This window comes from Ostrea edulis, chromosome 1, assembly GCF_947568905.1.
Source record: "Ostrea edulis chromosome 1, xbOstEdul1.1, whole genome shotgun sequence".
Lineage (NCBI taxonomy): Eukaryota > Metazoa > Mollusca > Bivalvia > Ostreida > Ostreidae > Ostrea > Ostrea edulis.
Genome location: NC_079164.1, coordinates 88,992,744 through 89,064,832, shown reverse-complemented (window position 1 = coordinate 89,064,832; position 72,089 = coordinate 88,992,744). Strand labels below are relative to the sequence as shown.

At 35.9% G+C, this 72,089-nt stretch overlaps 5 protein-coding genes across 8 annotated transcripts in view; 1 reads left to right on the top strand and 4 right to left on the bottom strand.

The window, feature by feature from the left end:
- Positions 1-20,491: 20,491 nt before the first annotated feature.
- Positions 20,492-22,254, bottom strand: LOC125675805 (CCAAT/enhancer-binding protein beta-like). The gene has a single exon (XM_048913612.2). It carries the CDS (start codon positions 21,957-21,959, stop codon positions 21,174-21,176), a length of 786 nt encoding a protein of 261 aa, XP_048769569.1. The 5' UTR covers positions 21,960-22,254; the 3' UTR covers positions 20,492-21,173.
- Positions 22,255-25,241: 2,987 nt separating this feature from the next.
- On the bottom strand, positions 25,242-26,756 carry LOC125675811 (transcription factor ces-2-like). The gene has a single exon (XM_048913623.2). It carries the CDS (start codon positions 26,420-26,422, stop codon positions 25,475-25,477), a length of 948 nt encoding a protein of 315 aa, XP_048769580.2. The 5' UTR covers positions 26,423-26,756; the 3' UTR covers positions 25,242-25,474.
- Positions 26,757-40,030: 13,274 nt separating this feature from the next.
- On the bottom strand, positions 40,031-59,957 carry LOC125675827 (39S ribosomal protein L38, mitochondrial-like). Of its 4 annotated transcripts, none has more exons than XM_048913640.2 (8): positions 59,613-59,957; positions 55,440-55,583; positions 55,000-55,208; positions 53,429-53,547; positions 48,010-48,168; positions 47,331-47,467; positions 40,515-40,602; positions 40,031-40,307 (listed from the first exon to the last, which is right to left on the bottom strand). In XM_048913640.2, exons 1-8 carry the CDS (start codon positions 59,767-59,769, stop codon positions 40,100-40,102), a joined length of 1,221 nt encoding a protein of 406 aa, XP_048769597.2. In that variant the 5' UTR covers positions 59,770-59,957; the 3' UTR covers positions 40,031-40,099. The 4 variants fall into 4 exon arrangements, 3 of the variants coding, with proteins under 3 accessions (XP_048769597.2, XP_056020922.1, XP_048769606.2); XM_056164947.1 differs by lacking the exon at positions 59,613-59,957 and adding an exon at positions 58,054-59,563; XR_008802927.1 differs by lacking the exons at positions 40,031-40,307; positions 40,515-40,602 and adding exons at positions 44,211-44,339; positions 44,467-45,040 and having other exon boundaries at positions 59,613-59,953.
- Positions 59,958-59,959: 2 nt separating this feature from the next.
- On the top strand, positions 59,960-64,713 carry LOC125675836 (heat shock factor-binding protein 1-like). The gene is made up of 3 exons (XM_048913658.2): positions 59,960-60,143; positions 62,967-63,033; positions 64,274-64,713. The coding sequence occupies exons 1-3, from the start codon at positions 60,072-60,074 to the stop codon at positions 64,357-64,359; spliced, it is 225 nt and encodes a 74-aa protein (XP_048769615.1). The 5' UTR covers positions 59,960-60,071; the 3' UTR covers positions 64,360-64,713.
- Positions 64,714-68,721: 4,008 nt separating this feature from the next.
- Positions 68,722-72,089, bottom strand: part of LOC125675844 (uncharacterized) — a 5,626-nt gene continuing 2,258 nt past the window's right edge. Inside the window, exon 1 of the mRNA XM_048913668.2 lies at positions 68,722-72,089. This exon is cut by the window's right edge and continues 2,258 nt beyond it. The gene's annotated coding sequence lies outside the window, so the exon portion shown is untranslated.

Here is a 72,089-nt window from a genome sequence, read left to right as displayed (position 1 = left end):
TCTTGTTTTTGTTCAGATATATTCTCTGTACATTTTTTCTTCTTCAAATAATAGATCACAAAATTTCATACGATTCATTTAGTCCCTCTTGAAAATAATCTGAAGTGATCTCCTGTATAAGTAAGTAAGTACTTATTTAAAGTCGGAACTATGTACAGGTAACAATAAACTGTATTTTGAGAATGATGTATAGCACCAATTAATTGTAATTTTACTCTAACAATTCATGTATGTTCTGTGTCAATTCTCCACACTTAATGATTTTTTGGGGGAGGAATTTTGCTTAAAATTGAAACTCCAATATTGAAGACCCGTTTGCATTTGACAAATGTACAATGAAATAAATGCTTGTTGAAATAATTTTGTAACTTCCTCTTTTCTTTAATTAAGAAACAACACGTTGCTGTCCTTTAAAACAGGACTTCAATACGTTGACCATGAGTCGTGTTTCTAACAGAAACTTAATATTCTAGGCTGAAATAAAATTGTGTTTTAAAACAGATTTTTTTTTAAATCTTGAAACATGCAAATATTTCATAATAAGTCTTATTGCTAGAGCTGTGATGATTTATTAACTTGGTGTGTATGAATTAAATATGTGTATGTAGCTTTGGATCTTTTAAAAGTTCACATTCAACAGGGAACATAATCTGATCAAAGTAATAACGTTTAAGCTCCACACCTTAATCCAATGATATAACAAAATATTGATGATTTTACCCAATATCATCTGGTTTAACCTCGCTTATATAAAACCGCATAAAAATAAACTAGATGCTGTCATAAGACAGTAATAACCCGCACGCAAGTGTTTGCCTTTAAATATACCCTGTGTCGTACTTGTGTAAGCAGCAAAGAGGTCACAATAGTCACCATGTAACATACTCTATATATCTTGCTTCATATGTCTCAAGATGCATTAAGTATTCTGTTGGGCAAGCGACCTGGGGTTATCCAAAACCCTATTTCATGTTGGAAAATATTTAAAACAATTGAGGTTCTGATCCCCTAAACTATATATATATATATATATATATATATATATATATCCATTGTACACATATCAAGATTCATCGAGTATTCTGTGGGCAAGTGTCCTGGGGTCATTTCAACCACCATAATTTTTTGATTGTTAGAATATCTTTAAATGGTTGAGATTCAAATTCTTAAAGAAAATATATTCTTGTTGCACGTGACACAATGCACTGAGCACCAGGATTTTGTTCGTCGTTTTTCCACCCCATTTCATAGGCGTAGCTTGGGTTCGAATATTACCGAAGCAGGGGGTCTGGGGGCGCAGCCCCCTAGAAGCTATCGACATTTTAACAACGTAAAAGGTGTTTCTTTTTTACCGAGGCAGCTGCCTCGGTTGCCTCAATGGAAGCTACGCCACTGCATTTACCTCTCGAGGTGAAAAAGAAATTTCGAAAACTTATTGTACATTTAAAGGACACCACCAATCATCTTGCAAAAGATGATTTGCCTACTGCATGAATTGTAAGAGGAATTCTGGGAACCAGGATTTGTTTTTAGAAAAAACGTCGGTTTTCCACCCCTAGGATGAAAATTCCAAAACCTTATTGTACATCTAAAGGACACCACCAACCATCTTCCAAAAGATTATTTGTCTACTGCATAAAATGTAAGGAGTTTTGGGAACCAGGGTTTGTTTTTAGACAAAACGTCTTCCGAAACCTTAATGCACATCTACAGGACACCACCAATCATTTTCCAAAAGATGGTTTGACTATTGCATAAATTGTAAGAGGAGTTCTGGGAACCAGGGTTTGTTTAAGAAAAAACGTCGTTTTTCGACCCCCAATGGGCCTAAAAATTCTAAAACCTTGTTGCATATCTACAGGACACTACCAAGATGTTTTGGCAACTGTAGAAAATGTAAGAGGGGTTCTGGAAACCAGGATGTTGTAGAAAAACATCGTTTTGGACCCCTATTAGGCCCTTAGGGTGAAAATGAAAATTCCGAAACATTATTGCACATCTACAGGACACAACCAATCATCTTCCAAAAGATGATTTGGCTACTGTGTACAATGTAAAAGTTTTGGGATCCAGGTTTGTTGAGAAAAACTATTGGGAGTTTTTTTAACCCCTGTTTGGCTCCTAGGGTAAAATTGAAAATTCAAAACTTTATTGCACATATACAGGACACCACCTATCATATTTAAAATAAATTAAGATTCGTTGGTTACTACTCAGAATAAACAAGGAGTTTGAGGAAGAAGAAAGTGTGACAGACAGACGGACGGACCAGCGTAACAACAATATACCAGAACTTTCTTCAGAAAGTATGGGTATAAATATTCTACGTAGTAATACGAAGTTGATCGAATAACAATCGTTATCATTCATGCATTGCGTTTAATAGGTCACCTATTTAGGCTAGCAAATAGACTCGTTGATACGCTGGTGATGGTGGTCTTGGGTTTTTGAGAATGGATTTCGGGGATGTAGATGTTAATTTTGAGAGATTTCCGTATTTCTTAAAACTTTCAGCATGAGAACATTTGCATATTGAGAGAAAACGAAGTATTTCTACAACAAATGTTTGTTGATAATTAATTTCTGTTTTCGTGCTTGCACGCATATATCATATCATATCTATCTATTTATCTCTCTATTTATCTATCTACGGTCCTCGGATGAGACCGAAAAAACGAGGTCCCGTATCACAGCAGGTGTGGCACGATAAAGATCCCTCCCTGCACAAAGGCTGTAAGCGCAGAGCATAAGACTAAATTTTGCAGTCCTTCACCGGCATTGGTGACGTCTTCATATGAGTGAAATATTCTCGAGAGGGATGTAAAACAATATTTAGTCTTTCAATCTATCTATCTATCTAACTATCTAACTATCTCTTAATGATATGCGTATGAATCTTAATAATATAGTACGTTTTAGCATAAAAAATTTCGGCCATATGGAACCAACTCTATATACAGATATTTACATTTCCAATGTTCTTGCCTTTGATATCTTTACAAATTGTAATGCCAACATAAACAATCCCCTCATGAACGTGTTGCAGTTGTAAACCGTGCGCGTATGAATACAGATAAATATAGTATGTCTTTTTTTAACTTTGGGAATTCATACAGATATGAAAGTAGTTCTAATATAAATATAAGAATTACACTTCAGTTATGATTATCATTACAATTAGGCAAAAATCATTGCAAAGTTACATGTACGTGGATCATGTATTTTGCTCAATATCATTGAAAATCCTTATAGGCCACTCACAATCTGAAGCCAGTCCGCTATTCTTGAATGTTTCATCTGCATGCAGTATAGGCAAAGTTACAAGGAAATGAGCCTACTCGCTAACGTTAACTTGGTCACTCGTCCAAAGAATATAGGTCAGCATCTGACGCATATTTTGTATTATGCAACCTTACAGGTATAATCTTTATATAAATTCATTATTCTAGACCGTATAGTCACTTGAGATTGAATACTAGTATGGAGTATGCCTCCATAACTATACCTCGGTAACTCATCCTGAAGTATAAGTCAATTGAATCATCTGAAAATTTATTGCACATCCACAGGCTAAACCGTAATTTTATCACAAAGTCACAACCCTGAACTGTAAGTGTTCCCACGGCAAAACATCCATATGAGTTCGACCTTTTTCACCCTTATTCAGTCCTCTGGATCTATAATTCTAAAACCTTGCTGCAAATCTCAAATATACATGTATGCTCTATCATATACAAAAAGATGTTTGGCTACGTCTTAAAGTTCCATTGACAATAAAGTGTTACAAACAGCAGGTCAGCCGTATTCCCGAACTTTCAACAGTAAGTTTGGTATACTTAAAGTGATTTACTTTTCTCAATATATTAAAATCTCTGATTGATGTTTGTTTACATTTCACACTTTTTAACTTAAAAGGGATTCACGTTTATTCAATTGAAGGGCTATGCCCCTTTCATGGGATGATATTGAGGAAAATAGAAAACTGAGGATTGGTAATATAAGATCTTCGGAATTACCACTGGGTGAATTTGTGATAATTTCCACATGAAGCATAGGTACAAGTTTGTACAGAGGATGTGTCACAATAGGGGTACAAAAGGTGACAAAGTCTTATATGGAATCGCACTATGTTAAGAAAAGTAAGAATGCCATTGCTGCTATTCAACAAAGCAACATGCATGCATCCTCATTTAGTATAGAGGTCATGATCCCCGAGGTCAGAAGAGGGTCACAACAGTGATGGAAATAAGAATATACATGTATTTACAGATATCAACTGCCGCGGTGGTCTAGAGGTTAGAGCGTTCGCCCCGCATGCGGAAGGCCGGGGTTCGAATCCCGGCTGCGACAAACAGACTCATGTCGTTAAAACAGGTAGTGGGTAGTGACAGTTCCATCGCCAAACGCTCGACATCAGGTGTAAATGTCACAGGTCCTTGGAGATGACCTTAAAACCGGATGTCTCGTACCACAGTGGGTGTGGCACGCTAAAGAACCCTCACTGCTCAATGGCAGTAAGCGCTGAGCAAAGGCTCAATTTAATCAGTCTTGGTGACGTCTCCATATGAGTGAAAAATTCTCTCGAGAGAGATAGATGTTAAAGAGACACTACAGCTCATTTTGCGCAAAAATCATTAAATGACAATTTTCCCTGCGCTTTTTCAATTTTTGTTGCATTGTTGAATGTATGAACTTTGCGAAAATAACACTTATCTAAAGTCAAAAATTCTCGTTTTAACGTAAAATTTAATACTTTTTGATGGCCTATACAAAAAATATCGAGTCTCCTCCTTTCGGTCTTCAGACGCATGCGCACAGACAGTAAACAGTGCAGCATGTCGTCCAGTGAGAGGAAGTGTAGTGGATAGATAGATCCAGAATTTTGACAGATTCTGTAAGAAAAGAGGTAAAAATAAAATGAGATAAAACTAATATGTGAAATAAAATTGACCTTGCGATCAGTATGACTGTTGGAAAACAAATGGCTAGGAGAAACGATTATAACTCAGTGGCGGATCTAGCTAGGATTTCCGAAGGGGAATGAGAAAGTCAAATATTAGCCAAAGTAATCGGCTTTCTGGGTGCAAAATTTGGATTTTCACTCACAATTTGTGGCGAGAGGGAGGGGGATCCCTCCCCTCCCTAAATCTGCCATTGGGACTAGCCGCGAAGACACTGCTTTTTAAAAGTAAACTTGTGCTATTTTTATCTGAACACACACGTGTTAGTTGTAAAAACATCGGTCAATTGGAACATGGGAGGGCTTCTGTTGAAACAATGATTTATATAATTACTTATTACAAGGAGCAGGAATAGTCTTATACTTGAAAGGTGAGTGTGGACCCCCTTGAAGGGGAATTTAAATAATTTCCTACACAACACCTTTGCTGTCATTCAAAACCACGTGATGTAAATAAGCATTCAATAGTCCGAGTCAGCATGAAGAAACCTTTGAATTCCGGACGATCTTCAAAGCGCATTTGAGAGTAAATTGATGCACCCAATTGTTCAAAATTGTCAGTATCGACATGTCATTTATCATTTTATCAACACGTGTTTTAAAAAACACTTTATTAAAATGTGGAAAATGAGCTGTAGTGTCTCTTTAAACAAGATACAATCAATCTTCTTAGGAATAACATTGCTACAAGTTTCTCTAAAATGAAATGTAAGCATTCCCAATCTTCACACAGTGTAAAATAACGTTCTCTACACACCATTTTCCACGAGGGGAGGGGAGTCAGAATAAGAACAATGGAGGGTGCAAAGTTTTACATGGAGCCTATAAGTGGAATTACAAAATACCAGTAACTATCTTCTAGCGCTCTTGTAATTTGTCAAGTTTATGTGGAAGTTTGTCCCACGTCTGCCGTCTACCTGTCTGTTTTCTTTCATGTTTTTCTTTTCAACTTTTCAGTTCTTCTAAACCAACAGTAGGAAACATCCCCTGTCGACCGGTCACACCCGCCGTGAGCCATATACCTTGACCAATTAAACGGAGTAATCCGTAGTCAAAATCAGTGTGTAAAGAAAGGCTTAACAATTGGTATGAAGCACGTCGGAGAGCATTTGTTCCCATGATAGGTTGTATTGGCAAACTAGATCATTATAACGACCACAGAATTTGAGAATTGCTGACTTTAAACGAGATTGTTGAACCCCCTGTAACATCAACTTATTTGTCATTAGCCTTCCTCGATTTAAAAACTGATCATACAATGTACACGCTCTTGAATCAGTTGAAAGACATAAACACCATATGAAGGTAATAATGGAATATTGCTACATAAATATTGGAAGTCGATGTTGGAGAAGCTGACGTCATCCTCGTTTGTTATACAGTTGAGTTGTTAGTGCCGTTATCATCTATTGTCAATAAACTATCTAAGTACGAAGCAGATGTGGAAGATTCTGTGGAGTCTTTTATTTCGATTTCACTGGGATATATCGAATCGACATATGAACGAAAATGGTTGTTAATACATAAAATGTCGATATATCTAAATGTCGAGTTGAAGGCCACAACAAGAGATTTTTTCTTCTCATGTAGAAGCTTTTTAATAAATTCTGCCTCATAAGAATATAAAAATAGGTCAGCTAACAAACGAAGCACAATTCGTGCCCATGAGAATTCTAACAGACTGTTGGAAGACCTGATTACCAAAGATAATGGGAGATGATTATGAAAGATGGTAGGATCATTCACCAATCATTGTCTTTGAATCCAGAAAACTAGAAATACCAGAACATATGTAACGTCATCCTAAATTGTGCAGAATCATGTTTGTTTAAATCATCCCTTGGGCCATGCTGGAGGCCTTAATCATTTAGAATCACGTTTGTTTAAATCACCCCCATGGATCAGGCTGAGGGCCTTAATAGTTTAGAGTCACGTTTGTTTAAACCATCCCTTGGACCAGAATGAGGGCCTTTTAAAATAGTTTTAAATCACGTTTGTTTAAATCACCTCCTTGAATCAGGCTGGGGGCCTTAATAGATTAGAATCACGTTTGTTTAAATCATCCCCTTGGATCAGGCTGGAGGCCATAATAGTTTAGAATCACGTTTGTTTAAATCACCCCCTTGGACCAGGCTGGGGGTCTTAATAGTTTAGAATCACGTTTGTATAAATCACCCCCTTGGATCAGGCTGGGGGCCTTTTAAAATAGTTAAAAATCACGTTTGTTTAAATCACCCCTTGGACTAGGCTGGATGCCTTTATAGTTTAGAATCACGTTTGTTTAAATCACCCCTTAAGCTGGGGCCCAAAATACGCCTTTTTCTGAAGGATTCAAATTTCAATACGCAAGCATCATCATGTAATTTGTATTGGTGTGAATTCATGTTTTGTCCAATCTTGAATTTAGCTTGGTCCACAGGGTTAAGTGGTTTAAGTGGGATCACATGATATGTAAGCTTTATTTGCAAGCATAACCATAAATAGGGTATCTCCTCCAACCACAATAGTTCTCAGGACAACAAAACTAAAACGCATACCTGTCCAATAAATATTCATCCAATGGTACACACGGCTTTCGATCCAGGAAGTAATGGTCATATCACTACATCAAGTATTGATAAAATGACCACTTGGTTGTGAGAGTATACCTTTACCTGAATGTTGGAACCGATTTAATAGTTCCTGTAGCCTTTAATTGATCCCTTAATGAAAAGCAAGAAATATGATGATCTAAAAACAACTGTCCAATCTTCTTGTTAATGGTATGCAATTAGTAGACAACGCAAGGCTAAGGTGATGCACAGTACTAGCAGAAGACACGAAGATCGCTGCTTGTAATCAATATCTCAGAATTCCTATTTGGCCTGTTGGTATGAATACTAGAATGTATTTTTATGGAGCGGCCAGTTGATTGTAACATTGCATGTATGGCATTGTACATATAGTGGGCGACATTTCTGCCATGTCGAAATCATATTGTTTTCGGTGTCTTTATCTGTGGAGATAGAGTGAGCAAAGGTCTTCCCAACCCTTCAGAATCGGGGCTTAGACCTATAAAGCGATACAAGATACAAACTCCAGCTCTTTGGTAAACCACAATGGCCTTGAAAAGCAAAGGATGGAGTTGAGTTGTTTTCTTTCTTTAGCATAGATCTTCGACAGGAAGCTCTGACCTCTCACGAGGCATTCACATTGACAATGCAAGTATAGAGAAAAGGACAAATGTACAATATAACAAGTCAATTTATTCATTTGTTTCATTGATTTTTCTTTTCTCCTCAAAATTAAACGACAAGCTGTGATATTATTGATGAGCAAGGTGTATACATGTATATTCTTCCGGTAAAGGCATGGGTCCTTCCTGCGTCAGTTACAATATATGTTAAACCATTACTATACTATTAAATTTGATTGTTACAGTGTTGCAAAAAGATATTCCCAATTTGCTGCTTATATAATCTCCCCCCCCCCCAAAAAAAAGATTGTTTGATTGACGTCCCGTCGAGAATTCTTCAATCATATTGAGACGTCACCAGCTGTAGGTGAAGTACCACTTTAGACCTATGTTTAGCGCTCAGGGCCGTAGCAGTGATGATTTTTTTAAACGTGCCAACTCCCGCCGCGACACGGGACCTCCGTTTTTAAGGTAATATTTGTTATTTAGAAAACAGAAAAACTCACCTTGAATTCAATTACATCAGTGAAAAGACAATATCATTGCAAATGTATACCATAAGCGTCAGGAAGAAAACTTTGCAATTAAGACGATTATTAATTAATGATAATTAATATATAACGCTGGATACAACCATTCCTAATACATTTACAATTTGCAACTCATACTTTTGATTTATAAAGATCCCCCAGCCTCAATATAGGTCTATACGCAGGTATATCTCAAGGTTCTCCTTTATGACCTCTACTATAATTGTCATATTGTTGATCATGTTGCTGGAAAAATGTCTTCATCAAATATACACTGATGGAAAATCGTTCCAGCAAGCCACATATAATCTATTGGAGACTGAACATAGATTAATTAGGACAATTCAATCTATCGAATACAAATGTTGTATTTTTTAAAATCTGATTTTTCAAAGTTATTATTTCAAAATAGCAGACTGGAATGTGTACACTGTATCATCAAATGGGTCTGTTATTTTCTCACAACCTTAGTTGATCTGAGTATACCGATTGTGTTGTACGCAGTGCATATCTAAAAGACCAAAGTTTACAGTGCGCAGAAAAAATATCTATATTGTATATATCCAATATCTGTAAGACCAGGCTTGGATTTGTCGGAAAAAATTATTTCAACAGTCAAAATTTGAGTAAAATCTCAGATTTAAAGTCCAAGTTCTTTCGAGAAATCCAAGCCAGAGCTCAAATATGCTGCAGTTGTTTGGGATGACTGCTCTTTTTATGATGTAGAAAAACAAGGAAAAGTACAATTTAGAGCCGATTTTGGCTTCTAGTGAATCGACTTTATTCCAAAAAAGAGTGGGAATTTTTACTGTGTCGGCGCTATTTCACAGAAATGACTATGTTCAAAATTCCTCAAGGTGCTGTACCTGATTATCCCAGCAAAGATATTTGTTTGTTTCGATTAAAAATACCACAAATGGTCGTAGCAGTGAAGGTTCTTTAACGTGCCAACGCCTGCCGCGACACGGGGCCTCCATTTTTAAGGTCACATCCTAAAGACCCGCGATTCTTCCTTCTAAAGCCTAAACGTCTGGCGGAGGACCAATCACTAGCTATGTTTACGTCTTAAGTTTGACCGTTTCGCGCAGTCATAGCACGAGCGGGGCTCGAAGTCACGACCTTCCGGGACGACTTCGGTTCGTACCCGAGCTTTCTTATACTCCAACCAATCACATTCACTGTTTGAATACAGGCAAATGCGCAGTATCATTACAAGACCGACATAATGTTACCACACTAACCCTCGTAAAAGGCAGGGTTAATTTGGTGTAGCTCAAAAGTCACAATACGTCACATAAGAGTTGAAACTCCCGCCCTTCAATTGCAACTCGGTTAGCTTGAGGTCGTACTCGGATACGAACCGAGTTCGGTCCCGGTTACGAAGCGAACGTTCTTCCACTGAGCTACCGCGATGCTGGTAATGCTAGTAACAAAGATCAATATACTAATAGAAGTATTCAATAGGTAACTCGTGCCCAGTGTGGTTAGAAAATGAAATTCATTAAACAGAGAAACAAGAAAAATCACCCCAATCAATAAAGTCCGGAATAGCATAATTACAGATCTTTCAAAACCACCGTCTTCATTTGGCAAATGCTATATATCCCTATTATTCATACCAAATTAAGGCACAACTGCGTTCTTAATTACGATTCATTCATATTAACTTTGATGTATGTAAAAAGTACTCTACTGCTACATAGGTATGGGAAAATGAAGATGAACCATATTGTTTCTGCTCTTCCGATTAACAAATGAATCTTGAAGATTCAAATAGATTATATAGAAATTTTCACTCGCAAAGTTAGCAAAGGTTGATTTTGTGAAGTCAGCATAAACTACATTTACTCATGACGACACAATATAAACTCTGGCTTCCGGGAGGTACTTTGAGATGACCCATTTCTATACGTAGCCAAGTGTAAATCGATTACGCAATATGTACAACGCCTGAGATCAGAGTGTTGCCGACATAACAGTGCGCACGGTGCGTGAACACGGGAAATCCCCTTCCACATCCAATGTTTTTGTGTTTTTATTTTGGAATGTTTTCAAAGTGGTTCCATTTGCCTGTGCTAACTCGAATAGCGGCTTTTTCCACATTATGTTGGAAAATTTTGAACTGAAGAATTGAGCTTGACTCATCTAGTATATTTGTTTGATATTGTAGAATATGATTGGGATTTCAATGTCCTAATAATTAAAAGAAAATAGCCATGCTTCAAACGAAGGCCGGGCAATATCAAACTCGGCATTTACTTTTTAACTCAGTGGAAGATTTTGAGGGTCCCCTTCCCCTTTCTGTGACCAAAACTTCATTGGTTTTTGTTATTTTTATTTTTTTTTTATTATGTTCTCTCTTCTTTTTTTTTCTTTCTTTCTTTCTTTTTTTGTTTTTTGTTTTGTTTTGTTTGGTAGAACATCAGCAAAAGTATAATATTGACATAATGAATAAAACAAGTACATAAAGACAAACAAATCAATCATTTGTTGTTATTTGTATAACGAATAGCTTGACTAAACCATGGGGATAACCAGCAAAACACCTCAGAACCCTGGAGTACCTAGCCTATTCCCCCTCAGAACCCTGGTGCCCCTATCCTATTCCCCCTCAGAACCCTGGAGCCCCTATCCTATTCTCCCTGAGAACCCTGGAGCCCCTATCCTATTCCCCCTCAGAACCCTGGAGTCCCTAGCCTATTCCCCCTCAGAACCCTGGAGCCCCTATCCTATTCCCCCACTTAACAAATCCTGGTTCGCCACTGCAACTGGGTAAATATTGAGCTCACATATTGCAGCTGTGCATATACTACATGTATGATTTTTGTAATCTTAAGAGTGAGAATATTAATAGCATCCCGTACATTGTGAATTGACCAGTCGCGGTTGTTCAATGGTTACAGCGTTCGCTTTGTAACAGAGAGGTCGTGTGTTCGAACTCGTACAATAGCGACGTCAAAAGTGACCGTTCCGTCGCCAATCAGCCGGCATTTAGAAGTGAGCTCCGCAGGACTTTCGAGTGAGTCCTTAAAAATGGCGGTCCCGTGTGATGACGTTCCTGAGCGTCTTGTATGGTGACGTCTCAAAATGAGCGGAAAATTCTCGAAGCAGCGGAATACCAACAACTGTGAAATGCTATCTCTATCTGTAGTGCTATACAGAACTGATAAAAATTATAAAAATCCAGAAAATGATAATTTGTAAAATAAGTTACTATTACAATATATAACTTTGATTTAAGTATTAAGTACTTTTATTTGTAATTACAAATTAATGTTTTAAACTTAATCTAATTTTGTTTTAAAGAGGATATTACTGTGGTCGTAACAAGTTCCCATATAAACTCGTCAGATGGTATAAGAATTGGTCAGCTGAGGTAACGAACAGAACTGAGTTACTTCCATATAACTCATGTATGGATACTCAATGTCGCGAACATCTGGTGAGCAAAATTAATCTGAAGGCGACTTCTAGTATTTATTGATTTGATTACCTATATTATTACATTATCATTCATACTGATGTATTTAATTATGACATTTTTCACTTAATTATGTGGTTCCGGTAGTTATTATCATTATATATATACGTTTATCATTAGAAGATGTGATGAATTCAGTAGAGAGAGAAGGTAATCATTTAAGCTTCCGTCCTCAAAGGTACCACATTTTTGATAATCTGATCATCTATCCGATAACTAAAAGCTATTTCGGATACTGAATTGTGTGAAAACTGCTTCATATGATCCTGGACCACTCAAGAGAAAATTGTCAAAGCGGACTCCTTTGAGAAAGTTGAAATTATCATTTTATGGGCACTCCCCAAAATTCAATTTGATTAAAAAAAACTTAGTTTTTAGTCCTGAGTCATAGTACAAAACAACACAATAACAAAGCAATGGTGTGTATTATATCATGACACTCACATTCATTTTCTGAATATAAAAGTCTGTCAAAAGAGTGCATTCGCGGATCCAGGCATTTTTCTGAGAGGACATTTTTACAATCGAGAAAGCATGGTTTGATTATTTAAATTGTGAATTATGGGTTTAAAAATCTCATTAAATATTAATATAATTATACTGCATGATTCTAATTATAATTGTGCGTGATGCTTTGCTATCTAACCTTAATCGTGCTGGGAGATAGCGCACCTTTCCATTGTGAGAGAAATAAGAACCTGTTCCCCACCCTAAATTCGGGCAGCGGAATCCTTTTTTTTTAAGCTCACACATTCCAGTGATGACAAATATTAAACTATGCTTCTAGTTCTAACGTCTTATCTCTCATGACTTTTCTAAAGAATAAATTTAATCATTATCAGATGCGAATGTGTTTTTTTTATTCTTTAAAAAAAAATGATGTTACTTATGTCTGTCAACAGGTTGACCTCGATATGGAACCGGGACACGGTTCACACGGGGGCTCTTTCTTTCTGAAAAATCGGACAATTAATATCTTCAAGGTCATTCATATAAAAGGAAAACATGTTTGTTAATTTTACGATGACTTCTTGATAAACACAAAAATCCCTTCAATGATTTGATATAAACCCAAATTAAACAAAATGAAAGGTCGTTGACTTCGATCTGTGATAGGGTGTCTGGAACAACTAGGCCAATTTTATATCAGTAAAAGGTTATGAGGAGTAATTAGGTACAAACGGACATTGTGGTGTATAGGGATATATACAGCATGGTGTATCACTACAGGGTGTGGTGTATAGGGATATACATCACGGTGTATCACTACAGGGTGTGGTGTATAGGAGATATACAGCATGGTGTATCACTACAGGGTGTGGTGTATAGGAGATATACAGCATGGTGTATCACTACAGGGTGTGGTGTATAGGGATATACAGCATGGTGTATCACTACAGGGTGTGGTGTATAGGAGATATATAGCATGGTATATCACTACAGGGTGAGGTGTATAGGGATATACATCACGGTGTATCACTACAGGGTGTGGTGTATAGGGATATACATCACGGTGTATCACTACAGGGTGTGGTGTATAGGGATATATAGCATGATGTATCACTACAGGGTGTGGTGTATAGGGATATACAGCATGGTATATCACTACAGGGTGAGGTGTATAGGGATATACATCACGGTGTATCACTACAGGGTGTGGTGTATAGGGATATACATCATGGTGTATCACTACAGGGTGTGGTGTATAGGGATATATAGCATGATGTATCACTACAGGGTGTGGTGTATAGGGATATACAGCATGGTGTATCACTACAGGGTGTGGTGTATAGGGATATATAGCATGGTGTATCACTACAGGGTGTGGTGTATAGGGATATACAGCATGGTGTATCACTACAGGGTGTGGTGTATAGGGATATACATCACGGTGTATCACTACAGGGTGAGGTGTATAGGGATATACATCACGGTGTATCACTACAGGGTGTGGTGTATAGGGATATACATCATGGTGTATCACTACAGGGTGTGGTGTATAGGGATATATAGCATGGTGTATCACTACAGGGTGTGGTGTATAGGGATATACAGAACGGTGTATCACTACAGGGTGTGGTGTATAGGGATATATAGCATGGTGTATCACTACAGGGTGTGGTGTATAGGGATATATAGCATGGCGTACCACTACAGGGTGTGGTGTATAGGGATATATAGCATGGTGTATCACTACAGGGTGTGGTGTATAGGGATATATGACATAGTGTATCACTACATTGTGTGGCGTATAGGGATATACAGCATGGTATATCACTACAGGGTGTGGTGTATAGGGATATGCAGAATGGTATATCACTACATGGTGTGGTGTATAGGGATATACATCACGGTGTATCACTACAGGGTGTGGTGTATAGGGATATACATCATGGTGTATCACTACAGGGTGTGGTGTATAGGGATATATAGCATGATGTATCACTACAGGGTGTGGTGTATAGGGATATACAGCATGGTGTATCACTACAGGGTGTGGTGTATAGGGATATACAGCATGGTGTATCACTACAGGGTGTGGTGTATAGGGATATACAGAATGGTGTATCACTACAGGGTGTGGTGTATAGGGATATACAGCATGGTATATCACTACAGGGTGTGGTGTATAGGGATATATAGCATGATGTATCACTACAGGGTGTGGTGTATAGGGATATACAGCATGGTGTATCACTACATTGTGTGGTGTATAGGGATATATAGCATGATGTATCACTACAGGGTGTGGTGTATAGGGATATACAGCATGGTGTATCACTACAGGGTGTGGTGTATAGGGATATACAGCATGGTGTATCACTACAGGGTGTGGTGTATAGGGATATACAGCATGGTATATCACTACAGGGTGTGGTGTATAGGGATATATAGCATGATGTATCACTACAGGGTGTGGTGTATAGGGATATACAGCATGGTGTATCACTACATTGTGTGGTGTATAGGGATATATAGCATGATGTATCACTACAGGGTGTGGTGTATAGGGATATACAGCATGGTGTATCACTACAGGGTGTGGTGTATAGGGATATACATCACGGTGTATCACTACAGGGTGAGATGTATAGGGATATACAGCATGGTATATCACTACAGGGTGCCGTGTATAGGGATATACAGCATGGTGTATCACTACAGGGTGTGGTGTATAGGGATATATAGCATGGTGTATCACTACAGGGTGTGGTGTATAGGGATATATAGCATGGTGTATCACTACAGGGTGTGGTGTATAGGGATATATGACATAGTGTATCACTACATTGTGTGGTGTATAGGGATATACAGCATGGTATATCACTACAGGGTGTGGTGTATAGGGATATGCAGAATGGTATATCACTACAGGGTGCCGTGTATAGGGATATACAGCATGGTGTATCACTACAGGGTGTGGTGTATAGGGATATATAGCATGGTGTATCACTACAGGGTGTGGTGTATAGGGATATACAGCATGGTGTATCACTACAGGGTGTGGTGTATAGGGATATACATCACGGTGTATCACTACAGGGTGTGGTGTATAGAGATATACAGCATGGTGTATCACTACAGGGTGTGGTGTATAGGGATATACAGCATGGTGTATCACTACAGGGTGTGGTGTATAGGAGATATATAGCATGGTGTATCACTACAGGGTGAGGTGTATAGGGATATACATCACGGTGTATCACTACAGGGTGTGGTGTATAGGAGATATATAGCATGGTGTATCACTACAGGGTGTGGTGTATAGGGATATACAGCATGGTGTATCACTACAGGGTGTGGTGTATAGGGATATACATCACGGTGTATCACTACAGGGTGTGGTGTATAGGGATATACAGCATGGTGTATCACTACAGGGTGTGGTGTATAGGGATATACAGCATGGTATATCACTACAGGGTGAGGTGTATAGGGATATACATCACGGTGTATCACTACAGGGTGTGGTGTATAGGGATATACATCATGGTGTATCACTACAGGGTGTGGTGTATAGGGATATATAGCATGGTGTATCACTACAGGGTGTGGTGTATAGGGATATACATCACGGTGTATCACTACAGGGTGTGGTGTATAGGGATATACAGCATGGTGTATCACTACAGGGTGTGGTGTATAGGGATATACATCACGGTGTATCACTACAGGGTGTGGTGTATAGAGATATACAGCATGGTGTATCACTACAGGGTGTGGTGTATAGGGATATACAGCATGGTGTATCACTACAGGGTGTGGTGTATAGGAGATATATAGCATGGTGTATCACTACAGGGTGAGGTGTATAGGGATATACATCACGGTGTATCACTACAGGGTGTGGTGTATAGGAGATATATAGCATGGTGTATCACTACAGGGTGTGGTGTATAGGGATATACAGCATGGTGTATCACTACAGGGTGTGGTGTATAGGGATATACATCACGGTGTATCACTACAGGGTGTGGTGTATAGGGATATACAGCATGGTGTATCACTACAGGGTGTGGTGTATAGGGATATACAGCATGGTATATCACTACAGGGTGAGGTGTATAGGGATATACATCACGGTGTATCACTACAGGGTGTGGTGTATAGGGATATACATCATGGTGTATCACTACAGGGTGTGGTGTATAGGGATATATAGCATGGTGTATCACTACAGGGTGTGGTGTATAGGGATATACATCACGGTGTATCACTACAGGGTGTGGTGTATAGGGATATACAGCATGGTGTATCACTACAGGGTGTGGTGTATAGGGATATACATCACGGTGTATCACTACAGGGTGTGGTGTATAGGGATATACAGCATGGTGTATCACTACAGGGTGTGGTGTATAGGGATATATAACATAATGTATCACTACATGATGTGGTGTATAGGGGATATATAGCATGGTGTATCACTACAGGGTGTGGTGTATAGGGATATACAGCATGGTGTATCACTACAGGGTGTGGTGTATAGGGATATACAGCATGGTGTATCACTACAGGGTGTGGTGTATAGGGATATACAGCATGGTATATCACTACAGGGTGTGGTGTATAGGGATATATAGCATGATGTATCACTACAGGGTGTGGTGTATAGGGATATACAGCATGGTGTATCACTACATTGTGTGGTGTATAGGGATATATAGCATGATGTATCACTACAGGGTGTGGTGTATAGGGATATACAGCATGGTGTATCACTACAGGGTGTGGTGTATAGGGATATATAGCATGATGTATCACTACAGGGTGTGGTGTATAGGGATATACAGCATGGTATATCACTACAGGGTGTAGTGTATAGGGATATACAGCATGGTATATCACTACAGGGTGTGGTGTATAGGGATATACAGCATGGTGCATTACTAGAGGTGTTGTGTATCACTAAGGAGAGCAATAACTCCACTTGTATTGTGAGCATGTATAATTTATTTCTTTTCTACACAAGTTACCAGTACTATAGCAACCGATACATGTATATCTGTTTAATACGTGCATTTGTGTATTACATTATGCATTATTTACAGGCACTTTCCCTTCTCGATATGCCATCACGTGACCATGCTACCTAGATTTACCGGATTTGTTAAGTTAATCCTGTCCTACATAAGTGTGGTATCCGCTAATCTGTGTCATAGAGTGTTATGTTGAAGTATCACTTGCCGTGGTATCCGGATTTGCTTTAAGGTGATGTTCGAGAAAATTATCTCTTTCATATTGCTATTGTTTCTTATTTTCTGAGAATTCATTCATAAAAATGATTGATGTTACAACTGAGTGTCATTGTTTTACAATTCAAATGCATGCGTTAATGAATTACAATCTATGTATGCACGCATGTCCTGTTTTGTCCCCATTATTATTGTATAAAGCATACACTTGTCTAAAAATTGAGGATCACCGTGCTCTTTCAAATGAATGCTCCAATCTTATTATTTGATAAATTACCATTTATAATCAACTTTTCAGACATTTAAAGTGTTGTATTCAGCATTCAGACAATTCATTTCTGGTGCCATTTTGATGAAACAAGTTACAAGAAGTATCAGGCTATATTGTAAGAGATAAACAGAAATGTCTTTATAGTATCAAAAACAGGGGGGAAAAGTCCCAGTCCAAACTCATTATCTATAAAACCTTTTCACGCCAACTCGAGATATAGATAGATATAGATTATATATATATATATGACACCCAAAATATATATACATGTACAAATGTTGATAGTTTCAAAATTGAAATGCGCAACATTAGGTAATTTAGGGCAAGTTATTCAGTGTGACTCCTGACTTTAATAGATTCGCTCGATTAGTCGCAGTGAAATGCCACCATTCATTCATAAAACATGTTGTTGATGTTAACCTGGAATCTCGGGCATAAAATGTTTATTAATGAGCGGGGAAAACCAGACATTCCCAAACTGAGTCGATGGTTTGACAACATCGCTTTAATTAGAAACACGAAGAACACTTGAATGGCGATAGCAGTCGTCTTCTTTCTTTATTGGGGGGGGGGGGGGGGGGGAATTAGAGCTTACACATGTGTTTATTGTAGAATATTTCTCACATATATGCAAAAAATGTGTAACACATGACATCTTTTTAAATTTCACCTTGTCACAGAATACAACGTAATACCAGAATTAAAGGTGTAGTGGACGACACGTATTACACCGGCGGCAGTATGAATTAATTATATACTTGAAACTTGTACACACAATTAAGATGGGAAGATTGGTACGGTAACAATGATTATATTTAGACTCCACATCTTCAGATAAAAATTTTAATACAGACCCGTAATGAAACGATTACACTAAACGTGTGTATACGTATTCTATGCGATTAACCCTTTTTCTTTCCTTATAATCTCAACGTACCCCCATATAATACCGTTTATTGATTTTCCTATCAACTTGTCATTAATCAAATCAAAACTCAAAAGGACGCATCTATAGTATATTACTTTTTATGAGTTCAATGGTTGTAACGACACAGTTATCCGTTCAGCCGTGGCCAGGTTGTAGGTGGCACTATAGAAAGTCCCGATCTGTTGGTTTAATGAATGATATTTGTTCTCCGAAAGATCTCGAAAAATCGGCCAAATTTAAACCCTTTTCTTAATATTTATAGAGATTTTTTTTTTTAACTTTGGATGTGTGTGATCATGTTCCAAAGACTCTTTAATTTTCGTATCTTGCTAATTGAGATCGTTTCTTCGCCGCTGAGGGCTGTTACTTTAACCTCTGACATATCTTTGTGAAGTTAGGATCGATATATATCACTTATATAAATAAAAGTTCTTTCCGCTGGTGGAATGCATCATATCTTGCCATCTCAAGCAGAGTGCATGAATTAGCCAAAAATCGGGAAATCCCACAAAATTGGGGCGCACAGGGCGAAATAATCAAAGTTACACGTACAGCCTCAACGACCAAGTGTAACCACTAACCGCCAAGACCCCGAGTTCATTGGATTGTTATACAACTGTGTACACCAGTATAACACAAACTGAAATCAGGACTTGATATTGACTTAACGACAAAATGCCCTATAGTCGATGTTAATTTGACACACATTCTAAATTCCTATGGGAAAAATCAAGATGCGCAGTTCATCGGCATTCATGCGAACACATTTCATAGACGTAGATCTGTAAATCACCAATGCTTTCCCTGACAAATACCCGCAAGAAATCAATACAAGGTATCAAACAAAAACCTTGGCTAAACATCAAAATTGCTTGAATATTTCATATCCATCAGCTATTCGGGTTTATCGACTCCAGTGGAACCATACCCGAGTTCTTGTCAGTCTCTTCTCAAATTTCCGTCTCTGTCTTCTTTAGCACGCCCCTTTCTCTAGATTACTAAATTTAGAGAAATGTGACATTTAATACTATTTTCCTGCTGTATGGGGAAGATTAGTGTTAGTCCATGACAAGAGTGTACATTTTAATTTTAATGGTTTCTCCCCTCTAAGCGACACTATTGATGATCCATCGTGCGTGCAATCAATGTTGACCGAAGAGAAACGGTTTTATTTACATACAACTTGAACTAATACAAACACAATTTCGCTGTTTGTAATAATAAGACCCAACAAGTTCGATTTTTGTTTGTATGGTTTCCATTTCGTGTCCATTTTCTTTTGTTTGTTCAGCAGGACCCACAGAGGGTAGAAAAAAAAGAGACCTTGTGCTCTCACAGTTCGAAGGTCGAGTATCACAGCGATTGTAAATCGTGTTCAAAATTTATAACTTGATGTTACCCACTTAAGAACCACACTCACAAATACTTTCTCAACACACAAAGACAAAAATTATAATTTATGAAATAAATTTATTAACATTCGCTATGCGAACCATTGCATCAATCGACAATGACTGCATATACACAAAACATTTCAGTTCTACTGGAATGTATAAAAATATATATACACAGCATATACACAGAACTGCTCGCAGTTCTTCAGTTACTAGAAACTGGTAGTGACATGACAAAATGCAGTTGAGGGCGTACAGTCAACTATGTAACCAAGACCCTATGGCGATTTTAACAGTTGATATTTTTCAAGGTCTTTTGTTTTGAATAGAAAGCGTTCCAAATATTCACATTGACTCTATAATACTTCATTGATTACTAGGGTTTTTAAATACCTGAATAATGGTTTTCGCATGACCACCTTCAATCAACAAATAAAATCGTGACGAGGGTTTAGGGTGAATTTGGTATGGGTTTAAAAATTAGGGCAGTGTTCAGGCTGACTGTATGCACGTAAATGTAATATGATATGAAAATTGCTTGCCATTTCAAAGATACTATTAATTCAGAAAAGACATTGTATAAAATGTCAGTGATGCAAATCTGATAACAAAAATACCGACATACATCTGGCTACATGATAGTAAATTACCCCCAAAAAAAAGTCATACTGTAAAATGTCCAAACAAGAATTGTTGGAGATGAGACCAACGAATTGATGATTGTCGTTTCAGTCACTGTCAGCTTTTCGCTACCTTTGCAATGCCCTCTGGAAGATTGGAACCATTTGAGACCACAAAGTCTTTCAAAAGTTCAAGTTGCTTTGTCATAAGGTCCAATTTGCCTTTAAGCTGCATGTTTTCAGATTCTAGATATTGCATTCGATCTTCCATTTCTACTTGTTTCAGCTTAGCTTTTTCACGACATTTGCGAATTGCAAGATTGTTTCTGGCTCGTTTTTCAAAATATTCACGTGTACCTTTTTCGGGCTGCCTTTTCTTTTTCACCGGTCCGCCAGCGGACGGCTTCCTTCCAGGTCGTCCCCGAGGCCGAGGTGTGTATTCCACGTCCATGGGACTTGGGGGTGGGGTCACAAAAGATGAAAGGTCTTGATCCGAGGTGTCCGAGTCCACGCAAGATGCAGACGATGAGTGGTCGAAGTCGTCTGACCCTGTTGACCCTGTAGAATGAAGTGTTTCTCTTACCGATTGTAAACAATTGGACACCGGATCCGTGTTGAGTACAAACTCAAAGTTGTCGAAACTGCTGAGCTGCTCTATGAGGGACTGATCTGACACGGGCTGGGCCTGCACAGTGACGGGAGTAGCGTTTACTAATGTTGTAAAGTCCTCACTTCCACCTCCTACGCTCTGGACAATGTCGTTAGATTTAATATCCAAGATAAGCTTCTCTAAAGCCTCGTCATTAACCTGAGTGGAGTTGTTGAAAAGTTCTTGGATGTCCACAGAATTTTCCAGCACTGGGTCCAACTCAAAGGGGTTTCTTTCCATCATAGTCTGTAACATGCAGTATTAATTTAACTTGGCGGAGCGGCCGCAAAATTGACTAGGCCATCCGTATAAGCTTTATTGGTTTTGGTTGGAATAACGTACAACACTATCCACGACGTGCTCGCTTTGCCGGTAAACTACGAATTGCTGTTTCCTGCTGTTGCCTTTAAATTTATATCGGCTTGCGCTCAGGTAAATCCTGATATAGAGTATTACTAATGCAGCATGTGACGCTTAGCGTTGCTACATAAGTGACGTCACATATTCAAAATGCTCTCTCGACCATAGCAAAACAAATATTCTACCTTGAAGTACAATCAAACACGCATTTTAATGAGGTTATATCTACAAGATAAAAATAGCGTGATGACGTCTGAAAGTCCTATTTTGAGAGTTGGATACCAAAAATATATTGAGTTATTTAATTTAGCACATATGCAGAATTATCTCAACATTTGATAATCTATCAGAATTTGACCCATTTGTAACTAAAATAAGATCAATTAATATAGCATGTTAAAATGCTTTCACTATTGAAATCACACCTGGGCTAGATAGGTCAATTTGTATGTACAGCACTGAACAGTATTAAACCATATTATTTGTATGGTTGTTTTCAGCTAAATCTACTTTATCTTAAGCACAGAAATAAACGGATTTAAACCGGATTAATACATTTAGATTCCTGTTGTTCTGTACCATGACAAGTCCTGAATGGACAAGAGGGAGATCCAGGTTCAATAACGAGAACAGATCAAAAACTAGAACACCGTACAACCGGAGCAGCTCTGATGGACATTTATCAATTCCCATGGTGACGGGTAAATAAAAAGAAAACAAATCGATGTTCTATTCAGCGTCTAGGAATAAGCTCAGCATCCGTCGGTGTTCATTACCCGGGTAGAAAATCGTTACCTGACTGCTAAACTGGGTGCTACATACATGTACTATAAGAGCCTATATAAAGAATAGATTGAACATCTTATTTCTCTTATTGGCTATTAATTGAGTAAATCAGTGCTGCAATAATGTTATGAATGTACGTCAATCAACGTTTTGTCTGTAGTGAATCTGAGCCATGTTTCGTTGGTTTCTCTGCGAAACGAGCGCCGAGTACGTCTGCGCTATTCCAAACGTTTGTAAGCCACTTTTCAACCGATATCACAAAGCACTAAAAATAATGTTCCTTAAGTATATCAAAAGTAAAGTGTGATTTTCACCTTTTCTCTCTCTCTCTCTCTCTCTCTCTCTCTCTCTCTCTCTCTCCTCCACACACAAGACCGCAAGAGTTAATGTTCTTGTGAACTATAAGCTGTGTATACAGCGGATTTGTGGAGAATCTGTATTTTTCCACCTGGTCATGGAAAATTAGTTGTAAGAGGCGTGTATTCGTCAGAAGGAAAAAAATGAATTCTTGCCATTAATATTTCCAAAACGTCATCAGACGGTTATGCTACACTACTATATAAAGATGAAATTATGAGGACATCGATGTTTTTGGTTATATACATTCAAAAAATGTTAGGTTATCTGATACGAAGGTAAATGTGAATCATTTCCAAGGCTTAAATTTGAGTATGAAAATTGCGTGTAATTGAACGATACATAATTTATGTACGATCTCAAGAAAATCAGATGCATATCAAGTTCATGCACATTGCTTTGAAATATAGTATGCACGTTTGCATTTTAAAAGTTTTTTTTAAACACAAACATATGTACAATGTAGGTTTAGGTCAAAACTTTGTCCTCGCCTAAGACCCAAAGAATATTTTTATCTTGATTTGTGTTTATCAGATTAAAATCTATTTGAGGTAACTGTTAAATTCATTTGTCAGTTCTCCAAATAAAAATATTGATAACAATGATTACTTGCAAACTCTTGTTTTCAAATAGCGCCGTGCGATGAAATTGTTTGGTTTTTTCACATTTTTCTTAATTGATAAAATTATCATTTTTCGAATTTCTAACACCTAATAATTGTATGTACTTCTCGAATGGAAAGTTATTGACCAAAAAAAAAATATCTTAAAGGCATAGGGTCTATCTTTTATCTCAAAAATGACATCACAATATTTTGCAAGAACTTCAAAAAACAAATTTGTAGTGTTACTTATGAGTTATCTATAGCTGCAGCACTTTGAAATTAAAGTCATTTTGAAGTTTTAGCCCTTTATAAAATGTTTGTCTGGAGGACAATATATTAAACTGGTACCCCGATGATTGTTGGCTACACACAAACATAAGAGATGCGAAGTCAACAGGGTACCAAATTAGGCAAATGAGAACAGGAAATTATTTTGTAATTACTATCGTATCCAATGTGTTTGTAAACATTCTGAAGAACTTTTTGTGATTTTCTAGTTATGATCTTAAATTTCACCACCTTTTTGGAACATGCAAAATTTCACCAATATCTTAGACCCTATGCCTTTAAGATTTTTTTTTTTACTATTTTCAATGTCATTTTAATGCTTTAATATTGTTATCCTGTAATTTGTATAGTAAATCAAATTCATTACAATATCCCAATTCCATTAGCTGCAGAACTGTAGCTCTCTGAAAAAATATTTTGACATGTCAAAATATTTTTTCAGAGAGCTACAGTTCTGCAGCTAAATTCCATAAGCTCTAAATATTGTTAAGTCTGTATACTTAGTATATTTCGATATACTACCAATTTCATTATCATTACACACTCACACCATTGTATAATGATTTACTCAAATCATGATTTATATATATACTCTAAACCTTATAGTGTATTCTCATGATCCAAGCAAGTAATTTCCATGTGATGCCCTGTATACCGGCCTCTAGGAGTGGCACCCAGTGTCATGGACAATTTCAATTAAAAGTACAAAACATTTGTATAATTCTCAAAAAAAAAATAAAAAATCACCCAACTCCGTTTGTTAGATATACATACGAGACAAATTCTGCCACTCCTCAAGGGAATGGGAATTTCCATGTTTTTCCTGTTTCATATCTCGCTCATGTCAATTAGACATGCCCTTTGACTTCAACAAGGATAATCAGCACAATCCACTATGTAGACATCCCGCTGATGCTCATATATGAAAAGGGAGTGGGGGATAGCACTTGGCTAAGATAACAGACTCAAAACAATTAACTTCATTCGTACTATGTTTCAGTCAAAAAATTTCTTTGAATTTGAAAACGAAAAACCATCTAATAATTTTATTTCAAATTCAAGAAATTTATTCGTTCCTGAATAAAAATACGAATGAAGAAAGGAGATAGTGAGTCTGGCAACAAGAAGGAAATGAACACCTATTAAGTTTTCATAATTTTTACTATTATAAATTAAAATATCTATAAAATCTATATGAACACAACAACAAATGCTAGTTATAAAAACAGCTTCGTCATCATACATTTGAGTGTTAGCTATACAATTCTTACAAGTTAAAGTCACAAAGCTACCATCTACATGGTAAAAAGTGTCACTATGTACAGGAATTTCCAACTTGGTGCTTATCAATGTTCTATTATTTTCAGGTGTGGGGTCACCTTGACATAATTTCGTCAAATTTCGACGGTAAAGAGGCACCGACATTGGTAAACAAACTTTTGAGCACATTGAGTTCTTTTGTTAATAAGTCCAACTTCTTCTGCAAGTTTTCGTTTTCTAAGCACAACTCTTGCATTCGGCTCTCTGTCTCTTGTTGTTTTTTCTTGGCCTTGTCTCTACTTTTTCGCACAGCTATATTATTTCTAGATCGTTTATCCAAGTACTCCTCTGTCCCCTTGGGTGGCTGTTTCTTTCTATTTGGTCTAAGGGGACCAGCAGCGGAAGGTTTCCTGCCGGGTCGGCCTCGCACAACTTCAAAGGGTGAAGTCGGTGGTGTAAGCGTCGACGATGTGACGTCGTATTCGGACGCTGGCGGAGAGCTAGCGAGACTGTCGAGATCACAAGTGCCGAATTCTTCCGTCTTGATGGTTGTGGCTGGCCAACCAGCCTCACTAGTCGTTGTAATTTGCTCTTGGCTGGACATAAAGTCAAATTCTTTCAAAGCGGGTAACGAACTTGCCTGTGTTGTTTGCAGTTCAATATACGGGACAACCGTAACTGGGTCAGCAGTTTTCTCCCCCAGAATAATGCTCTCCAGGTCGGCGTCGTTCACTTGTGTTGTATTATTCAATAGCTGTTGGATATCAACGGCGTTCTCAAAAAGAGGGTCCAAATCAAACTGGCCCGAAGTATCAAGTGTTATAGTTGTTACTTGCCCTTTCTTGTACTGTTCAGAATCGTACAGGTGAAACGATTCCATCAAATTTTCTTGAGGACATGGTGAACCAGGGAAAATGTTCTCGTCAAATGAAAATATTGGGAAATCCAGCGCCTCCGCTTGAGAAGTCACACCCAAGACAGACCCAAGAGCCTGTGTAGTGCTCACACGCGAATCGTGAAGATTGCGGTCGTTTACTTGTTTCACTCTGGAATTGTCAGACATACCACTGACGAAACATCGTTGGCTCTGAGTATATATAGATGTTCGCCGGGATTAACAATGTATTACTACGCAAAGAAATTAATTCTACGTAAAAGTGTGTAATAAAGCAAGACTAACCAATCAGTTAATATTAGATTTATACATTTGGCTTATGTTAAAGAAATGTTACAATCAGAACTAAAATGCGTGAATAGTTTTTACCATGCAGTGACCAAAGTAAAGAATTATATTTTGGATCGCAAGAAATCAGAGTGTCGAACTTGAGCGTGTAATCTCAAAATAGAATATGATATAAGAAGGGACAAATTTGATTGGTTCCTGAAATAGATATTACACTCTCCTCACTTATGACGTAAATTGTAATGGAAAACTCCCGAAATTCTCTCGTGTGTATCATGATATTCTAGAGGATACCCGAATATAGGGAATTTCCATTTTGTGCGGTATGATTATTAAGTAAAAGTCATCAAAATCTAAAAGATATATTTCTGAAATATTATCCCCAAAAAGTAAAAGAACTCTTGTTTCAAGCACTTGACTTGGTATCACAAACTAATATTTTATTTTTTTGTACCGAATACCGGAAGTACATGCCGATTGGCGAACAGTTCATTGCATCACAGAATATTGCATGGAAGGCTGTTAATATATACAGATACAGTTTGAAAGGAATATTGTTCATTTAACTCTGTTGTATATCAGGTAAGATGTTTATATATTTTTTTCAATGTATTTTCTATCAAAATTCAGGAATTAGAACAAGAAATACTTACTGATTTATTACTACTTTTGGTTTGTTGATGTTGACAATTCTACTTCCGGTTCTTGATTTTGCAATCATTTTCTTTATTGTCTTTTACGGAAAATGCTCAAAATCCCCTAATTAAAGTGCTTCAGATCTCCTCTCTGATTGCTATTGGTAATTTCATAACATTCCTATTGTGAAGCAGAATACTGTTACATGACAAGAACAAAAAATCTTTATTGCATCAGGCACTAAATCTAGAGAAAGGGAGATCACTCTAGTTTGCTATCTATAGTGATGCAATAATCTTGAATGATTTGTGTTGTTTTTGCTTGTAGATTTTGTGGGATGGCTCCTAAAAGGCCAGATTATGAGGGTTCAGATGGAGAATCATGTAATAAACCTCCCAAACGTGCTCGAATGGGAAAAGACACCGATGAATATTTGAAAAGGAGAGAAAGAAATAATATTGCAGTAAAAAAGAGTAGGGAACGTTCTCGACAGAAAGCAAAGGAAACAATTGAGCAAGTTAATACATTGCGAGCAGAAAATGAAATGTTGGAACAGAAGGTTCAAATTCTTTCAAAAGAACTGAGTGTTTTAAAAGACTTATTTTTGGCTCATGCAGGCAGCGTAACCCAATCAGATAGTGCCATCGATACCTCTGATGCCAGGGCTCCCATTCCTGATCATCAGTACAGCTCATCCAAACAGAAACAGTGACTCCCAGCAAAGGAGACTTTTCTCAACATTTTATATACACTTAGTGCCGTGGTCCATTTTACTATGTACAATTCAGCAAAAAATATTGTTCTGTACAATCAACAAGCATCCATTGCTTCAGTTTCATACATTTTAGTTACATGCATAGAAGAGATGACAGAAATAAATAAGAATGATATGTCTATGCGTTTGCAGATGTCATGCATTTTTAGATGTTTATAACTCATTGAAATCATTCCTCAGGGGAAGTTACCTTGAAGAATACTCTTGAAATATTCTTGTGTGTTTTCTAGCCGGTATTTCAACATTTATCAACCATCAACAGACTCTGAGAGCATTTCTGTTAAAGTAATTGCTTGTAAATGATTGTATACCTTCATCAAAGGTTCTAGTCCAATATCTGATGGCTCTTTCTTATTCTTTGACTAGTAAATGGATAGGCCATATCTTATGATACTTGGAGGGCATATGGGATGCTACACCATAACTAAGACGATATGCTGCAAACTACCGACATACTAATTTGACATAAAGGTCATATCATTGATCAATTTGTTTGTATTTTGCATGTTTCTGGAATGAAAGATATAGGGTATAGGATATTTTTTTGTCTACATGGCTGAAAACTTAACATCACCAACAAGAAATCGACTTCACATCACCAACAAAAAATCACCTTGATGCAAGCGTCAAAGATATCAGGCCGCAGAAGATGAAAGAAAATTTAATTTGAAAATCTTTTCAAGAACCACTGGGTCAGAAAAGTTCAAATTAACGTGAAAGCTTTCTGATATAGTGCAAATTTGTTAAAATATCTCCCCCCCCCCCCCCCCCCCCCCCCCCCCAGGATGGTGCCACAATAGGGGATCAAAGTCTTACATGTGTGTATATAGGGGAAATTTTTAAGAATATTCTTAAAAAAACCACTGGGCCAGAAAAAATATCTTTAAAGGGACTTGTTCATGTTTTTCGAAAAAAAATATTTTTCATTTTTAATATTAAAAATATAACTCATTTAATGTTGACAATCAAAATTAAGACCTTCTAAATGCCAGGATAAGAGAAATATTTTAGCTATATTTCTGTATTATGTAAACAAAGACTCGGTCTTTTTATGTAAATAAACAAACCAGTGAAATGTTAATTTTGTATCTTCAATTTGTACAAGCACAAATTTTAACTAATTTTTAATGGCACATTTTACCTAAAGTATACTTGAGATGTGATATATATAATAAACTTGGATCAATATCCATTTATTTTGAAAACTTAGTAAACAATAACACACCTCAATCTTTGTTTTCGAAACAAAAAACAAACTCTCTATAATGACCTGTGATTTAGAATAACCTTAATTTTTTTTATGAAACCTTCTAAACATATTAGACTATCTTTTGATCATTTAAAGTGAAAAACAGAATTTGGGGGGAAATCGTAAATCAGTCCCTTTAACCAAAAAAGCTAGGGATTTCATATCTTGTATATACATTCTTTACGGCAAGACCTTTTTAGTGATGCAATGGTGTGTGATCTTGACCTGGAAATTTGACCTACTTTTAATAAGAATCTTACCTTTTCAATATATTCTGAACTATTTAAGGCAGATCTTTCATATCTTGTATATTTCTTATAGCAAAGCCTTTGATTTCATATCATGATATAGTGAACTTGGAGTTTGACCTACTTTTAAAAAAACATAACCTAATAAACCTATTGAATATACATGTACAGTATATGGAACTACTTTAGGTGTGGCGTTCATAATAAGTGTACAGATTCTTTATGGCAAGACCTTGTACATAATGGTGTTTAATCTTTTGAGTTTGACCTACTTTTTAAAACAAACCTGACCTATTGAATTTCTCCTGAAAGACTTTGATATTTTGTATATAGGTTCTTGATGCAAGGCCTTATCATTTTGTGAAGCTTGACCTTAGAGTTGGACCTACTTTTTAGCTCACCTGAGCTGAAAGCTTTCATAAGAAAATGGGATGTATAAAAATGTTTTAAAATTCAACAGCTGAACAAGAGCAAGTCCAAGGTGACTCAGGTGAGCAATGTGGCCTAGAGGCCTCTTGTAAAATCTCAGATGTATTCAACATCTCCTGAACTACATGTATTCAAGGTAGATCTTTCATATTTTGGAAATATATTTCTTATGGCAAGAACTTCTATTTCATACTTTGACCTTAAAATGTGACCTACTTTTAAGAGCATGTAACCCATTAAATATTTTCAGAATTATTCTGGGCGGGGCTTTTATATTTTGTACATTTAGATTTTTTATGACAAGACCTTGTGATACCATCGTATTTGATCTTGTGTGACCTTGACCTATTTTAAAAAAACCAAAACCTGACCTAATCAGTATCTCCTGCATACACACCTAAATGCATAGTGATGTAACAAAGGAAGGCCTCTACCAAAACTGTAAACTTCATGATCTCCAAGGTAAAGGTTCTAACCCCAGGGTGGGGCCAAACTTGGTACATATAGCATTTATGTGTAAAACATTTGAACAACATCTTCTTAAAGACCCAATTTTAAGTTAACACCCCCAAATTGTAAGCCACCTGTCAATCAAACATTTAATAATAGATCTCTGGGTGGAATGACATCTGCAGGAACTTGGGAGTTACCCCAGAAAAGTTTTTTGATAACAATAACAGTCAGTACCTACAAGCATTCTTTGGATCTTGAGGAAGCCCTGTATTCTAGAGTTTTGATAGCATTGACCTGTCCACAACTGCTATTTTCTTGTAATTCAATTGTTTTTAAAAAGACCCCCAAATAATGCAATTTTAATATAATTGTAATTTTCCCCTCTATATACATGTATTATAAATTACACAATCAGAATCGAAATTAAACAATAATTTGCCCATTAATTTTTAAAACCTGTAACTCATTGAAATGATTTATATCATAAATTTATTTGTATCTAGATCTGTAACAGAAATTATTCATTGAGTCAATGACTGAGAGAAAGAAAGAGGGATTGGGTGTACACTGTGTGTCTATAGCATGCCAAATTCACAAAAATGAGCTAAACATAGTTTCACAGTTGATAAACTAGGTTTATCGACTGTAAACTATAGTTTACGGACCGTAAACTATAGTTAACGACGTTAATCTATATTTCACATCTGTAAACCATAGTTAACAGATAATCTATGTTTCACAAGCGTAAACTATAATTAACAATGATAACAATCATTAGCGATTGCAAAACATAGTTTATCTGATAAATATGGTTTCACGATTGTAAACTACGGTTTACAAGTCTGATAAATATAGTATCACAATTTGTGAAACTAGGATTAACAATTGTGAACTATAGTTAACGAATGTAAATTATAGTTTACAAATGTGAATCTGTATTTATCAGCAAAATCTATTGTTAACGTTTATTTAAAGACAGATAAACTTGGATTAGCATTTGTAAACTATAGTTTACAACCGTTAAATATAGTTTTACGGATGAAAACTATAGTTAACGAATTGTTAACTATAGTTTACAGTTCGTAAACTATAGTTTACAGTCGATAAACCTAGTTTATCAACTGTGAAATTATGTTTAGCTCATTTTTGTGAATTTGGCGTGCCACATGTGTCAGCTACACCCTTAGGAATACAACTATTTTCAAACACTATATGACCACAGAAACTCTGCAGAGGACCCTGAGACAGGTCCTATGTATATCAAAACTATACACTACACCCTGATGTCTTGGCCAGGCAAATAACAACGACCATAGATGAGCTCCCCCCACATCCAGTAATCCGTGAAGAAACATTTTTTTTTTTTGGTCTTTAAGCGCGATTGCTACTAAATTAAACAAGAGGCCCATGGGCCACATCACTCACCAGAGTCACTTTGGCCCATATAAAGATTTTCCCTATATATTTGCATGTAAAACTTTGATCCTTATTGTGGCCCCAACCTGCACCTGAGGGCCATGATTTTTACAAACTTGAATCAGCAGTAAGCTTTCATGTAAATATAAACTTATCTTGCCCAATGGTTCTTTAAAAGAATTAGATTTTAAAATACTTTCTTTATACATCTGCATGTAAAAGTTTGATACCCGGGGTCATCCTTTTAACAAACTTGAATCTACACTATTTCAGGAAGCTTCATGTTACTGTAAATGTAAACGTTTTTGGCCCAGTGATTATTCATCATCAGATTTTTAAAGGGACTGGTTCACGATTTTTGAACAAAATATATTTTATTTTTGATGTTAAACATCAAAAGTATAACTCATTTAATATTGACAACCAAAATGTTGACCCTCTGAATGCATGAATAAAAGCTATATTCTAGACTTAAATCTGTTATGTAAACAAAGACACGAGTCTCTTTATGTATACAAACAAACTGGTGAAATATTGAATTTGTAATATGTAGCATCTTAATTCTGCATAGTCACAACATTTAACTTTTAGATGACACATTTTACACAAAGAATGCTTGAGGGGGGGGGGGGGGGGGCATGATTTCAATAAACTTGAATATGTACTATGTCAGGAAGCTTTCATGTAAATGTAAAATTTTCTGGGCCAGTAGTTGTTGAGAAGATTTTCAAAGATTTTCCCTATATATTTGTATGTAAAACTTTGATCCCCTATTATACCCCCGGGGCCATGATTTAAACAAATTTGAATCTGCACTGTCTCAGGAAGCTATCATGTAAATTTGTACTTTCCTGACCCAGTGGTGCATGAGAAGAAGATTTTACCTATATATTCTCATGTAAAACTTTGATCACCTACTTTAGCCCCAACCTACCTCGGGGGGGGGGGTCATGGTTTTAACAAACATGAATCTGCATGGCCTTCATGTAAATTTCAGCTGTTCTGACCCAGTGGTCTTTGAGAAGATTAATAAACGACCAGGGCTGCATCCACCCTGTTTTTACATTTTTGTAATTATCTCCCCTTTGAAGAGGATATGACCCTTCATTTGAACGAACTTAAAAGCCTTTCATCCAAGGATGCTCTTTGTCAAGTTTGGTTGAAAATGGCCCATTGGTTCTGGAGGAGAAGTCGAAAATATAAAAAGTTTACAGAAGGACATATAGATGGACGGACAACAGGCGCTCAGAAGAGCTCACTTGAGCTTTCAGCTGCGGTGTGCTAAAAACTACATGGATATTTAGAAAGAGTGGTTAGTCCTTCATCAAAATTGTCAATTTGATGGTCCCAGGGGTAGGGGTTTTGGTATCAGGGAGGGGCCAAAAAGGTCAGTTATAAAAGTGTGAACAATAGAATTTTTTTAGCTTCATGGTAACTACCTTTCCAATTCTTTTCATAGAAGGTGTTGCTCGTCTCATGTTAATTTCCCTAAAGGTGTTGCATGAAAGATCGATAAAAGTAATTTGTTCAAATATATGATAAAACCAACTGGAACTTATGTGTTGATTCAAACATTTTTGAAAATAAGTTTTAAAGACGTATGTTAACAAAAAATTAGCCAAAATAATTCGAGTTTAAATCAAGCAATAAGCGATTTACAGATTTATGAATTTTAGCATTAAAATGGAGGGGTATTCCCGAATTTCAGAAAAACTGCTTCAGTGAAATAAAATAAATTTAGCATGAATATGTTCTTCGAGTTTCCCACCAAAAAAACTGTCGCTTTGAAACTTTGTTTCACGGGGGCATTTTTTGAAAAATTCAAAAAATCGAAACGTCTTCACTGATATTATTTTCAATTTCGCCTGTACGTTAATTTTCCTTAAAAATTTATGGTCTACTGCGTGGTTCAGTGGGTAGGGTCGTCGAATTCAATATTTAAAGATGTGTTCTTTTTTTACAACGACCGGGTTCGAATCCTTCACGAACACAATTTTTTTTCATATTACGTTTTCCATCTAGACTTAAACACACTTCTAGTTTTTATGAATGTTTCAGGTCAAATCTCTGTTTATTACAATGTGCCGAGTTTGAAATAAGCTACCAACCTGGACATAGTAAGTTTGTGAATGGGATTCGCTGTAAACACGTCAAATAGAGCATGCAATACATGTGCTTTAATAGTCAAGGTTGCCTATGAGAACTTGTATGTTTTTCTGAGTGAAAGTTGTTGACAAAGGCAAAATATGGTGTCTTTCACGAAAACCCGTTGTGAACTTTGCGAAGCTTTGAAAGAAAACCTTTAAGGCCAAACGAGGTAAATAACCATTAAACAGTTTGAGTGGGTAAGATGTCATGTATTCCAGTAGCATATTGCTATGGTGAGTTACTGTTTTAATGTGCATGTACATATAATTTTGTTGAACTTTATTAATGCGTATTAAACTTCCCATATTTTGTTTGAGGTCAGAGTCATGTGCAGTTGCTATCTGTTGGTTGTAGAAAATAATACATAGAATATAAGAACTTTTAGACTGAAGTCGTATAGAATATTAAATATTTGATACACTCGTAAGATGTAACTGTATACATTGTTTCTGATACGCAGGGAAAAAACCCACAATATATATATACTGTATGTATGTTTACAAAATAAATATAAAAAAGAGGGTTTTTCTTCTCACGTATAAGTTTTTGAATAAATTCTGCTTCATATGAATATAGAAACAGGTCAGCTAACAAAGGAGCACAATTCGTGCCCATGGGAACTCCAACAGACAGTTGGAAGACCTGATCACCAAAGACCACGAAGATATTGTCAATGAGGAACTTTAGCATATTTTTCATTCCAACTTCTGAGTACTTGTGCGTGGAATGAGGGTCGTCCACTTCTGCTTCATACTTAAGATATCTTATTGAAAGTAGACATTAACGGCAAACTGACAACTCAACTATATGACAAACGGGATGATTTCAGCTTCTCCATCGTCAACTTCCCATATTTATGTAGCAATATTCCATTATCACCTGCATATGGTGTTTATATATCTCAACTGATTCGATATGCAAGAGCTTGCTCCGTGTATAATCCGTTTTCAAATCGAGGTAAGCTACTGACAAACAAGTTGATGGTACAAGGGTTTTCAACAGTCAGCATTTTGCAAATTCTATGGTCGTTATAACGATCTAGTTCGTCAATACAACCTCGCATGGGTCAAATGCTGTCTGACGTGTTTCATACCGATTGTTAAGCCGTTCTTGGCACACTGATTTTGACTGCAGTTAACTCCGTTTACCTGATCAGGATATAGGACTCACGGCGGGTGTGACAGGTCAATAGGGGATGCTTACTCCTCCTAGGCACCTGATCCCACCTCTGGTGTGTCCAGGGGTCCGTGTTTGCCCAACTATCTATTTTGTATTGCTTATAGGAGTTATGAGATTGATCAATGTTCGTTATCTTCACCTTGCACCATGCATGCAGAGGTGGGATCAGGGTCCTTATTCACAAAGAATCTTACGACTAAGCTGAAAAAAAATTCTGCCTGATAATCAAATACCAATCACAAGGTCATAAGTATGTACTCAAGTTTTATAAAACATGGATGCACGTTACATATTGATTAAGAAAAATTACAATGTTCGTTAATTTCGATCTTAGTCGTAAGAATTTTGTGAATAAGGGCCCAGGTGCCTAGGGAAAGTAAGCATCCCGTCGACCGACCACATATATGGCACGCCAAATTCACAAAAATGAGCTAAACATAGTTTCACAGTTGATAAACTAGGTTTATCGACTGTAAACTATAGTTTACGAACTGTAAACTATAGTTAACGATTCGTTAACTATAGTTTTCATCCATAAAACTATATTTAACAGTTGTAAACTATAATTTACAAATGCTAATCCAAGTTTATCTGTCTATAATTCCAATGTTATTTATTACAAGTGTTTTGATTGGACAAAAATAAAGCTGAACAAGAGTTTATACATCAATAAATCCGAAAACGCGATGTATTCATACACGCCTGAAAACAAATAACATAGTGCGGGGAAACTATTCAAATTTTTGCAATTGTTAATGAAGTGAATGAATTGGAATTATAAGAATCAAACATTCTTTTTGAAGAATTTATCGATGTGTAAACTCCGGCCATTTTACTCACAAACTTAACATAAAAGTGCTTCGCACTTTTATTCAGTTTGTGAGTAAAATGTCCGGAGTTTACACATCGATAAATTCTTCAAAAAGAATGTTTAATCCTATATTAAATAAACGTTAACAATAGATTTGCTGATAAATACAGATTCACATTTGTAAACTATAATTTACATTCGTTAACTATAGTTCACAATTGTTAATCCTAGTTTCACAAATTGTGATACTATATTTATCAGATAAACTTAATAATAGTTTAGACTTGTAAACCGTAGTTTACAATCGTGAAACCGTATTTATCAGATAAACTATGTTTTGCAATCGCTAATGATTGTTTTCATTGTTAATTATAGTTTACGCTTGTGAAACATAGATTATCTGTTAACTATGGTTTACAGATGTGAAATATAGATTAACGTCGTTAACTATAGTTTACGGTCCGTAAACTATAGTTTACAGTCGATAAACCTAGTTTATCAACTGTGAAACTATGTTTAGCTCATATTTGTGAATTTGGCGTGCCATATGATACATGCTCAATAGTTGAATTTATCGATTTATCTAAAATTATCATTATATTGAAATGCGTTTTATGTTCCAAGGCAGTGCTGTTTCCATAGTTTTACAAACTTGAAAGGCATTTTTATCATAAATTAGTAACTTGAAAAGGTTGAGAGTAGAAAAAAGGAAAGTACAGGCAGTCGACTGCTGAGAGCATAAAGTTCAGAACAAGTCGTGCATCAAAGGTTTTAGCAAGTCACTGTGAAGGCAGCAGAAATAAAATGTATATTCACTGTATAGCATAAAAATATTTCAATTACATTAATGCATACAAATTTTAATGATTTTTAATATAAAACCATGGGAGAAAACTAAAACGGCCTAGCTGTTTCAGCTACCTAATTTCAGTCATGTTATGATAATTAGGCAGATAGATATTGTTTAAATTGAACCTGATCAAATCATGAACATTACAAAATATGTACATACATGTACATGAAGCTGCGCTCGTTCAAACAGTAGCACCGTCAACATATTACTTTGTTTTGCGCCCTTCAGTTAATATTATACATTATGTGTTGGGATTCCTCTCATGCGGATGGGACTATCTATAGACGCCTAAGAGACTTAACGAGTGGCAGATATATTTATGGGTTCCCACTATATTTATTTCTTTTAACCATCTTCATGCTTTTTAGCTCACCCGAACCAAAGGCTCAAGTTAGCTTTTCTAATTGGAACTTGTACGTTGTCGGTGTCGTAAACCTTTTCATCTTCTCTATAACCACTATGTCAATTTCAATCAAACTTGGCATAAAGCATTCTTCAGTGCAGCTCTAGGGATTCAGGTTTGTTCAAATGCTGGGCAACACCTTTCTCCCAGGGGAGACACTAGCCAAATAGTGAAAATATACCGACAAATTTTAAAATTTGTCCTCTCTAGAACCAGTAGGTCAATTTCAATCAAACTTGGTACAAATCATCCTTGGGTGAAGGAGGTCCAAGTTAGTTCAAATGAAGGACCATGCCCCCTTCAAAGGGGAGATAATCATAAAAATTGATAAAAAAATTTAGGTGGGATCATTTCAAAATCTTCTTCTCCAGAAAAGTTATAATTTACATAGAAGCTTTTTGACATAGTGCAAATTCAAGTTTGTTCAAATGGTCCCCAGAGGTCGGGTGGGGCCACAATAGGGAATCAAAGTTTTACATTCGAATATATTATATAGGAAAAAATCTTTAAAATTCTTCTCAAGAACCACTGGGCCAGAAAAGTTGGAAATTTAAATGGCAGCTTCCTGACATGGTGCAGATTCAGGTTTGTTAAAATCATTGGGTAGGGTGGGGCAACAATAGGGGATCAGAGTTTTACATGCAAATATATAGGGGAAGTCTTTTGAAATCTTCTCAAGAACCACCAAGTGAGAAAAGTTGAAATTTACACAAAAGCTTCCTTACTTAGAGTAGATCCAAGTTTGTGCAATTCATGGTCCACTGGTGGTGCTGGTGGTGGGGGTGGGGGGGGGGGTGTTAGATTGGGGCCACAATAGGGGAACAAGTGATACAATGTATATGCTGATATATAGGAAACTATTAAGCTAGGTCTTTCATATTTTGTATATACATTCTTTATGGAAAAACCTTTCATGTGATGCAATGGTGTGTGATCTTGTGACCTTGACTCAAAAATTTGACCCACTTATGATAAAAATCTTATCTACAGTATGTGTGTATTTAAGGTAGATATTTATCTTGTTTATGAATTTCTTATGGCAAGAGCTCTCATTTCATAACATGTCCTTTGACCTACTTTTAAGAAACTATAACCTATTAAGGTAATTCCACCCCTCTAGAATTATTGGTTTAGTCTTATATTTGATTGTTGGTTCTTCAATTAATATATCTTTGTAACAAATAAAAATGAAAAAATAAGTATGTTGCAGCATCAATAAATTTTTTATCAATTAGCACAATATACCTGTTATTAAATGTCAGAAAATTGCCATTTTCTTTCGACAGCATTATCAAAATTTCACAAAACCTGGTTGTAACAATATAATAGTACATGTATACACAAAACTGTTTCTTTAAAAAAATATACCAAATACCAAAGGAAATCTATGGCATAATGGACTTGATAAATAATTCAATGAAAACAGACCTATTGCCCTTGGGTTCAATATTTTCATATACAATTTAGACTTTTGAAATATTTGATGGTTAACAAGATTTTTTACAATAACTATTGAAAAAGATCCCAACACAATTTATGTCTCTGTCATGCATAAATCTTATTAAATCATTGACTTTACAAAATCTTATGACATCACAGGAGGGTGGGAATACTTTAAGTATATCCAGAACTATTTAAGGTAGGGCTTTTATATTTGTATATAGGTTGTTTATGACAAGACCTTGTGACACAATGGTGTTTGATCTTTTGACCTTGGAGTTTGACCTACTTTAAAAAAACCCACCTTGACCAATTCAATATTTCCTGAACTAAGTAAGATAAGGCTTTGACATTTTGATTATAAATTCTTTATGAGAAGACCACAGGCACTTATATCACTTGGGGGCCTAATTACTCTTATATATAGTAATTAGGCCCCCCAAGTGATAAAAGTGCCAATCTAATTAAAATTGGATCCTTTGATCCGCTCATCTACTATTGCTACACAAGATGAGCGGATCAAAGGATCTAATTTTAATTAATCTGACCTACTCAATATATTCTGAACTATTTAAGATACAGATTTCGTGTTTTGTATATACATTTCTTAAGGCAGAGTCTTTTGTATCATACCATGATCTACGACCTTGGTTTTATCCAGAATAGCAAGATCATGTTAGCCATATTGATGTTGAGGCAACTCTTTAATTCAATTAGTTAACCACCGTAAAATGGCTGAAATATTGCCAAAACGGCGTAAAAAAATTAAACAATCAATCAATCTTCATTATGAGAATTCACTTTCAGTTATGATGTTATCCTTTGGGGCTAGGTTGGGGCCACAATATGGGGTCAAAATGTTTCATGGAAATAAAGATGGATGAAAAATCTTAAAAATCACAACAGATGAACAGAAGGGCCAATGTGGTTCAGGTGAGCGATGTGACCCAAGGGCCTCTTATCATTGTGTGATTTGTATTTGATTTCAAATGCAATTTTAAGGATGTACGCGTCATACACCAGGATCTTGCTTCCTACTGGTTCTCAATTAAAAATAAAACATCGCTGGAATGGAAATTTTAAAAATAGTGTAACTTTTTTATTTCAATAGCGCTTGCAGGAATGCTATTTTTTTTTAGAAAGCTGTTGTAAGAATGGGAGTTTTATGTCTACGTGTAGATGCTATGGCTGGATTATGTTCAATGTAATTCTATTTCACAGTTTTACCTATACTGTGAAAATTACACTAAAGCAAAAATAAGACAGTATCCAGTCTCAAATATGTTTTGGCCTAATTTACTTTATAGGCTATTACTGAGTATGTGGATTGGGACCATTACTATAAAACCACTAAGTATTCACTGTATAGTATTCTTATAAATGTTTCTCCTCTAGTGAACTCTTCCCTCAATTTACAATTTTACTGCCTTAATAAAACTGAATAAAAATTTTTAATGACTTAATGTCATTATTCAAATATTTATTGTCATACACAAAATTTAAACACCATGTCCACATCAAGAGTCTCTCCACTGCATGTCTTTTAAAACCATGTGTTTCTTTTTCAGTTTCAGCCAAGTGGGCTGACCTTTGACCTCTTGCTGGTGGTGGAGGAAGGGATATTTCGGTGGTGGTGTTGGGGGTTGAAATGGATGAACAGACTTAAGTTTCTCTCTTAACACCTCTTCATTTATATCTTTAGTGTCTCTGTATCGATCTAAGTATCTGAAAAATGAAGAATATTCTTGTTGAAATAAAAATCTTGTCTTTTTTGCACTGGGAGGACCCTCTGAATTTTAAGTACATCATGAATTTAACCAAACTTTTGCCACCAAATATGAATTGAGTTATGCCATTTTGGAATATCTTTTCATGAAAGACTACAAGCTCAAAAAAAAAGAAGAGAGAATAACTTCATAGAACAACACTCACAAGTTAAACGGTTTATTGTGAGGGAACTTCTTCTGTTTAGGATGATATGAAGCAGGAAAAACGAACTCAAATGATGGCTCCTGCATACCTAAAATAAAGCAGAATCATATTGTTATACCTAATATCCATCGCATTATGTAAGCCATGAAGATTGCTAATCCAAAACACCAATTTTTTTATGGAAATAATTTCAAATTAGTCCAGTCAAGGATTCAGGATACTAAAGGTCATAAACTCTAATGTACACCTTAACCTAGACGTTGTGTTTTTGTGCAAAATTACGAGAAAATTTACAGATGCTTTGCAGCTGACAAAGATCTGCAGTAACTTTAAAACTGTAATGTATGCGACTTATTATGTGTACGATCTGTTTATTGTTTTGTGTAACTCTCTAGGAAGAGGGATAATAAAGTACTGAGACAAGCATGGCACGTGTGTTGACAGAGTACATTACTTGGTGCTAGAAGTGTGGATATCGTGTGTATCTGTCGCCATCTGCTCACGAGGAAGTGGCGAATAACTTTTGAAACTCTTGGGACATTTTCTATCGAAAGATAAGGACGCCATGTCAACACATTCGTTCAGAACTTTGCCAGAATTTAACACCAGTGACCCAAACACGACAGCTCAGGAATGGGATGCCTACAAACGTTCATTCTTGATTCATCTCGACGCGCTTGGTCTTGATGACAAACCGGGAAAACGCAAGGTAGGAGTATTACTTGCTAACATGGGACGTGAGGCGATAAAGATTTATGATTCGTTTACATGGGCACCGGAAGTTGAAGCTGATCCGGGAGCAGGCATCGAAGCAGTTCCGGCCGAGGACAAACACGATTTGACAACTGTATTTTGCAAGTTTGATAGACATTGTGGTGTGCACAATTATAGAAACATTAAACGGCAAGAATTCTTGAACACAAAGCGTGGAAATAACACCATAATGGACTACATTTCTGAACTGAAGAAGAAGGCTGAATTCTGTGAGTATGGCGATCAACGCGAAGGATTCATTTGTGACATGATCATTAATGGGGTTAATGACCGTAAGTGTACAGAAAAACTTATGGAAATTCCTGCTGTTGATTTGACACTAGACAAGGTCATACAAACATGTAGGCAAGTAGAGCTTACCAAAGCACATCTTGACACTCTTACTGAAAATCTAACAGTGAATTATGCTGGTTCATCCAGGTCGAAACAGAAACCCAAACCTGGATATCAAGGGAAACACCCGTACTGTAAGAAATGCACAAAGCATCATGCTTTTCGTCAATGCCCAGCCTTCAACAAAACATGCAACGAGTGTGGCATTCAAGGACATTTCAAAGCCTCACCACTGTGTAAAGGTCACTCGCAAAATTCTCAACAACACAGAGGACAATCACGTGGACGCGGAACTAACAAACATTCAAAGCGCCATGTTCATTATTCAGACTGTCAAGAACAAGGGGAGGATGTATGTGACATTTTTGATCAGAGCATGGTTCAGCAGTGTTACACAGCATTCATGGAGAACTCATATGAAACAGTACATGTCGCCTCAAGTGATGACAGTGAATGGGCTGTTACTTTTGATGTACAAGGATTACCGCTGGAGTTAGAAATTGACAGTGGAGCCAGATGCAACATTATTTCAAAATCGATAGCTCAACGATTCACTTCAGTTTCTTCAATTCAAGGGAGCAGTACTGTTATCCATGGTGTGTGTGGCAACCCTACAAAAGTGCATGGTGAAATAACATTGCCATGTAGGTACAAAACTCTGTTTCGCAACTTAACATTCAAGATTATGGACACACCCAAATACATCAGTCTACTAGGAAGACCAGATTGTTTGCATTTTGGTCTCATTACACGAGTGAACATGGTGAACAGTGATAGTTTGTCTGTCAGTGAACTCCTTCAAGAATTCTCAGACGTAATGGGAGACAGTGTTGGTTGTTTACCAGGAGAATATGATATCAAGGTGGACAACTCTGTGGAACCTGTTCTTCATGCACCAAGACCATTACCAGTTGCAATGCGAGACGATGTGAAAAAAGAACTTGACCACTTAGTTAAATGTAACATCATTGCAACAGTGACAGAACCAACCAGTTGGGTTAGCAGCATGGTATGTGTGCGCAAGAAGAATGGACGCGTAAGGATCTGTTTAGACCCTACTGACTTGAACAGAGCTGTGCTGCGTGAGCATTTCCCTATGAACACTATAGACGATATAGTCATTCGAGTTCATGGAAGCCAGATATTTTCAACTTTGGACGCAAACATGGGCTACTTCCAGATTAAGCTATCTAAGAAGAGTTCTCTACTCACAACATTCAACACTCCTTTCGGACAATACCGTTATTTGCGCATCCCGATAGGACTGAAATGTGCAGCAAAAGTATTTCAGCGTGAAATGATCAACCACTTTGGAAACATAGATGGTGTTGAAGTTGTTATGGACGATATTCTAGTACATGGTCGTGATGAAGGGGAACACAACAGTCGTCGAACTGTACTTGAACGGGTTAAGGCCATTAACTTGAAACTTAACAAAAGCAAGTGTGTTCTAGCTAAAAGTGAAGTGAACTATGTAGGCCATTTATTGACAGGTGAAGGACTAAAACCTACTCCGGAACGTATTAGAGCAATCACCGAGATGAGAGCGCCAGAAAATCATGCAGAATTGGAAACAGTACTTGGAATGCTAGCATATGTTGCTAAGTTCATTCCTAATCTGAGTGAATTGAACGCACCTCTCAGAGTTCTGAAGACCAGTGATGATTGGAATTGGACTTCGGAAGCAGAACAATCATTTGAGAATGTGAAAACAGCACTTACTTCAACTAAAGTTCTTAGATACTTTGACATCAGCCAGCCAGTAACTCTCAGTGTGGATGCATCTATGAAGGGACTAGGTGCTGCTGTTGTTCAGCAGAATGGAGTTGTTGCGTATGCTTCTAGAGCCCTGACCCCTGCAGAGCAGTGTCACGCCCAGATCGAAAAGGAATTACTTGCAGTCGTTTTTGGATGTGAGAAATTCCATAAACTTTTGTACGGCAAAACCAATGTTACAATTGAATCTGATCATAAACCGTTAGAAACTATCATGCGCAAACCGATGACATCTGCACCAATGCGTATTCAGAAGATGATGTTGAAACTACAACCGTATGAGTTTCATCTTGTTTATGTCAAAGGAAAAGATCTAGGACTTGCGGACTGTCTTGGTCGTCTACCCTTACCAGAAACATGTCAGTCCATGGATGATGAGATGATGGTCTTCAAAGCTGATACATTGACAAGTAGCAAACATGACTTGATTGCAGATGCAACAAAACGAGACGACCAGTTGCAGATGTTGAAGCGTGTCATTAGTGATGGTTGGCCTACACGAAAAGCTGATGCACCGTGGGAAGTATTGCAGTTCTGGGAACTTCAGAGATGAACTGTCAACATACAATGGTGTGATCTACCGTGGAGAACGCATTGTTATTCCAGTTGAGCTAAGACCGTCTACTCTGAAAATCATTCACAGTTCACACATAAGGATACTAAAATGCAAACAGAGCACGGGAACTTGTTTATTGGCCAGGGATGAACAAGCAGATAGAGGATGTAGTGAGCCGTTGCAGTGCGTGTTTACAATTTCAGTGCAAACCTCAGAAGAAACCAATGTTGATACACCCCATACCTTCTTTACCGTGGAGCAAAGTAGCCACAGATTTGTTTGAATTGGATGGATTTCACTACTTAATCATGGTGGACTACTATTCCAACTTCATTGAAGTGGCATCACTGAAACGTGATACAACTTCACAGAACGTTATCAAGCACCTGAAAGAGAACATTGCGAGATATGGTATTATGGACATGTTAATCAGTGATAATGGTCTACAATACACAAGTGCCGAATTCAAGTCTTTTGTTGCGAGTTATGGAATTGAGCATATAACCTCGTCACCTTTGTATTCGCAATCTAACGGTCTTGCCGAAAAAGCTGTGCAGACAGTGAAGAACCTATTCAAGAAATGCAGTGAATCTGGAGATGATGTGTATTTGAGTCTATTGGATCTCAGGAACACACCTCGAGATGAGCAGATTGGATCACCTATGCAGAGACTAATGGGTCGACGTGCGAAGACTCAGTTACCTATGAGTGACAATCTTCGGAAACCAACAACAATTCAGGTCAGAAGTTGTGTCATCCAAGCTAATGGATTATCATCAGAAGCAGAAACATTACTATGATAGTGGAGCAAAAGAGCGCGAACAATGTCAACCTGGAGACACTGTTCGTATACAGTCGCCAGAAGGTTGGAAGCCTGCTGAGTTCATGGAACATACTGACAAACCTCGCTCGCACATTGTTAAAGCAGGAAGTGGCAGAGTGTATAGAAGAAACAATCGCATGCTCCTCAAAACCAAGTAAGAACAACATGTAATCTCATCTGGCGAGTGTGTGATGCCGCCAATTGTGAATTCAAGGAATACACCTGTGTTAGCGCGTCGTGAACCGGAAACTCCGAAACAGTCTCCTGAAACAGAAACTTTGAATGTTGCATCAAAACAGTGTTCTGTACCTAACAGGAAATCCGTTAATATCGTGTCACCGTCATTGGACAATGATTCGATTCGCAGAACCAAATCTGGACGCGAAGTCAAGAAACCTAAGTATCTGGAGAACTATTCAAACTAGTGACTTTTTGATTTTTTTGTAAAAGAGGGGATGTAATGTATGCGACTTATTATGTGTACGATCTGTTTATTGTTTTGTGTAACTCTCTAGGAAGAGGGATAATAAAGTACTGAGACAAGCATGGCACGTGTGTTGACAGAGTACATTACAAAAACTGCCTGAAAATATAAAATAAATTGAAGTGGGCATTGTAAGAAATCTACATGATATGTGGTCACTATCAAATCATTATTAACTGTGACAAGATCCTAATCATTGACATAATCTTGATGTAGCTTCAAAGATTTTCAAAAAACGAAAGCAATTCAATCATAAAAAAAATAATGAATATTACAAAAAGAAATTATTTATAGAAACAGGAATTCAGAGCATTCCTTTCATGAAAAAATTGAAAAAATATCACTCAAAAAATTATTTATAGAAAAATGTTGGACTCGACCTTTGCCCCAAAGACTATAAAGCTAGATTGAGATTATTGATTTGTTATCATACGCATATATATCAGTCTTCACGAAAACATTTAAAACTTGCTGGCCAGTCGGACCAGTGAACTGTCTGAATTTACTGGCCTACAGTGAAATGTACTGGCCCCCAAAATTTCCATAGTACATGTTTATCACATACATTATGGAATGCATTGTAAAATTGTACAATTAATTTACTGAAACTATGCTTATTACTCATATTCATATCCACCCTAAGGCATCCTTTCTGTCGATACCAGAAAAACAACACCTACATGGTATTTTCTCTCTTTCTTCACCCGCAAACAACAAATTCACGTATTTTTCACAAACATGAAAATAGTCCGAGTGCACCTTAGGAAGTAGCCTTCTCTACCAACATCAAATGTAAACGATTGATTAATTCTATAAACTATAGAAATTGCATAAAATCAGAGATAACTGCAATTGACAAAGTCCATTTTAATTTGACAATGCAATAAAGCAGCAGTTATCGGCGTGCAGTGCGATACAGGATGCGGCCATTTTTGTTGTTTCCATAAGTTGTTCGTTGAATATGCAACGTACAAGTTATCTTGACAATTACAAGCATAGACATAGTTATCGTTCTTTACTTTAAAGAAATAAACAAACCACGATGTCAAAACACTTTAAGCGCTATTTATTGATTTATTTTTATTTTTATGGTAATTTAAGTAAATATGACGTTTAGAATATCTAAATCCAACATTATATTCCATGTGACTTACAAAAAGTCTACAAGCCCATCGGACTTCCTGATTTTTTAATTTCACTGACCCGACCCTAAAATTCACTGGCCTCGGTCTTCGGACCACTGAGTTTTCGTGAAGACTGATATATATTCTTATCATACATGTACATGTATGCTTTGTTCTACGTTATGTTAGAAAGGAAAAGAACCAAAAAGGAAAAATGACAGCAATTTTGAAGATGCATGTAGTAATTAATAATAATTAAAATTTGATGAATATTGGAAAACACTTATTCCTCATCGAAAACGCAAAGATCCGCCTTACGAAAAATATCTAAATCATTTCTTTATATGTTTACTTTCTATCAAATGATCAAACCATAATTGCTGTAATTTCTATTATAATACTCCCCCCCCCCCCCCCCTCCCCCCAAGATGCATCAACTGACCAGGTTTGGTTCCTTGCAGTGTGCATGATATGATCTTAACACAATTTGAATGTGAATAGCCAAACAATTGGACAATGAGACCACAGTGACTTAAATGTATATTTGGTTCGTGACACACCTTCCCCAAGGTCAACTAACTAAAACTAGGATAGGCTAAGACAGCCCACAGTGTGCAAGACTTGATCCAGACACAATTTAAGTATGTATTACCATAAAAGTTAAAATGGGGGGGGGGGGGGGGGGGGGCACAGTGACCCCCCCCCCCCTCCCCAAAGATGCATCAGTTGACCAAGTTTGATAGTCCTAAGTCTCAAGACCCGGACATGAAAAAGCTAACAAATGTAAAGGAAGGCCTAACTAAAACAAAAAATGTCCTGTCAAGACTGGTACGTGAAAACTTGATATATCGATAAAGTTATAGTGTTACCATGGTAACTGTCAAAATTTAATAACCAATTAGAAAATTTTAAAAATTCTGTCGGAAAAGTGGACAATGCAACTCACCAAGTTTGTTCCAGAATAGCTCCCGAATACTCTCATCATGCTCACTTTGGAAGAAACTGACTCCTGCAGGGGTCAAATGGTCCTGATGTTTTTCATAAAAGTCAAACGTTTTGAAAGTCCTTTCTTTTAAAGAACATCTGAAATGTGAAGAATGACATTTCTTGAGTAATACATGCATAGCAATTTCTGTATCTTGGATGTAAGGATTAGATTTAAGTGAACATCTTGAGAAATGATTTAGATTTGAAAGTTAGTGATGACTCCTTACAGAAATTTAAAGAGAAACAGGATAATTTATTCAATAACTTAGTCTGTTTTTCTGGGGAGTTTTGGAATGTGGATTTGTTTTTGATTAAGAAGTCAATTGTGTGATTGCCTGGAAAAGAAATAGCAATATTTCTTGAGTAGAAGTAGATAAGGTTTGTGCCAAGTCTGACGATAGAGCAGTTCTAGAGAAGAGTTTCTAAGAATAAATCGAGGAAATTTTCTGTCAAGCTTGATAACTTGGCATGCCGTTAATCTGGAGAAGTTATAAATGTGATAAGTTTACACCAGATAAACAGGAGACAAATTTTCGATGAAAACAATCATCCTGATCCTTTTGCCTATATAGGTGTGCTAAAATTGTCAATCATAACATACAGATCGACACAGAGAGAGTATGACTGTACAATCTTACGTGTTTGAGGTTAGTCTGTCATCGCTGAAGTCAATCGTCTGTTCCTGTTTAAAGAGAACAAACACATAGCGATGGAATCCTGTTCCTTTCACAGGAAACACCTGTAAGTAATCACAGAGTAATTCCCCTTTGCTGATCTCATTTCCTGGTATATTTCCCCTACAAAATAAAAATCATTAAGTTAATCAACGAAGAGGTGACTCTCCATGAATCCAGCTCCATGAAACTAATGTAAAGAGAAACGTTAAGAAGCTGGGTCACAGCAGGCTCATACACGCTAGACCAAAGATCTTCATACATACGAGACCAACAATCTTCATACATACGAGATCAATATTCTTCATACATTTTAGACCAACGATCTTCATACACACTAGACCAAAGATCTTCATACATACGAGATCAACGATCTTCATACATACGAGACCAACGATCTTCATACATACGAGATCAATGATCTTCATACACACGAGATCAATGATCTTCATACATACGAGACCAACAATTATAGACATGTATGATTGATTTTACAGTAAATATAATGAACATGTTTATAATGAACATACTTATAATGAACATGTTTATAATGAACATGTTTATAATGAACATGCTTATAATGAACATGCTTATAATGAACATGTTTATAATGAACATGTTTATAATGAACATGCTTATAATGAACATGCTTATAATGAACATGTTTATAATGAACATGCTTATAATGAACATGCTTATAATGAACATGTTTATAAAGAAATTAGAATTATTGCTTATTGCAAAGCGATATTTATTCCCCTAAGAGAGGAAATGACGAAACTTTTATTGGATATAAAGCAGACTGATTAAAACAAACTGTTTTCCGATGGCCCTGGAGGCTCAAAATAACTGTTTTTGTATTATGAATGTCTCTAAAATAAGACTGTTCAATAACAAGACACCCATAAGCTTAACAGTCGCTAAAGTGCAAAATAACCAAAACTTGTAGCATGTTCTTGATGCAGCATCAAAACAGAACTGAATGTTGTTGATCAAAAATAACCAAGTGCTTGAATATACACTGTACATGTACATTACCAAGGTACAAGTTGGATAGCCTTTAGTTGGCAAGTCAAACTCAATACTGCATGTCTCATTGACAGGTATAAATCATTGGATTAAATCCAATGCTTCACATCTCATTGACAGGTATAAATCATTGGATTAAATCCAATGCTTCACATCTCATTGACAGGTATAAATCATTGGATTAAATCCAATGCTTCACATCTCATTGACAGGTATAAATCATTGGATTAAATTCAATGCTTCACATCTCATTGACAGGTATAAATCATCAGATCAAATGCAATGCTTCAGCACTCACTGACAAGGTATAAATCATCAGATTAAGCTCAATGCTTCAGCACTCACTGACAAGGTATAAATCATCAGATTAAGATCAATGCTTCAGCACTCACTGACAAGGTATAAATCATCAGATCAAATGCAATGCTTCAGCACTCACTGACAAGGTATTAATCATCAGATTAAGCTCAATGCTTCAGCACTCACTGACAAGGTATAAATCATCAGATTAAATTCAATGCTTCAGCACTCACTGATCCAACTGTTACTTTAAGTTATCAATATTTGACATTATACTCTACTATGTGAAACTTGAAGAAAATTGATCATCAAACTTTATGAGCCAAAATATTTTAATAAAGTGCTTACAGAGAGGGCTGTTGATTCTATTTACATTATGTATATTTGTAAACTTAATGTTTAAAAAGACAATTTTTACATTATTTTTGACAATCTGCCTGTATACACATCAACACTTCGCTGCGAGTTACATCCCTCTTAGGGATTGGCCAAAGGTCAATCGATGAAAAGCCAATTTTTCCTTCGTTACCCTACGAAATGTAAGACAATTTTTATGGGTTTCCCCACCCTGGGGCATTAATGTAGTTGATTGCAATTAATGGAAAAATAATAAATGTCAGTGTCTGCAATTATGTCAAAGTCGCACATCAAATAGTTCAGCACTAAACCATTCAAGACAGTTGTAGTGCGATACTGATGGAGATTTTTCATGATTGTGTCAAATAGTAGGTATGTACAAATGTATGATCTATAACTGCTCTCGATTTTTAATACGCACAAGAGGTCCATAGGCTTTATCAGTCATCTGAACATTAGTTAGAAGTATCACTAATCCCAACAGCTATCAAATCTACAGTCTTCACGAAAAACTTTGTGAAGCACAGGCCCTTCGGGCCTCCCAGTATAATAATTTTGCAAGCCCGAACAATATTTTAATGGCCCAAAATGTTTTTTTCTAATTTGACCACTTGTCATTTGCAAGGTGCTGCATGCTGATTCTACACTATAGATACATGCATGTGCTACTGTAGGAGAATACACATCAAGATGATCATAGTTAGAGAACAACTGACATTAAAAGGATTATATTTTATTTTATTTTTCAACATATTAATCTCGCAGATGACATCAGCAGCTCATGTTCTACTTTGTTTTGTAAACACCACGTACAAAACATTTTGTTTTCTGCAGAATTAAATCTTAGCAAAGGCCCACCCTCGGTCCATTGGGGCATGAATTTTCATTCTCTTTTGTCCTTGTACGACCGTTTTTTTTTTTTATTTGGATCTGATGGTTGTGACTGCGAAATACACTTGTGAGGTTCTGAATTTCACGGACGAGCCCCCTCCCAACACAGGCACTGGAAGTTAACTAGTTTACTATATGTAAATATATAGTATGTGCATGTATTTTTTATACATGCACATACTATATATCTACATTAACTTCCAGTGCCCGTGCCTCCCTATACTTCAGAAAAGGCAGCATGGTTGATCTTTTTCCGATGCAAAATTTCACTGCTAAGTCATGACAAAGTCTGAGTCAATCTCATGCTTTACTTGTAACATATACAAAACATACAATAAAACATTTACAGGCCCAACGGACTCCTGGATTAAATATTTTTAGAAGCCCAATCCCAATTCTACTGGCCTCGGGCATCGGGCCACCAGTTAACGTCGAAGACTGAATCTATAAAAAGTTTCCTGTTCCGCATATCCAAGCTAAATTCTAATATTCAGCAGGAGTATTAAATAAAATGCTCCAGAAAAAGCTCATAATGATGAGAGATTTTACATCATATAAATTATATGACTATTTTGGACCTGCCATAGAGTTAGAACCATGTAGGGTTGCAAAATTCACAATTTTGGTACATTTGTTTCTGCTTTTCCTAACTACGCATTTAGTTTTATACAGTATCAGCAAAATGAAAGAAGAAATCTTTCAAGTCACTATAATAATTTTGGCACTGCCTTGGTACTAAAACCTCTACCCCTGGGACCATGAATTTTATAATTTTGGTAAATGCTACCATTTCTTTTAAATATCCATTTACTTTCAATTTATGCCTCGTTCACACGAAGAATTTGATTCGCATTAAATGTAAGTTAATGCGAAATAAATCTGAACCGCGTTCACACGGAGATTTTAATGCACATTAGTTTACTTCGAATTAAAATTTATGTCGCGATTTAATGCGAATTAAATTTACTTCGCATTAGCTCTGTGTGAACCCAAAGCGAAGCTAATTCGCATTAAATATACACGCATGCGTAATGGCAAATTTGGGTCACCTGCATCATACCCGTGGTCAGCTATATATATTAATGTTAGATTTGTGCGAGAAACTAATCAAAATGATAATAATCACTAAAAACATGTACAAACAGCATGTCATTAGATAATGTCAGCCGTAATTCTGTGCTAAATTTACATAGACATATATAATGGAATTGCTTTTAAATAAGACAAAAAATGATTTACATTAGTGATAATATGATTTTCTTTTTTACATTTTTTAAAACAAATATGCCGCTCATTGTTAAAGGCTTTTTATACCATATGACGTCATAGTAGACTTATAATACATATTAGTAATTAAAAATTACGTCACAACAAGATTCAGTGGAATGGTGAAAGAGACGTTCCGATGTTTTTTAAAATGAGCTCATGAAGAAGCAATATATTGTCTAGAATGAATGTTGGTCGTCAGAGGAAATAACAAGTAATTTCTTGGGAACATATGAAAACAAACACAACAAAACTCCTTGTGTGTAGATCAGTTACATAGGCCTAGTGTTTTGAACAATAAATTCTGTATCTACTCAATATTCATTAAAATATCTATAAAAATAATTTTCAATAATATAGTCTATCCTTTAATTCATTTCTTGCACCCTTTAATTTAGAGATGCATACGAATTCAATGTGCATTAGTTTACTTTGCATTAAATATTACCACCGTGTGAACGCTATTTAATTCGAATTAATTTAATGTGCATTATTTTACTTTGCATCAAATTTAATGCAAAGTAAAATTTAATGCACATCCGTGTGAATGAGGCATAAGTGTCAAAAGTATCAAAGAAGACGTTATTTTAATATGTTCAACACATAATCAATTCATCCAAAGTTTGGCTCCACCCCGAGTCAGAACCTCTAATCCGGGTATCATGACATTTACAATTTTGGTAAATGCATTCCTGCTCTACATGACTAGGCATTAAGTTGTTCTTACAGTTGTACAGAAGATTTTTGAAAATTGGTCAAACTTTAGCAGTTTTTGTTCTGGCCCTAAGGCCCCTGAGGTACAGGAGTCCTGAAATTTACAATTTATGTCCCCATGGCTCCAAAGATGCTTTTTATCAAATTTGAAAAGATTGAAATGATAGTTATCAAGAATAAGTTAAAAATGTTTCAATTGTTAATGCACGGCGACAGATGCTGACCAATACGCAAGTTCCGAGTTACCCAAAAGTTATTTCCCTTTGTCGAACTCTTTTGCATTTTATGACGTATGGTGGGTACACAATGTATACATTATATCGTAGACTGGCATTGTACATAACGATTACGTACGATTAATGTAATAAAATTGTAACTTTTGTTTATATCAATCACTGGTATGCATATTCTGGCCATATCAAGCATAATTTGTTTGAATAAGATCATCAAATTGGCTATTGAATCATTATTCATTTCCTCTTCTACATGAGTGACGCTTTTATCAAAGAAAGATGGCAATTAACAATATTTGTTTGAGCCATTTTGTTATCCAATACTCATAAAACTCACTAAAGTTGCCTTTTCCCTGAGATAGGATGGTCTCAGAAACTCTGGATATCATCTTTTAAGAAATAATACAATGATAGTAATTAGCAAATGTACCCACTGTCAGCATATTTTACGTCATAATTTACGGAGGAGTTCGACAAAGGGAAATAACTCTTGGGGAACTCGGAACTTCCGTATTGGAATAGGTCACCTCAGTGACTCAGATGACCTAAAATTAGTACAATATACACATGTAAAGTGTAGTCTCTTTCCTTACACAAGCCAGTGGAGGTATTCTGCACTGTTGTCCTGTAGGTGGCTATCAGGGGCAGTCAGTAACAAAGTCCACAAACTGTCTGACTCTGCCTGGTAGTTGACACTCGGAGGATGGCAAGTCTACAAAATCAGAATAATCTGTCACACTCCACCAGACATACTGACTGACTGTTAGCCCTGCTGTTTTTGAGAAGATTTTTGAAAATTTCTCCTATAATTTGATCATTATTGTGACTTCACTCTACCCCAAGGGACCATTTTGTGAATAAATTTGACTCTAAACTATGTCAGGAAGTTTTCCTAAAAATTTCAAGTTTTTTGCCCCGGTGGTTCTGGATTAGAAGATCTTTAAATGACCCCACCCTATTTTTGCCTTTTCTTGATTATCTCCTCTTTGAAGGGGGCATAACTCTTCATTTGAATAAACTTGAACCTCTTTCACTCAAGAATGATTTGTCCAAATATAATTGAAATTGGCCAGATGGTTCTGGAGAAGAAGATAACAAGAGTACCGCAAACGGTATATAATATGCCCATGAAATGCTTACATAGGGTGTTTTTCTTGTGCTATAATTTGTATAACTTTGCTTCAGGTAGTATCAGCCATCATGAGGCTGTGACAAACTTTCATATCAACAAAGGGTCTTAGCTTAAAAATTGAGATTTCCTCAAAATGGACCAAGTTCAACAACCTGCAATTTTTTCAAAAATGAAGAAAATCAATATCTTTCACCAGATGCACATCTTCAGTACCTATACAAACACTCCACAAAATAAGAAGGTCCTCACTTGAAAACTGTGGGAGGAGTTGGGCAGACAAATTATGTACCCTTCATAGAATATTAATTTCTAAATAGACAAGTTCAACAACCTGTAATTTTCTCAAAAATTGTAGAAAATCAAAATCCATCCCACATGCACATCTTCAATACCCATACAAACACTCTACAAAATAAGAAGGCTCTCACTTGAAAACTGTGGGAGGAGTAGGGTGGACAAATTATGTACCCTCCATATAATAATTATTTCCAAATAAAGGGGCAAAACTCCTGGAAAAAAGGTCGAAATGGATCAAAATTGCAGTATGATCCAGAGTGACCCACAAAGAAGCTACACAGCAAGTTTCAGCATGATATGTGAAAGGGAAATGAAATTATAAAGAGAAAACCCCAAACGGACGTACCTACGTACAGACATCGTTGTACCATAATACGTCCCGTCTAAAGACAGGCGTATAAAAATGTGAAAAGTTAACGATGACACCGCTAATGACAAAAAATTTTCATCAGAAAAGCTCACTTGGCTCAGGTGAGCTAAAAACCCACTCATTTTCAATTTGGTTATGGGTTCTTGCAACAGTCAAACGTCAAACCTTGTTATTTCGAACTCGATGGGGTCGAGAAAAAACTTTGAGATATTTGAGGGTTGAAGATATTGAGGTTAAAATACATAAAGAAAATGTAGTTGGAACTTCCAAATCACTTTGACATATCCATGGTATTCTGTCGATATTTGAGATATCAAAGTTATCAAAGATATCAAAGTTCAACTATACTTGGGCCTTTTCCTTACCTGGGATGGTGTAATGAAATTCCCATGATATACTGGTATTTCATACTCGTCTGACATGTCGTAGCTGACATCAAGATTGACAATAGGATAAAAGGTAGCACCACCAAACAAATCGCGGAACACACCATAATGTTCAGCCAGCTGGTGCAGCTCTTCTTTTTTATTGGTGTTCCAAGATTCTTCATCTACCTTGTCTAGGTCAAGCTTCACTGAAAAATAAAAAACACTTTGTGCAATCAGATTAGCATTTTCAGGAGGAGAGGGCGGAGCTAAAATATCCACATGATCTATTTGATGGCTTAACCGCAGATGTGATTCACTCATGCTAAATTCAAAATTTTATTTTATATCAACACCCAGTCAATTCACATGTTCTTTACACTAGAAAGCTTTGATTGTTCAATTATATCAATACTGCAGGTCATATATCATTTACTTACACTTTCCGTCTTGAACTAAAGCCAGTAGCTCCTTCCTGTTCCTCCTGATTACTGCTTTTGTCTGTGCAACAGCTCGACTTGTTTTTGTTACAGGAAAACCAATGTTGACATTTGGAGGCTTGCTGTGCTCTGTTAATTTTATATCTGCAACAAGAAAATCCCACAGCTCATACTGCTATACAAATCTGATTATCCTCTTGCCCTTATATACAGCATGTAACCAGGGGACAAAAGTACAGACTTTCATGTGACATGTGAAAAATAAGGGCCTATTTTTAGAGCAAAATGCTTCATAAATATGGGCTATTTTTAAGGATATTTGGGGATTTTTCTGACAAAAATAAGGGGTAAAACTTCCTAATCAAGACCAAACAAAAATTAACCTGTACTCACCAGTAGGTACAGTGTATATATATAAAATACAAAAGCTAATTACCATCATAGAAGGTCATACTAGCTGATAATCAAAAGGTCATAATCACTAAACGTCTTCATAGAAATACAGTGATTCAACACAATCACTGGAAGTATACTAAAGCTTGATTTGATTACTTTTTAAAAAAATAAAAATGAAAATATAAGGGCTGTAAATTAAGATTCTGAAGCTTAAATAAGGAAAATAAGGGCATCTGACAAAAAATTGGGAAAATAAGGGCCTACGTGAGTCCTTATTTCTTGCCACATATTGAGTGATATGACATTCACAATTGGAATTTTCACATGAAAAAGACAGCTTCTGGAATGATAGAACAGGATGAAGGTCTGTAAAAGCGGAGTTCTCCCTATAGGTAAGGTCAATTAAAATTAATTGATAGATTATCATCCCCACCCGCCCAACCCCAATTTTTTTTTATCATCACAAAATTACGATTTCAAACAAACTTGCCAGTGACATGAGTGAATGATTAAAGTCACAGAATGCTGGTTTTATATCTTCTACCAAGGATTCTTTGAATGTTAACTTGATTAACACTTTGTGTGATGCCTTTTGTCATTAATTTTTTTTCTAGTTTAGTCTTGGGATTTTCGCATACAAATATTAAAGCCATGTCCGATCAATGTACACAAGATTGTGACATGAAATGAAAAAGATGAGATGTGTTTTATGTTGAAAATCGAGACTTGTAGTATGACATCTCCCTGACCTGCCACTCACCAAAATTCCTTAGGTAACGCTGCAATGACTTGGAAAATGTGCCCCAAAGCCAGGACCCTGGTTTTTTTTTTATTTACAAATTTTTGTTTCTTACCTTGTGTATCTTATTATACAGGTAGAAGGCCAATCTTTAAAGCTTACAAAAAGCGCAAAACAATTATATAAATTGAAATTGGAATGGGATAGACAGGGAATCCACACATTTCGGAGAAATTATCACCACATAAAAAAAACAAGAGGCCCAAGGGCCACATCGCTCACCTGAGTCACTTGGCTCATATTTAAAGATTTTCCATATATATTTGTATGCAAAACTTTGATACCCTCCCCCCTTGTGACTCCATCCTCCCCTGGGGGCCATGATTTTAACAAACTGAAATCTGAAATATGTCAGAAAGCTTTCATGTAAATCTCAGCTTTTCTGGCTCAGTGGTTTTTGAGAAGATTTTTAAAGATTTTCCTTATATATTTGTATGTAAAACTTTGATCCCCTATTGTGGCCCCATCCAAACCCCAGGGGCCATTATTTGAACAAACTTGAATCTGCATTATGTTAGGAAGCTTTCATGTAAATCTCAGCTTTTCTGGCTCAGTGGTTCTTGAGAAGAAGATTTTTAAGGATTTATCCTATATATTAGTATGTAAAACTTTGATCCCCTATTGTGGCCCCATCCAACCCCCGGGGCCATAATTTGAACAAACTTGAATCTGCACTATATCAGGAAGCTTTCATGTAAATTTCAGCTTTTCTGGCTCAGTGGTTCTTAAGAAGAAGATTTTTAAAGATTTTTCCCTATATATTTGCATGTAAAACTTTGATCCCCTTTGTGCCAACTTTGGTTGAAATTGGCCCAGTGGTTTTTGAGAAGAAGTCAAAAATGTTAAAAGTTTACAGACGGACAGACAGACAGATGGACAGACGGAAGGACGCCGGACTACGGGTGATCAGAAAAGCTCACTTGAGCTTTCAGCTCAGGTGAGCTAAAAAGGGGGGAGGGGGATTGGAGTTCATGTTTCAGGTGCCTGTGGCTTTGAAAGCTGCCTGTACACTTTCGCATAACTTCGATTTTTTTTAAAATCCTGTTTATATGGATCTATATACATATTACTACATGTAATAGTAATAGCAATACTTTTTGCTTCGCCCTCAAACATGGTCACGCTGTAAGACACATTGCAACTGAGTCGAGGCTTTCTCCATAAATAACAGTTCTGTACATAAATGTACTTTACTGCACTGGCACATTACATGACGTCACAATGAAAAACATGTCACGACAAAGGTCATGACGTACATATCTACAGTCCTTTTGCGGTTAGAAATGTCAAAATATTTTTTCATTATTTACCACCTCTGTCAAACGAGAAACCGCAATCATGTAAAAGTTTCTGTCAAACGGGTTACATTAATTCTCTTTGATATTGAAATAGTTTCAATTACTTCTTTATATAACATACCTGCTAAAGTAATATCCATATTGTATTGTGATCTTGATATCACCCCTAATCTGCATGTATAGTGACTTTCACAATGGACTCATTTGCATAAACAGGGTTTCCGTACAGGGCTCGAAATTAACATATGCCTGTCAGTCTGTGACTGGTTAAAAGTCTGGCGGACTGACTGATATTTGTTTTAGTCAGTCCAATCGGACTGGTCAATTTTCTAAAACGTCATTTTGGAAAACATACTTATAGAGTCTTAAACATGCATTTGGTATTTCTCTGTAGATATTAGACGAACCCAGTAAGTTTATTTAATTAATTATATAAATCTTACATATCAAGTATTACAATATTGTCTGAGGCAAATCTACTTATTAATAAATTTCATTTTATTAACATTAACGAAATATGTATAATATTTACTGGAAAACTCTGGTGGACTGATGAATTTTTCTGCGGACTGGTTGAAATTATACAATATCAGTCCGAATGGACTAATGACATAAACAGTTAGTCTCAAGCCCTGCCGTACATAAAAATTTCATCATCAGCACGACACCCCAAGGTTTTTGAGTGAAAATTTTTTGATTTATGTGACATGTGAACTTCAGTGAAAAAGGAAATTTAGGGGAGCAAGTTGTGACTTCAACAGAAAACATGTTTTTCAGGCTAGATTCAACTTCGTATATTCAAAAATCGCTGCATTTTGCATATTCAATACAAAAATTAGACATGTTACAAGTCACGATAGACTTGCCCCCAACACTTTTCAAATTAAGAAATTAATATGCTTTGAAGTTATATTAACTTCAACTTGCATTGATATCTGGATATCGTGCCAATGGAACGATTTATACATACACTGTACGATTTTATCTTGATATTTTATCACGTGATACACAGCTGATGTAGAGACTGTCGGTCTGGTAAAAAATGTATGGGAGGTCAATATGCACTTTTAATGAAATATACATATTGTTTTTGTATAAAAGGGTTGTGATTACGGAATTTATTGTCAAAAATTGATCTGTTTATTAACGCTTTTTTCCCCCGACATATTTCTATGGCATTACTTAACACAACTGCGATTACTTCTAACATATGAAGTTTCCATAACAAATATATGGCCTGGATAAACATTTCTCTAGAAATGAACAGACAGGGCAATTTCTGTACTCCCACGGCCACCCTGCCTGTTTGCTGAGAGTAGCGTATGAAAACTAGGTGTAAAGTGGCTCTATTCAGTTGCATATACATCTTCCAGTTCATAAAGGCCTAATCCATAAGCTAGATCTGCACATTTAAACTAGATTTACATTTGTATTAAGCCTCTGAGGACTCACTAGAATTTCCTCAGTTCACATAGGGAGGTCGATAGAAATAATTTCGATAGAAGCTATAATAACAAATGACAATATTATCATAATGATATAGTAAAAACAATGAGATTACCACCTCGCTCTTGTATACCAATTTTTTTTTATTTCATTTTTTTATTTTATGTATTTTTTTATTTTATTTTTTTGTACTGAATGTTTCATCTACCGAGGAAATTCGAAATTACATAGTACCTCTCATTCTCTGTTCAAATGTCCTGGCAACCCCTGGTAGTTTCCCTCTCCTTTTTGAGTGCCTTAAACCTGTTGCACACCTTACATTCATTAAACGGTGAGAAGATTCAGCATTTAATAATGATTTTATCAAACTATTTTTCATGAAGGCGGCCATTTTGAATGGTTTTACTAATAACAGTAAGAAGACAGTCCCAAGAACTATGCCGAATGTTTGAATTTTAAAATATCAGTTCTATCAAGTCTTTTTGATTTTCTTAATTTTTTGATAATTCGTATCAGTATATATATATGTATTTTAAAACTACTTTTAAAAGAAATCTTGCGTCAATTAGGCATTTTGTACGCATGCGCAGGTCAGCCAAATTTGCCATTCTGTTGTGCTTGCCTGACTGACAGCTCTAGCCCTACTAATTTTTAAGGGAATCTGCAGAAAGTGAGAGTCATTTGAAAATTGAGATGGCAGATACTGGTAAAGATTACATAACAAACAGCTCTGATCCAAAGAACATCCAGGATTTAACACAATTTGTAAGTTTAACATAATTTTTAAGTGCTTTAGCTATTAGCAGTGATTAGGGCATGCAAGTTGAGACATGATCATTAGGCTTTGAGAGTAACCTTTTCTGATGGATCATGGACTGAAGGACCACAATCTTAAATATTCAGTGGACCCTCTTCAGGCCAAAATGAAATATATATACATATATTTCACTTCCCCAAAAATTAGGTAGAGTAAGTGGGTAAAACATTTTATTAAACCATTTTATTCGGAAGTCTTTAGATTTTTATATGCTTTAAGTACAGGCCTATCTAGTATTCTTAACATCATAATTTTCGTTTTTAATTCAAATTTTGTGTGTTTGTGCACGTGTTTCATATCAGTTAAAAAAGAACATTTTTGTAGACTGAGTATATGCAAACTTCTGATAGTATTAACCGTCAGATGATATATTTCCAGACTGCATTGAAGTAAAATCATAAAAGAAAAAACTGTTAGGGTAAAGGACCTTGTAAAATTGTAATAAAGTTTTAAGTCAGGAAGGGCAACAACATTGCAGCTTGGGTGAATACAAACATTTTTTGTTTTGCTCCAAGTGTTTACATTTATTAGAAACTCTTCTAAAGGTATAAAAAGAAATTGTTATGTGATTCCAGTTTCCTGACCTACCGTTTTATTTTTTATGTCAGACCCAAATTTGTTAAAGCTCAGAATCCAGTTATCGTAATTGAATTATCCGCCCATGGTTACCCCAAAATGTTGTTGATGCTAGGAAGTTAAGACGTCAAAAAGTATGGATGGTATCATAAATTTGATTGACATTTGAACTGAATTGTGCACATTTTTCATTTATTATCATCACCACTGGAGTTACAGACCTTTTTAATACTTCATATAACCCCCACCCCCACCCTACCCCCCAATATCTTATGACCTACCAACTCTATTTTTGAAAAGCATGTAATAGGAACCACACCTTTAAATTTTTTTTGGTCTTAACAGGCTAGTGCCAATTAATTTGGCAAAAATTTGTCTGCCAAAATGTCTTTAATGCATTGCTTTTATTGGTCTGCATCTGATTATCATTTCATCGTAATTGTTTTCATTGGTCAATTAGAACAAACAAAGTATGTTGGGGATAGACGGATTTAATTCCTATGTCCAGTTAATGCAGTAAAGCACCAGCTGGGTAAGTTGCAAAGATGTCACCCTGTACAATTTTGGTTTAAGGCTTACAGATTGAGTGCCTAAAATATGCTGTACGATTTATATTTGTTCTTCCATTTTTCTGTTGGGGGTGGGGGTGTCAGTTAAAAGTTTGAAATACCATAATTTTTATAGCTGTCCACCTTCAGTTTTTACTATTGATCTGAAATACTAGTACAGCACTTGCGCTTGTATTATCATTGTCTGTTTTTTAATCTAAACAAAAAGTAAAACGAAATATGTTTTTTTCTTCCTTTTGACATGATGTAGGGAGCTCTGATGTTGTAATACAGTAAAAGTTCTGAATTGATAAAGTGTGTTATAATAAGGTGACTTTGCAATACTGCTTATTGCACATTTTTTTGTGTTGTATACATGTGATATTGTATAATTAAAATTTACTATGTGACATTTCTTGCGTGAAGATGTGAAAGTGAACTATACATTACCCAAGATAATCGATCTGGGATCAAAATTGAACTGGAAAAGCTTGTGGCATTGTGTAAGACTTTTTAATGTGAACAATAAACATCTTATCACAAGATTCCATTCTTGGTATGGATAAGAAATGAGTTTATATTTAATCATCTAGAATTAAAGTGTGTTTGTCCAATGGAAAATCCACACAGTACATTAATATAAAAACAAATTTCAAATTCTCTCCGATATTTCAGGACAGAGGTCGATTTAAATGCACCCTTCAAGTTAACAATACCTGCATTGTCTTTAATGAAAGCGTGAGATACCTGTCCAAACTTGCATTTTTATCAACTTTCAATTTGCAGACTTGTAGAAGAGGCTTCATCCTCAATTAATTAGTAATTGACTGGTATTGTCAGTATTTTTCGTCAGTATAATTTGAACAAGTTCTCTAGACTCCAATTTTCTATGAAGGTCAATACATACATTTATGAATATTTTATGTAGTCATTCTTAATTGATAAATGTTAACTGTGTAAGGAGGGAGGAATTTATTTTGTTACAATACTGTCAGAGCAGATAGCATGACTTCTGAATAACTTATGAGCAGTTATTGATCTAACAGAGATTTCAGGACTCAGAACCAAGTCTGTCTTATCTTTCCATTGATTCTGCAGATTAACCAATGATATTTTCTTTTGTCAAATTTAAGAAGGACCATAACAAAAATTGTTTTGAAAAAAATACACATATTCATGTTTTGATAACAATCTTGAATGTCAGAACATTTTAAGGCTTTGCAAGACTTTTACACAGTAATATACTAATATTGATCATGTGTTTTATTTTGTTAGATACCTTGTAAACTAAAATATTGTGGCTTGATCATGAAACTCGGAAGACACAATCATATAAATTGATTGATGCAAATCCTACCAATGCAAGTGCAATATCAAAGACTCGCATTACTTTTTTCAAATTGAATGTTAACAGTTAGTAACAAATAATGTTGTATACACAGTGGCGGAGCCTGTTTTGGGCCAGAATTCTGTGATACCATAAATATATATATGGTATCACAGAGTTCGGGTCCAAAACGGGCTAGGCCCGTGGTTGTATATTTTAGTGACACATCATGCAGAGTAATTTGTGTTTAATGTTTTACATTGCAACATGTTAAAAGGTAGAAAATTGTTGTAGTAATGTGGCTTACTTTTTATTGACAGGTCCAGAACCTTCTACAACAGATGCAGGATAAATTCCAAGGAATGTCGGACCAAATTATCAATAGAAATATCCTTTACAAACCTTTAAAAAAATGTTCTTGATAATAAGGATCTAACAACATCCCATTCAGGGTTTCATCAGCGTAACCTTTTTGTCAGTCAGGAGAATCACCACAGCAGAAATCGTATTGGCTGTCTGAAAATTTCAAGCTTTTCCTTTGTAGTACATATACATAACACCTGAAATATTCAATTGAACATATTTCACTCTATCATTGACAAAAAGTGAATTTAAAGTCCAAAGGAATGGACAAAAGTTCAAAAACTTTTTCTTTTCCTAATGCTATGAAAGACAAAAAGTAAACTCTCTCAACTTTTGAAGTTAGTCATACTGTGATTAACTTGAAACTGTCTCATTATTATTCATTTGGTCTTGGGTCACCAGAATGTTACCTTCAATGTCATGTAGTTAGATGTTAGTGTAGAGAGTATATGAGTGGATTTACTTTATAATTGTAATTAAATTGGCTCATTGAGGGTATAAATTTGTGGGTATGCCCTATAAATATTAGTGTTGAAAAATTTCATAATCGATAATTGGTCTTTATCGAAAGAACTATATCGATCAATGATCGATATCATCAATATTTACATGTAGTTGATAGATGTTTATTATTTTTGGGGTTATTTCTATTTAATGTTATGGATATGTGCAGCATACACACAGCTGGTGTCACTGAATTCCCACTCTTCATTATGGAGTCCACTCTTACTCTTCCTCGCACATGTCTCGATATAAAAGCAGGATTAACAGTCAGATGAATCTCAGATTAGATATTAATTAGTGTACAGGCTAGATATTAATTAGTGTACAGGCGACAATCGATTATGAAAAATAGAATTGATAATCTGAATCGAAGAGCCAAAAACGATCGACAAACGATTGTCGGCGGCAGTCGTTTCATCACTAATAAATATCATGAAAATTAGCCCTCTCCCCTGAAAATTAATGAATTTACTGGACTATTTGTGCATTACATTTGATTAGTACCAAAATGTCTTAAACAACAAAAATCTTAAAACTTGTTAGTTCAGTCGACAGACTTCCATATTTGGAAGTTAGAATGTAGGTAAGGTGATGATAAGATATAGACAGATGTATTGAGGGTCATAAGTCAAGGCCTCATTAGGACACACTAATGTGGAACTCTGGACGACTTTGACAGGTTTGATTGATGATTTATTTTATGTGTATGTGCAATTAGAATTTACATATAGCTTCCTGTATATATCCTTAACACATATACTTGATGAAATGGGGAACCGTATTGATGACTTGGAGAAGAATATTGCTGACCTTATGACCCAGGCTGGAGTAGAGGAACGTGCATAAGTCCAGTATTTCATCATTACTTCCTGTGTGGTATTAGATTGTGTGCCTTAGTGATCAGTGTGCATTTCTCACCAGTAGACAGTGCAACTTGCAGAACAAATGTAACCAAAATTCATGAATGCAATGTTTTGAAAATCAGTACATTTTACATTGTCACATTTCGGCTTATTGTGTCAGCATAATTCTTAGGGGTATATATCAAAGTGGAATGCATGCTTTGAAAGGTTATTGATCAATTCTGAAAGATCATTACAACAATTTGTTGTTTTTCAGACCATTGTGATAAGTGTATTATTTATTTTGTGTTTTATCAGCGAAGAAAAAAATCACAAATATATTATAGTTTTGTACACATTCTTCTTATTGTTATATTTGAAAGTATAAGAAAGCAATATGCCCATGTTTTGGGAATCTCCTCAAGCCAATGGTTTTTGGTCCACTGCATATTGGCATTTGGAGATGCTTCATGGGACAGTTATTCTCAATATTTCTTAATAAAACATGTGATGGTTCCAGTTTCAAAATGGGTATTGATGACGAGGTACCAGAGCTCACAAATGAGCAGAAAGTTGCGGATTTGTTCAATTTTCATGTGTTTTACTCCAGAGACAGTGTGTACAAACTGCACAGGTTAGTGTTGGATGCATCTTATGTGGGAAAGTCTCGATCAGACGAGCTGCATGTTGTATGTACTGAGGTGAAAGTAGAAACAGTATCTAATCTTTAGTGAAAATTCATTTAGAAAGGAGTCATTAGAGTTGTTTTAAAAATTGATAGAGTTGAGTTCTGATCGTCATCCCTACCGGCTGGGTGACATTGTGCACATGCAATGAATGACTTTGGACTCATCTATGTGCGGAGTGGTGTAGTTGCACAAACTGGAATAATCCCATGTACAAGAGAGTAAATTTACACAAGGCAGTTAAATTATGGTCTCATCCTCGATCGATTAAAATTATAGATCCTTTGAATCGCTACAAGGGGTAGCGATATACTTGAAAGGATCTAATTTTAATTAGACTGGTCTCGTCCTAGGACACAAAAAGACCGTGTTTAGATTCAGATTGTTTCTGCATCTTTGTGTTGCTGTGGTTCAAAAGAACACAATGTATTGTTCTGAGAGAATGATGAAAACTTCTACTGGTGCCACGAGTTAAAAGACTGACTTTCATGGTTTTGAAGTTGCAGTATTTTCGTTAGCCCAAGGTTTCCAGTCCATGCCGATTTGGAGCAGTGTGGACCGAAAACCCATAGCGAAGGTGAAGTTACAATAAAATGTCAGATTCCAAAATTTCCATGGTTTTGTCTTCAATACACATCAGGTTTTTCAGCATAATGTAAATCAAATTTTATTGATGAGAAATCTTTGTAAAGCCATCTTGATTATTGTAAAACATGATATTCCCATGAACAGTGTTCGAAATTAACCATAGACCGAGTCTATGTCAAATGACACCGGTCTATGCCAATTGTAATTGGGATAAACCAAATTTTCTATGCCGATTTTTTAGGTTTAAAGCAATAGAGTTATTCCAAAAGTGGACGTCTGATAAACGTTATGAGGAAAGGAGGACATTGTTATAGAAATGGGAAAGAAAATATGATTTCTAAGTACATTAGAAGTAATTTAAACAACAATGTTTAATTGTGTTTTTTGTTCCAATGTTGCGGTCTATGCCAATTCGATGAGGTCTATGTCATCTTGTTTTGGCATAGACCCTTGGTCTATACCAAGTTTGAACACTGCATGAATAGTTTTAATTCGCCAGGACAGAGGACAGCTTGTGTCATGTCCCTAGTAATGTCATATAGAAGAGACAGTCAGTTCAGTAGTTTAAAATGGTCCATTTTCAAGAACATTTTGATCCTACATGATTTAAACTTGCACAGATGCACACAATTTCTTATTCAGATGCTGCACCTGTCAGGCATATATTTTCTGGATGATTAACCAAGGTATGGATTGTGCAGTTGGTCTATATTGCATTGGTTACGATTACTTGTACATTGTTCAAACTTGCATTCTTGATTCCTGATGCAAGGTTTAGAAGTCTTTCTGATATTATAACATTTAATACCATTCTGATTTGTAGTGTATAATCATGCCATTCTAATTTACCTTTTTGATAATGTAAACTTTGGGAAGCTGCTTTCTCTTCGTCTTGACACCCACTAATTCCTCTGCATTGTAAACTTGGCTGTTTTTCTGACAAAATCGTGTTGCATAAGATAAATTTATTGCCAATCAAGAGCCCAAGGGAGACATAAGAGGCACAGGCACCTGAAGTGTGGATAGCTTAATTGTATTGGTCTTGTGTACATATCCCCTCTTCTAGAATGAAATTATTTTTATACAGAAACAATAATATATCCAAAATGAGTTATTTCCCCACCGATCACCCTCATAAGTCGTTCTGAATAGTCAGTTTCTACCTTCTGAAAGCTTATTAGATGACCACTTGTGACATTAGTATCTCTCAAGTGGAATTTACAACTGTCAGAAAAAGTCTTTAGTCACAACTCTGTTAAACTAAAAAAAAATAACATATCAAATCATATGCCAATTTACATTAGGTAGTCACATTTGATGGCATTATTGTTAGATGTGACTAAAGTCTTTTCCAATAATACACTGTTTATATATAAACTTACGATATGTGGCTTAAACCACCTGGCCTGCAGGATTTATAGACCAGGTACTTACAGTGACAGTAATTCTCAAAGTAAATATCAAACTCTCATACAATATTCATACTATTTTCCGGATTAGAACATATGGCATGGATAAAATACTGAGTATTTTACAGATCTAATATCTAAGTGAAGAGTATTTTACAGATCAAAGTGCAGTGTCTCTGAAGCTCAGCTTTACATAAGAACAAAGGGGGACCAATATCTTTTTTACCTCACCAACAAAAGTGTAAATATAGGCCATGGCCCACACAACAAAGTTGCGGAGGGTATGTTTTTGACCCTTCCGTCAGTCGTTTTCTTGTCAGCACATCTCCGACGAGACCGCTCAACAGGATTTCGTGAAACTTTCGTAGCCATTAAGGACACACTGTGTAGATGTGCATATTCCCAGGAAAGTCTGATTCAATAATTTTTCTGGGAGTTATGCCCCTTTTAATCTTAGAATTTCGAGCCCGTTTGTCCGTTCTCAGTGCAATTAACTCCTCTGAGACCACTCAACAGAATTTCGTGAAACTTTTTGTAGTTAATAAGGACACAGTTTAGATGTGCAGATTCCCAGGAAATTCTGATATAATAATTTTTCTGGGAGTTATGCCCCTTTTCAACTTATAATTTCGAGTCTGTCTATCCTTTTCTTGTCAGTGCAACTCCTCTGAGACCACTCAACACAATTTTGTGATACTATGTAGTTAATAAGGACACGCTGTGTAGATATGCATATTCCCAGGAAATTCTGATTCAATAATTTTTCTGGGCGTTATGCCTCTTTTGAACTTAGATTTTCAGTCCATCTGTTCTGTTCTTGTCAGTGCAACTCCTCTGAGACTGCTCAACAGAGTTCCAAGAAACTTTGAAGTTAATAAGGACACACTGTGTAAATGTGCATATTCCTAGGAAAATCTGATTCAATAATTTTTCTGGGAGTTGTTTGCCCCTTTTGAACTTAAAATTTCGAGCCTGTCTGTCCTGTTCTTGTCAGCTCAACTCCTCAGAGACCGCTCAACATAATTTTGAGAAACTTTAGTTAATAAGGATACACTGTATAGATGTGCATATTCCCAGGAAATTCTGATTCAATAATTTTTCTGGGAGTTATGCCCCTTTTGAACTTAAAATTTCGAGCCCATGTCCTGTTTTTGCAGTAATGCATAGCATTACCATTCATTATGCGAGGCATTGTCAAGCAATGTTGGAGTGTGCGGATACAAACTTGAATCTGCACTGTGTCAAGAAGCTTTCATGTAAATTTCAGCTCTTCTAGCTCTGATCTTAAGATTTTCAAATGACCCCACCCTATTTTTGCAGTTTTGTGATTATCTCCCCTTTGAAGGGGGCATGGCCCTTCATTTGAACAAACTTGAAAGCCCTTCACCCAATGATGCTATTGGCCAAGTTTGGTTATAATTGGCCAAGTGGTTCTGGAGAAAAAGTTTACAGATGACGGACAGCAGGCGATCAGATAAGCTCACCTGAGCTTTCATCTTCAGGTGAGCTAAAAACAATAGGAGTCATTTACTCCTTATGTAGACTGAGTTTAAAATATATCATCCAACACAAATATTGTGTACAGAATATAGGGCAGGTAACCCTTACACAGAGCATCTTGTACCCTTGATATGCTGCATTCTGACCATTTCAAGGAGAAATTATCATAACAAGCCTTGCAAATGAATTTGCACAGTTTATTTATAGCAACCTAATCAGCTGTTTCAAATCTTGAAATGCAATGCTTACATGTATAACAATAATTATAAAATTCTCACAACTAAATTATGAAGTAGTGACATTAAGAAGCTTATGGTAAACAACAGTGTCTATAACACTACACAAACCAGGAATCACTGAAAGTTGTACACACTCAGCAAGAAAGGAAATCTGGACACCCCACCCACCCCTCCCTAAAAAATCTGCTTAACTCCCACAACACTTGGATTATTTTTTTTTTAAACATTTGGTTAACTGACACTAAACTTTTGCATTATTTGAAATTTTTTGAAGACTAGGGCTGGACTGAATAGAAAAACATTAAGTCCCTGTACAGGTGATTTGAGTGAATGTTAACAGATGAACATCAGAAGTTATGAAAATACATATATATTATTTGTTACTTCCCATTTAAAATCATAAGCTCTGTGATATGGTACATCATCAAACAACCTAAAATTATATATCCTAATGTTACACAATCTATCCAGTATCCTGGATAGATTGTGTAAAGTTCAAATGAGTGAAAGTATACCAACAAAACCAAATACCACAATGCTCACTTGTGTCAAAGAAAGATTTGTCATCTCCGTTTCATGAATATGGGGAGAGATATTCGTGAAAAGTTGTGTCACTTGACAGCAATTTAGGTACGAGATCAAAAGATCGATGTCTGATAAAAATCTAAATTCAAACAGTTAGGGGGAGGGGGGATAAAATTTCCCTTTAGATTCTGTCATCCGACATCAATTACACTTTAGTGGAAAATGAACAAAATACAAGCGATTGTTGAAAACCACATATTACATTTTAATGAACATTTAATAGTTTTAATGTACCTTTTCATTGGTGAATAAACATTAGAAAAATTATACAAAGTGTGATGTGTACTTGTATGTTTTTCTTTTTATTTGTTCTTACGGTTAGTTTCAACATTCATCATATTTAGGTTTTTTTTTGGGGGGGGGGGATACTTGTTAAAAATTGTGGTGAAAACTATGTGAATTTAGTTTTTTGTCGGACATTGAACTTCTGATCTCACCCTTATACATGTCACTGTATAGCGATACATGTTCATAAATGATTTAATTTTGAAAAAAAAAAAAACCTCATGTAAACCAGTGACTCAAGTGAGATAAAACCAGAATACAAAACAGTAATAAACATTTCAAAATATATTGTTGCAAAATTTACTGTACTTTGTCAAGGATTTAAATGTCTTCAAAATAGTAAAGCATCACTGTGCTAAAAATACACATATATGCATTTGTGTTCATTACAATTGAGATCTTAGCGCTCCCAGAGGCAATATCAACTGACTTGGTTTTTTGAAAATGTCAGATCATAGATTGTAAAAAATGAAAATCTAACAGTATAACTGTTTTAAAAAACAATGACAATACACAGCATTCTAATACCTAGATTCACTAAGCTAATAGTTATGTGTTGGCACCACTATGATGGTCAATCAGTGATCATGGGGGATGAGCAAGACCTTTGGTGGTCAATCCATTACTTGTATTGCTAACTGTCTGTTGACAACAAATTATAGTTATACTAAAGGTGTGTTGCAAAATTTAGTAGTACTGTAATGAAATCTGACTAGTAAACAAACATGTACATAAGACACGGACAGCATTCAACATCACAATTCATGATTAAACTTTAAAAAGAGTACCACGATCAAATGCCTCATCAGCAATCTCAAGAGATTTTTGTCCTACTCAATGTATATTCTTTTAAAAAAAAACCCAACAACCTTATTTGAAATGCTTTACAGTTCAGATATTTTTTTTTTAACTCTTCAGTATTGCAGTTACACACTTTGTATTCCATGTCTAGAAAAACTGTGTGAACAAGAGGATAATTCCACAATCTCTGAAGACAAACCAGTGGAGCATGATCAGTGAAATGTAGAATGTGATTAAAATATTCAAAAATCCAGAAGGGGGATTTCCCTACTCTGTTGCCAATATTGCACATACTGTTTTGCTGAATATTTGTGAAGTGGTAAAATACAGCACCATAGAACTCTATGTAAAAGATATTGCACATAAGAGTAAACTAAACCAAATTCAAAATTGGATCATTTAATTTGTTCCATTTTAATATTTCACTTCACCAAAGATCCTTGTGTTGTGAAATAAGTGAGTAGATCAAAGGATCTTATGTGAATTATGCTGGAGTACACTTAGCATAGACATAAACCGAAATAAAGCAGTGTATTTCTACTATACTAAATTAGGACCTATTAAACTAATAATGTTCTAAGTCCAATGCGTACAGCCTTGTTATACATATACAATGTCATGTCACTTTGTTCTTAATGGCAAATAAATAAATATTACTTTGTAATACAACCACATTGACAACTTCTCAATATCTGGAGTTCTTGACGTACCAACATAAAAATGCATAAACAACACAATACACTCATGAAATAACCCTTACAATTATTCATCTCATCTCTTTCTGGTCTTTAATATATATTCTGACTAATATAAATTTCTTATTATCTAATCCCCATTAGAAATAACCATTCTATTATCTATATTAAAGTCTACTGGAGTGAGAGAGCTTGTTTTCCATTTTGTGTACTGTATCATTAGTACTACAATAACTAGTACAATGTATATAGAAAAATGCCCATATTCACAAAAATAAAAACATCACTCACCTTCATGCAACTTTAGATGTATTTGCAAGAAAATTTTACTTCAGACTGAAAAATTTATATGATCATAAAATTCATACCATAAGATGGATCTTGTCCTGAGCCATCTTTAAAAAATATCTTTGTTTGCCCTCTCTTGACTCTGCATTAACATGATTAAATTAAATGAGCAAATTTGTATTTATCTTTCCTGTATATCTATAATTAAATGCCATGTAAAAACTGGTAGACCTGCACAATTCTGGAATAAAGAAGAAATGAGTAAAAAAAAAAAAATTGATAAAAATATAAGAAATAAACCCATTTAAGTCCCGGATTTTGTTTTAAATTGGTGAAATGAGTGCAAACAAATGTGTTTAATTCTAGCCCTGTCTAACTCTACTTTATATGTGATGCTAAGCTCAACATACTTCATCAAAGATTCATAGCAATGAACTAGACCATAACAATCATGTTGTACTCGTTGTGATCTGAGAGCTAGGAACATGTATATCAGAGAAAAGCATAAAAAAAATGATCACCTCTGTATATATTAAAAATCAGATCATCTAGTATCAACAAGAAGAAAAAAATATGAAATACATAACATGTATTACTTAATGCAAAGCAATAAAATAGTAATTAATTATAAATTTGTCACACATCCAAAAGTAGAAAA

Coding starts and splice junctions, on each gene's coding strand:
- LOC125675805 (XM_048913612.2), bottom strand. CDS start 21,959: ATGTTACAGACTATGATGGAAAGAAACCCCTTTGAGTTGGACCCAGTG.
- LOC125675811 (XM_048913623.2), bottom strand. CDS start 26,422: ATGTCTGACAATTCCAGAGTGAAACAAGTAAACGACCGCAATCTTCAC.
- LOC125675827 (XM_048913640.2), bottom strand. CDS start 59,769: ATGGCCGCCTTCATGAAAAATAGTTTGATAAAATCATTATTAAATGCT. Junction 47,468..48,009: donor GACAGACTAACCTCAAACAC/GTAAGATTGTAC, acceptor TTCACATTTCAG/ATGTTCTTTAAAAGAAAGGA. Junction 40,603..47,330: donor GCTATTCTGGAACAAACTTG/GTGAGTTGCATT, acceptor GCTTTATTTTAG/GTATGCAGGAGCCATCATTT.
- LOC125675836 (XM_048913658.2), top strand. CDS start 60,072: ATGGCAGATACTGGTAAAGATTACATAACAAACAGCTCTGATCCAAAG. Junction 60,144..62,966: donor TCCAGGATTTAACACAATTT/GTAAGTTTAACA, acceptor TTTTATTGACAG/GTCCAGAACCTTCTACAACA. Junction 63,034..64,273: donor GGACCAAATTATCAATAGAA/ATATCCTTTACA, acceptor TAACACATATAC/TTGATGAAATGGGGAACCGT.